The sequence below is a fragment of the Hordeum vulgare genome, chromosome 1H, assembly GCF_904849725.1.
Source record: "Hordeum vulgare subsp. vulgare chromosome 1H, MorexV3_pseudomolecules_assembly, whole genome shotgun sequence".
NCBI classification, from domain to species: domain Eukaryota; kingdom Viridiplantae; phylum Streptophyta; class Magnoliopsida; order Poales; family Poaceae; genus Hordeum; species Hordeum vulgare.
In genome coordinates this window covers 428821389-428893477 of record NC_058518.1, presented here as the reverse complement: position 1 = coordinate 428893477, position 72089 = coordinate 428821389, and positions in this window count along the sequence as shown.

Here is a 72089-nt window from a genome sequence, read left to right as displayed (position 1 = left end):
CACGAGGGTTTTTGGAATGGTCCGGAAATGAAGATTGATATATAGGATGACCTCATTTGATTACCGGAAGGTTTTCGGAGTTACCGGGAATGTACCGGGAATGACGAATGGGTTCCGGGAGTTCACCGGGGGGGGGACCCACCCCGGGGAAGCCCATAGGCCTTGAGGGTGGCACACCAGCCCTTAGTGGGCTGGTGGGACAGCCCAAAAGGCTCTATGCGCCAAGGAGAAGAAAATCAAGAGAGAAAGAAAAAAAAGGGAGGAGGTGGGAAGGAAGGGGGACTCCCTCCCACCAAACCTAGTCCAACTCGGTTTGGGGGGGGGGAGTCCTCCCCCTTGGACTCGGCCGACCCCCTTGGGGCTCCTTGGACCCCAAGGCAAGTCTCCCCCCTCCTCCTCCTATATATAGTGGGGTTTTAGGGCTGATTTGAGACGACTTTTCCATGGCAGCCCGACCACATACCTCCACGGTTTTTCCTCTAGATCGCGTTTCTGCGGAGCTCGGGCGGAGCCCTGCTGAGACAAGGTCATCACCAACCTCCGAAGCGCCGTCACGCTGCCGGAGAACTCTTCTACCTCTCCGTCTCTCTTGCTGGATCAAGAAGGCCGAGATCATCGTCGAGCTGTATGTGTGCGGAACGCGGAGGTGCCGTCCGTTCGGCACTAGATCGTGGGACTGATCGTGGGATAGTTCACGGGGCGGATCGAGGGAGGTGAGGACGTTCCACTACATCAACCACGTTCTCTAACGCTTCTGCTGTACGGTCTACGAGGGTACATAGATCACTCATCCCCTCTCGTAGATGGACATCACCATGATAGGTCTTCGTGCGCGTAGGAAAATTTTTGTTTCCCATGCGACGTTCCCCAACAGACCCATATGGAGTCATGACCCCTGCTTGACCGGGGTTGTCCGGTAATGAAGTCCATGCCGACCTTGTCCCATTTCCATTCTGGCACTTGAAGAGGTTGTAGCAGCCCAGCAGGTCGTTGATGCTCAGCCTTGACCCGCTCACATACATCGCACTTAGTGACGTAGGAGCCTATTTCTCTCCTCATGCAATGCCACCAGAATCGTTCTCGGAGGTCTTGATACATCTTGGTACCACCGGGATGGATGGAGTATGACGTGTCATGGGACTCTTGCAAGATCAAGTCCTTGAGTTTAGCCTTGTTGGGCACGCATAAACGTTTCCCGTACCACACCACTCCTTGATCATCAAGCGAGAACCCTGGGGCCTTGCCTTACCGTATCTTCCTCTTGAGGCCTTCAATACTCTTGTGCCCCTTCTGGGCTTCCTTGATATCATCAGCCAGAGTTGGTTTGACTTCGAGGTTGGCCATGTATCCTGGTTCGACTAACTCCAGTCCGAAGCTTTCCATCTCTTCATATAAGGCGAGCAACCGTTCCTTGAGCATGACGTTCAAGGTGTCGGCCTTCCGGCTTAAAGCATCGGCCACCACGTTTGCCTTACCTGGGTGGTACTGAATGCTGAGGTCGTAATCCTTGATTAACTCAAGCCATCTTTGTTGCCTCATATTCAGCTCCCTTTGGGTGAAGATATATTTCAGACTCTTGTGGTCCGTGTATATTTCACATCGCTTCCCCAGAAGGTAATGTTGCCATGTCTTCAAGGAATGCACTACTGCTGCTAACTCGAGATCATGGGTGGCGTAGTTCTCCTCATGCGGACGCAGTTGCCGTGACAAGTACGCCATGACTCTGCCATCTTGCATTAGGACTCCACCAAGTCCGGTTCCGGAGGAATCACAGTAAATCACAAACTCCTTGTTGATATCCGGGGTAGCTAATACCAGGGCGGTAGTCAGTCTTTTCTTCAATTCTTGGAAGCTCGCTTCACATGCCGGTGTCCATTCGAACTTCCGACCTTTCTTCAAAAGCTGAGTCATAGGTCGAGCGATGCTGGAGAATCCCTCTACGAACTAGTGGTAGTATCCCACGAGCCCGAGGAAACTCCTAACATCATTCACGTCTCTCGGCGACTCCCAGTTGGCCACTATGGTAATCTTGGATGGATCTACTGCCAATCCGCTTGCCGTCATGATATGACCCAAAAATCCAACTTCGTTCAGCCAGAATTGACACTTGCCGATCTTGGCATACAGTTCGTGCTCTCGAAGCTTTCCTAGAACTATCCTCAAGTGTTGCTCATGCTCTTCTTCGGATTTTGAGAAGATTAGTATGTCATCGATGAATACGACGACAAACTTATCCAAATACTCCATGAAGACCTTGTTCATGAGGTACATGAAGTAGGCTGGGGCATTTGTTAATCTCAAGGGCATGATTGTGCACTCATAGAGACCGTATCGGGTCATGAATGCAGTCTTGTGTATGTCCTCGGGTCGAATCTTGAACTGGTAAAATACCTTAGCTCCATTTAACTGGTCAAACAGGTCTTCTATATTGGGGAGCGGGTACTTTTTCTTGATTGTGACTTCGTTGAGAGAACGGTAATCGACGCAGAGTTGAATGGTACCATCCTTCTTTGATACAAGCAGAACAGGTGATCCCCAAGGTGACGCACTCGGGCGAAAGAATCCTTTCCTGAGTTGATCCTCCAGCTGCTTCTTCAGCTCTGTTAGCTCCTCGGATCCCATCCTGTAAGGCTTCTTATAAATAGGCCTTGACCCGGGCATGAGCTCAATGATGAACTCGATGTCTCGGTCAGGAGGCATTCCAGGTAGCTCGTCAGGAAAGACGTCCGGGTACTCACAGACTACTGGCACTTGGTCGAGCTCTACCTCGGATAGGCTGTTGATTCGAGGTACTTGAGCTGATACCGGCGCAGAGACATACTTGACCTTGACCCCTTGGTCGCGTGTCATGGTAATGGCCCTGTTGGCACAGTCCAAGAGACTCTGGTGCTTGGCCAGCCAATCCATGCCGAGAATTACTTCTAAGCCTTGCGACTTAAGCACAATGAGGTCTGCCAAGAAGCTCGTCCCGTTGATAACTATCTCGACCCTTCTACACCCTAGATTGGACCTCAACACTATTCCCGGGGTTTGAATTGCCATCAGCCCGCGAAGCAGAGTGGGTTTTAAACCACACTTCTCCGCAAACCTTTGAGTAACAAAAGAATGCGAAGCACCACAATCAAACAACACTGTAGCTAGGGTGGAGTTGACGAGGAACGTACCCAGAATGCAGTCTGGGTCTTCCTGCGCCTCTTCGGCGGTGATGTGATTGATCCGCCCCCCGCTGTTGAACTGCTGATTGCGGGGAACCTGGTTTCTTCCTGGTGCTCCTTGACCTGGGTTGGGTGCATTGGGACGCGGTGCATCGGGCTTCTTGTTGGGACACTGCCTGGAATAGTGCCCGGTTTGACCACACCCAAAACAGGTAACCTGACCCAGAGGGTTGGTCTTGACTCCACTGTTATTCGGCGGGTTGGAAACTGGCTTAGTGTTGACTTGAGGATGATAATTCTGACGGAACACCGGGGTCTTGTACTGCTGCTGCTGATAGTTGGGCCTCGCAGGTGCTGACTGCCATGGTCTTGGTCTTGCATTAGTGGGTCCTCCACTGCCTATCAGCTTGCGCTTGCGGGTGTCGTCCATTGCATGACGCTTGTCTTCCAACATAAGTGCCTTGTTAACCAGGTCGCTGAAGGTCTTGCACTCGCAAACTACCAACTGGTATTGTAGGGACTGCTGCAATCCTTCCATGAAGCGTTCCACCTTAGCGGCCTCTGTGTTAACATCCTCAGGGGCATACCTCGACAAGAGGTTAAACTTTTGCAGATATTCCTTAACAGTTCCACTGCCCTACCTCAAGGCTCGGAATTCCCGCTTCTTGATGGTCATCATTCGTGGCAGAATATGAGTCGCGCGGAATCCTTCCTTGAACATTGCCCAAGTGATGAATTGTCCATCTCGCATGATCTGGAAACAATCCCACCAAGCCCTGGCGGTGCCTCCGAGATAGTAAGAGGCATAAAGGACCTTCTCACGTTCATCGGTGCACTTGACTAGCGCAAGGAGGTCTTCAATAGTGCGAATCTAGTCATCGACATCCAATGGTTCAGTCGTCTCTCTGAATATGGGAGGCGTAGTCTGCATAAACTCTGAGAGAGTAGAGAGGCCAATGCCATTCCCGTTCTGCGGGAGGTTGTTCACTAGGACTTGAGCCTGCTGCTGAATAGCGGCATTGTTGGCTTGACGCTCCTCGCGAAGAGCATGAAGGAACTGAGCCATAGTCAAGTTCTCGGGAGCAGGTGGCGAAGGAACATTGCCATGTTGCTCATGGTGATCTCCAACGTGAGCCTCTCCTTCAGTTCCCTGCGGCTGACCTGAGGAGGCGGCCGGGGTTACCGAAGGTGCTATTGCGGGTTGCATTCACCATCCTGTCATGGAAACACACAGGTCAAAAATCCGCCTTGCTTGAAACCACAAGGGTTTGCTCTAGTAAGAGGGGTCCAAATGTGTGCTAGTGCAAGTTTTTAAAACCAAAGTCCTGGAAACGGAATTTGCATTCATTGAAAACAAGTGACATAGTCGCATACAGGCTGCCTAAGGCAGAATGCGGCTTACATCATACATACTCATAACTTAAAAGATCGGATACATGGATACTCTACGCTCAGGGGTACTCCTAGTTGCCTACGTTGAAATCCTACGCGACGGACTGCTCGGTCTCAAAAGTGGGTTCGGCAGGATCTTCGTCTTCGTCGGTGTATTCTTCCTTCAACGGAGTGGAAGAAAGAATCAGCACATCACGACGTCTCTTTGGTGAGGCGGCGAAGAGCTTAGTATACTCTTCCGCTGTCAGGCGGCGACTCTGAAGAGGGACAGCCCGGATTGGTAGCACACCACCTCTAGTGGCAACACCGGACCTTCCTTCAGGTGCGCCTGCTTTCATCACCTTGCGATTCTTCATCTTCTCGGTGTGAAGTAGGCCCTTCACTTGGTGCAGTTCTTGGCGAAGCTTCGTTGATTCCTTAACCAGAAGGTGCATCAGGGTGTCGGATGAGAGACTGAAGTAGGTCCGAAACCTTAATGGCATCCCATCCTCAGACGATGGGGTGAGCATCCAACTCCCGTCCACTCCTTCCTTAAGAAAAGGCAGGTGACGAGTAGCGGGCTCATCAGCCATCTCAGGGAGGATATCACGGAGACGCACGAGCGCCTCTCGTGTGGCTGTCTCCACCGCCAGCATCAGTTCCCCCATTTGTGGTCCTTCAAAGAACCAACTAGTCGGGGAGTCATTAGCCTTCACTATCACGTCCACGTGATATTCCTTAGTGTCGGCGTTGACCCAGTGCTCGTGGTAGAGGAAGATGGGCGTGCGGCGCACGTGGCACTTCTCGAGGCTATCCACCAGGAGTAGGGGAAAGCCGGTCTCCAGAAGCGTCTCAGGTACGGCGGCCATCTACAAGATATAGGAGAGAGAGAGAGAATCAGAAGGTTTTAGGTGCAAAATCGTGTAAGGCTGGTGTACTAATCGTTTTCGGCTAACACCCATGCTACCTAAGGCTTCCTATAGTCAGGATGGCTCTGATACCAGTTCTGTGGGGACCCCGACTGGTAAGTCGAGATCGCCGTGCCAAGTGATCCCAAGGATCAATGCTCACTGAACACAGATACTGCATAATAGAGTCTTACATCCAAATACCGAATATTACATCAAATGACTGAAGGGTCCGGTTCACAAAGAGGGCCTAAGGCCAATAAAACGGGTGCAACGGGTAGCGGAAACTCATAAGGGCTAAGCGGGTGCCCATGCCATCAAGCCTACACAGACAGGCATTCTGACTTGGAAGCGTCCTAGATCACAGGTCGGTCTCCGAAGACGTACTCATCGTCAAACTCCGGTCCTTCCTTGTGTGGTCAATAATATAACCAGTGGCAAGCCAATGAGTACTTTGAATGTACTCGCAAACAGCCCATGATATGAATAATGAAAATGAAGGATGACAATATCATGCATCTTTAGTGTAACTCATCTAGGTGGAATAATCATGAATATGCATCAAGTTAAAGAATTACTCTTGAAGAACAGGTTACAGATTTCAACATATCTGCTAAGGGCTAAACCAACCGGGTTCACCCTATATGCCAAGTCATCGGGCTTGTCCTAACCTCAATGTATAAACTGAGGGCTAAACCATCCGGGTTTACCCTATATGCCAAGTCATCGAACTTGGTCATATTATTATTATATTAACAACACCTTTTTAACACCACACACACTCACTCACACTTGGTTTATGCGGAAATATCAGGACGTAGTTTAAGCAGGATTACCCAACTATCCTTGACCGTGGACACGACTATTCGAATAGTTTGATACTTTGCAGAGGTAGTACGCTGGACCCACGATATCCGGGAAACTTCCGTGTCATCCACGACTCGCGGTATATCACATATACCTGAGGTAAGTACCCGATCATCATCTTTCCCCTAACAATACTAGACAAAGAGGTCCACTCGATTGGTACCCAACCCACATGTTGTACGTCTTACGAGCACCGACTCTGGACAATATCAACCATGCGGGGACCAACGGTGTGCCTGGAACTCATAATAATGGCATAGTCGTCCTACCTGGCACGACCCCATCACGAGAGTGACGACAATCACTCCCGCCACTAGTAATGTGGCTCTTTGCTAGCACCGACCAGAGTCATCAACAAAGCCCCGTCCCATAAAGGGGTAACGTGGTCGTACTGGTAAGGTTGGGACGGTCGACACATCACAAATCTAATCCCATTTCCGAAACCATACTCACACAAAACACCGGTGCATCACTTCACCAAAAGTGACCACCAACTCATCATCACCCTTGGGCATTAGTGGCACCCGACGGGGTTTTCATAAACCTTTGATTTAACTCATCATCACGCTCATGATATTATACTTTTACTTGTCAACATGGTATTAACATGACCCTCAAGGGGTAGGGTCAAGCTCAATGCAATGATTTTCTAACTCTACTAGTCAACATGATAGTAGCATGATCCTCATAGATGGTAGGGTCAGGCTCATCATGCTTGTGCTTCGAGGAGCCATATGTATAACATCACCATCATGCAAGTGCTTCGAAGAAGCCTTCGGTACCATCACACCAATGATGAACCGGCACTAAGATCACATGCAACGGAAAAGTACTTGCTATTCTAGCATGCATCAATTCATATGCTCAAGTCATGGTCAAAGGGCTGCTTGCCTTGGTCAACTAAGTATCCGGGGTCTTCGACGTCTTCCGCTCCGAATCCTTCGTCACTCGGTAATTCTATCGTCGAGAATAGAATAAATAAGAAATAGCTCACACAAAAACAGATCACAAATCACTTTTGAAGATGTTGCAAAACTTGGTCAAATTCAAGTTGTTACTTTGAAAAATGTTTTCTCTTAGTTTCTACTAGCTAAGCATTTTTAATAATTACTAACAGAGGCAAACTATTGCTTTTAATGCCTTTATATTATTATAAAACAGATTCTGTGTTTGAAAAATATCAACAATGGCACAATCAAATACTACTCTTTTTAGAAAAATATCAGTGGAAGAATTATATATTTCCACTCGGTAGTTTTTTTACAAAAAATCATTTTAGTCTTAGGTTTAAAAATAAAAGAAAAAGGCCAAAGCCTGGCCTGGGAAGCAGGTCGGCCCAGCCAGCCAGCAGGCTTCCAGGCGGGCACGCGCCAGGTACGAACCTGACGTGCGGGCCCCTGGGGTCAGCGGCTGTGGCTGCCCGCAGGGCAGCTCCAGGACACCGACAGGTGGAGCCCACCTGTCGGGTTCTTCCCCTACCTCCGGCCAGGGAGGAGGAGACGAACTCTGGCGAGGCTACCGTCATCCATGGGCCTAGCTAAGGGCAGGAATGGGTTCAGCATGCCTCCGCCTACCTGTAGGTGGTCGGGACAACGCCGGAGAGGCTCGGAGTCGCCGGCGATGAGGTGGCCGTGGCGAAGGGGTTTCGGGATGTGGTTGAACTCGTAGCTAGGGGCACGGAAAAGCTCGGGATTGTTGGGGGAAAGGTTCCTGGTGTCGAGGGGAGTGCTCTGGTGGGTCGAGTGTCGCAGGAGCCGGCGTGTAGCTGGAGATCGACCAGAGCTCCGAGGCGGAGGGGCCTCGGTCGATCTCGAGCACCGGGGCTTTGCAAGCTCGATTGGGTGGCTAGGGGGGAGCTAATGGTCGTGCAGAGGCTGCTGCAGGGGTGCTGAGGTGCCGAGGAGGCCTATTTATAGGCTCGGGACGGTGAGCCGAACTCGGTGCGCCGGTGACTCACCGCAGCGTGCGTGCGTGCACAGTGAGGAGCTGGCTGCGAAACCACGGTCTCTGGACGTGGTTTAGGACGCTGTGAAGCATCGGCTGCAGAGGGAGAAGGCGTGGGGTCGAGCTGCAGCGTCCGTGCATGCTTGGCCGAGTCGGGTGCGTGCGGGCATGCGTCGCCCGAGCTCTAGCGCGGGGGAGGAGGGTCCCTGGCGGCTGCTTTACACTGAGGGGTTGTCGGGGGAGGTCTTGGACACTTCGGGGGAGGTTGGAACCGGCCGGGAGCGTCGTCCCCTTCTTGGTTGCTCCCTGTAGCGCATCTAGAGCGTAGTTTTGGCATGCCACGGCATGCTGGCGCGCTCTGGGGCACTTCAGACGTGTCCCTCATGTCCTGGGTGTTGCTGGGAGTGTAACTAGCCGTTGTGTGCTAGTGTGAGCACTGGCTGGTCAAGGGGGACATGTTTTACTAGTGCTGTCAGCCCTGATCTGTGGCACAAATTGGAGTTCTTGTCACTTGTGCTTTGAACTGGGGAGGGGCCAGTTGATTGGGTGTTTAGGTTGGTCTGAGGCACTAATACACCAAGTTTGAGGCTCTGACGCTCTGACATTGGGTAAAATGGTGCCTAGGTGGGTTTTTACCTTGCTGTCAGAAGGTGTTCGACAGTGGTATGGGGTGCTTCCGCTCCACCATTGGAACTGGAACTTAACAGGTTTGGTCTTGGGGTTAAAGTAGGGGTTTCCATCAATTTTGAGCTCCATTGAACAAGTTTAGGTTTGTAAACTTGAAAATGCATCAAAGTGGCCAGATCTGTCCTCTCCAAAGGGAGTGTGACCAAACAGAGTCTAGCAAATCTCATTTTTGGTGTGGAGTCCTCATTTGAGGTGCCAAACACCCGTGCAAAGTTTCAGCCCCATTGGACAAACTTTGCTAGGTAGAGTTTTTCCAACTCTATTCTGGACAGAGAGGGTTTTAGGCTCATTTGGTGACCTTCCCCACCTTGGATCAAGGTGAGATTTTATGGGGGCACCAAATATGGCTCGGGGAGGCTCCTGTAATTTAATGGGATTTTATTGAGAATATTTCCTTTGGAATATCTCAAAAGGTTAAAACAGACAGGTAATGGTTTTAACGGTTTTACTCAAATAATTATAATATAAAATAGGGTTGAAAATGTTATATATGGAAAATATATGTCCTTCTGAGTTTCCATGATTTTACTCAGAATTTTCTAAGGCAGAGAAGCATTTTTCCTTGTGGGAATATCATTCCCGGCCTTAGAAACAGACATGCATTTAAAATAGAAAAATAATGTTTTAAATCATTATATAATGTTTTTGGCAAATAATAATAGTATTTGAGTTCAGATCACCAACTTTGGTTGGGATTGCTACTAGGCATCATGAGCTAGTAGTGTAACCCAAGCAAGGTAGAGGTGATCTGATGTCAAAGAAAAGAGTTTTGGAAATTCATTTTGAAAATAAATAAATTTGCCATGGGTTTGGATCAACAAGAAAACAAGCATACATTCATACAATGCATTCATAGCATTCACAACATCATTAGAAAAAGTTTTAACAAGCCCTGATTTTTGCAACTTAAAACATTGGTGGTGAAAAACAAGGCGTGACATGCTTGTTGGGGAGATACACATCCCCATTGAGGTGACCTAGTGACTATTCGAAAATTCTCCGTTCTCTTTTGCGATTCGAAAAGGTTTGTCGAGGAGACTTGATCAACCTCACTGACGGATTTCTTTCGATGACCATGAGATGGATGAATCGAGGACTCACAAACCTCAGTTCCAAGCTTTCACATTCGGTTGCTTAGAAGAAAAATGATAGATTTAGTTTAGTTTTCCCTATTTTCTGTTTTAGCATCCGATGGAAAAGTACCCCGAAAATAAAAGTTCTCTGAACGCCGTGAAAATCTAGTATGATTTTTCTGGATTTTTTGAAAAATACTGAGACGAAGAGCTTGTGTGGGGGCTGCACCAGTGGTCCACAAGCCCTGGAAGGCGCTGGCACCCCCTGGCCGCGCCACCCAGGCTTGTGGGGCCCACAGGCACCCCCTCCACTCATTCTTGCTCTCATCTGGTTCTCCTACCTTCAAAAAATCGTTCGCAGGTCAAACCCGTGTTCTTGCTCCTCTTGGTGAGATTTTCGATCTCTTTACTCAAAGCACCATTCTCCAAACTATTTTGGGGAAATTACTCCTTGGTAAGTGATTCCTCCATTGGTCCAATTAGTTTTTGCTCTAGTGCCTTATACTTCGCGTATTTTTGCTGCCTTGGTGACCCTCTTCTTGAGCTTTGCATGCTAGTTTAACTGGCCCCAAGTAGTTTTGATGCGTAATATGGCCTCTAGGAACTTGTGGGAGTAGTTGCTACAAGTTCTGTTGAGCCTTGTTCACTTTTCCTTAGAAGTCGCTAAAAATTTCAGAAATTTTCAGAGATAGAAAAGGGAAAAGATGAGGAGGTTCTTAAGAGGCTCTTCAAGCCGTGACCCCAAGGATGATGGGAGTGAGAAGAAGCCCAAGTATTTGGTTCCTCGAGTCGCAGAAGTTCGAGCGTGCGAGTGGCCAAGCAACGTGTTCTTACGCGCCGCTAGACTTTATGAGGACTTTTATCACTTGGTGGAAAACGCAGGCCTTACCGCCTTCATTGAAGATAAGTGTCTGCAATAGCTCCTCCTCACTAATATCTTCGTACAAAGCTTTAACTTCTATCCGAGGAAGAGTCCTCCTATGGTTGAGTTCAAACTTTATGATATCCCCGAGCGCATGTCACTCCAGGATTTTTGCAATGTTTGCAAATTACCTTATGTTGGGGATATTCATGAACCTCGTCCATGGGACTTGGAGACTTTCATCGACACAATTGTTGTAGGAGAGGAGAGAGGAGTGTCTTGCGCTAGAGCTGCTAGCATTCATTTTCCCGTGCTTACGTACTTCTCATTATTTGTGGGAAAATGTTTGATTGGCCGAGGGAAGGCTGGGTCACTTAGTTCCCCAGATCTTGCGGTCTTGCACGAAGCTCTTTATAATGATAAAAATTATAGTTTGGCCACTATAGTAGCTCAACGGTTGAACACGAACCATTCTAAAGGCGTTGTCTATGGAGGTATCTATGCTACTCGTCTTTCTAGACACTTTGAGATACCTATTAGACTGGACGAGGAAGAAGAGATTCTTCTTCCTGAGAAATATCTAGATTACGACAGCATGGTTCGCCATGACTTTCTTGATAGAGATATAAACAGAAGGATGATTTATAACCTAGTGTTTAGTCAGGGTACTCGTGAGACTATTACTTTGCCTGCTCCTTCTTTGCTCAATCTTCATGCATGCAAGTACATTATTATGCCCTCGGACATCTACGCATATTGGGGCTTAGCCCAACCACAGGTGCCCGTGCCCGAGCCGCCAGTCAAGTACCAGACGCCGGTTTATCAGTGGGAGCCAGAGGAGCTCATACAACAGTGGCATCCTCAGTCCACTCCGGAGTACGCCGGAGCTGGTTATTTCCCTCCTTCGGAGTAGACCAACTTAGGGGAGTACGTGTTTCTCACCGACTTTACATTCTTGCTTATGCTTTCACTTTGTTCGTCGGTGTTCACACTTTGCCAGTGTATCATCCATGCTAGTTTATTTCTTTTTCTCGTTTTCTTTTCGTGTGTCTGTCTAGTTTGAGAAAACCCAAAAAGATCTTTTTATTCTTTTTCTTGTTGGGAGCTTTCCCGTGTAAATAGCTTTCTTTTTCTTTGGGTCAAGGTAGAAGATCATGGTTACAATGTTTAGTGGCTCTCGTATGCATATCTGCTTACCTGTTAAAGAGCCATATTACTTTGTCTTCTCCTTTGTGTTTGCGTGCAGATTCCAGCTTAGTCCAATGCACGAGCACTCTTATTATTGTTCACATCGTTCGGTCGTGCAAGTGAAAGGCAGCAACGACGATTTATGATGAAGTGACTGAGCCTAGAAAAGCCGGTATGAACTCGATCTATTTTGTTTTTGTAAATATGACTAGCTCATCGTGCCTGATTCAGCTTTGTTGTGAGAGAAACATGTTTGCAATGACAACTTAGAGATCATAGTTGCTGATGCCATGATTATTTAGCTAGGAGCTTATAATGGTTTGCCTTGGATGCCAACATGAATTTTGAGATGACTATGATCTAGTGTGATAGGATGGTATCCTCCTTTGAATGATTCAAGTGGCTTGACTTGCCGCATGTTTACGCATGTAGTTGAAACAAAATCAACATAGCCTCTATGATATTCATGTTCGTGGTGATTTATGTCCTACTCATGCTTGCACTCATTGTTAGTTAATCTGAATGCATTTTGATGGCTGTTGTCGCTCTCTAGCTGGTCGCTTCCCAGTCTTTTGCTAGCCTTCACTTGTACTAAGCGGGAATACTGCTTGTGCATCCACTTCCATAAACCCAAAGTTGTTCCATATGAGTCCACCATACCTACCTATGTGCGGTATCTACTTGCCGTTCCAAGTAAATTTGCATGTGCCACTCTCTAAACCTTCAAGAAATAATCTGTTTTGCATGCCCGAACCGCTCATGTGGTGACAGGGGGCTATCAGTATCTTCCATGCTAGACGTGTTATCCTCGATATGTGTTTATTCACTATCATTCACGAGAAAGGGGCCGGTAATGGGAATTCCCAGTTCCATGCTCAAATCGAAAAGATAATTGCAAACAAAACTCCCCCAGGATTGATGTTTGTATGGACGGTACCCGAGGATTCGGCTAGCCGTGGAGTGTGATTGATTAGTGGTGGGGGAGTCAAAACTTTACTTTTCTATTTGGGAACCGCCTATAGCATGTGTAGCTTGGAAGATGGTGAGAACTCTTAGTCATTGCATTGACAATGAAAGCATGCCACCCAAAATTATTATCTCTGTTTTCAAAGCTTGAGCTCTGGCACCTCTGCAAATCAATGCTTCCCTCTGCGAAGGGCCTGTCTATTTATGTTCGTGTTGAGTCATCCTACTCTTACAAAAGCACCAATTAGAGAGCACCTCTGTCATTTTTATGCTTTGCTTTTAACTGTGTTGAGTATGACTGTGACTGGATCTTCTTTGCCATGAATTACAAGGTTTAGTCAACCCTTGGTCTTTGAAGGTGCTCTGCATTTATGTTTTGCGGTCTCAGAAAGAGCTAGCGAGATACCATCTATTCGTACTACTTCATGATTGTTTTGATTGAAGTGTTGACGTTTGAGACTTATTATTATTTGCTCGCTAGTTGATTATGCCATTGATATGAGTTTATCGTGAGACCTAGATGTCATTTGGTTATGTGGTTTGCTTGTGATCTTGCTGAAATTCCGGTTATGAGTTAGACATAGTTGCAACAACAAGATCAAACAGAGTTCGTCAAAGTTTTTTTTGTCTCTTTCAGTTTGTCAACTGAATTGCTTGAGGACAAGCAAGGCTTTAAGCTTGGGGGAGTTGATACGCCTCCATCGTATCTAATTTTCCGAACTCTTTTGCCCTTGTTTTGGACTCTAATTTGCATGATTTGAATGGAACTAACCCAGATTAACGTTGTTTTCAGCAGAATTGCCATGGTGTTGTTTTTGTGCAGAAATAAAAGTTCTCGGAATGACCTGAAAATTTACGGAGAATTTTTCTAGAATTAATGAAAAATACTTGTGCAAAGATCCATCGGAGGAGGTGAGCCGTGTGCCCACAAGCCCACCAGGCGCGGGCCCCCCTGGCCACGCGTGGCATGCTTGTGGGGCCCACAGAGCTCCGCCTCCAATCTCAGCTCTATATATTCTGTTTCGCCCAAAAAAATCAGGGAGAAGGATTCATCACGTTTTACGATACGGAGGCGCCGCCACCTCCTATTCTTCATCTGGAGGACAGATCTGGAGTCCGTTCTGGGCTCCGGAGAGGGGAAATCGTCGCCATCGTCATCATCAACCTTCCTCCATCGCCAATTCCATGATGCTCTTCACCGTTCGTGAGTAATCTCATCGTAGGCTTGCTGGACGGTGATGAGTTGGATGAGATCTATCATGTAATCGAGTTAGTTTTGACGGGGATTGATCCCTAGTATCCATTATGTTCTGAGATTGATGTTGCTACTACTTTGCCATGCTTAATGCTTGTCACTAGGGCCCGAGTGCCATGATTTCAGATCTGAACCTATTATGTTGTCGCCAATATATGTGTGTTTTAAATCCTATCTTTCAAGTTGTAGTCACCTACTATGTGTTATGACCCGGCAACCCCGGATTGACAATAGCCGGAACCACTCCCGGAGATGACCATAGTATGAGGAGTTCATGCATTCACCAAGTGTTAATGCGTTGGTCCGGTTCTTTATTAAAAGGAGAACCTTAATATCCCGTAGTTTCCATTAGGACCCTGCTGCCAGGGGAGGGATGGACAATATATGTCATGCAAGTTCTTTTCCCTAAGCACATATGACTACATACGAAATACATGCCTAGATTCGATTGACGAATGGGAGCTAGTCACATATCTCTCCGTGTTATAGCTGTTACATGATGAATCACATCCGGCAGAATCATCCATCATCGATCCAATGCCTACGAGTCTTTTACTACTGGTCCTTGTTACGTTACTTTGCTGCTGCTGCTACTCTGTTGCTACAGCTGTTACTCTGCTGCTACTGGTTACTGTTGCTACTACTGCTATCACCCTACCTTGCTACTGATACTTTGCTGCAGACACTAAATCTTTCAGGTGTGGTTGAATTGACAACTCAACTGCTAATATTTGAGAATATTCTTTCGCTTCCCCTTGAGTCGAATCAATAAATTTGGGTTGAATACTCTACCCTCGAAAACTGTTGCGATCCCTTATACTTGTGGGTTATCACTACACACTGGTTGAAGTGACGGTTTAATAACCTCATCAAGTTCCACCACCCTCCCACTCAATTCTTTCGAGAGAAACTTTTCCTCGAGAAAGGACCAGTTTCTAGAATCAAACACTTTGCTTCCAGATTTGAGATAGGAGATGTACCCAACTGTTTTGATATCCTATGAAGATGCATTTATCCGCTTTGGGTTCGAGCTTTATCATACTGAAACTTTTTCACATAAGCGTCGTAGCCCCAAACTTTCGAGAAACGACGGCTCAGATTTCTCCAAACCATAGTTCATACTCTATCATCTCAACGGAAATATGCGGTGCCCTATTTAAAGTGAATGTGGTTGTCCCTAATGCATAACCCATAAACGGTAGTGATAATTCCATAAGAGACATCATAGTATGCACCATATAAAATAGGGCGCGGCTATGACGTTCAGACACACCATCACACTATGGTGTTCTAGGTGCCATGAATTGCGGAACAATTTCTACATTGTCTTAACTGTGTACCAAAACTCGCAACTCAGATGTTCATCTCTATGATCATATCGTAGACAGTTTATCCTCTTGTCATGACGATCTTCACTCTGAAATAGATTTGAACTTTTCAATATTTCAGACTTGTGATTCATCAAGTAAATACTCCTGTATCTACTCAAATCGTCAGTGAAGTACATAACGATATCCACTGCATGCCTCAACACTCATTGGACCACACACATCAAAAATGTATTACTTCCAACAAGTTACTTTCTTGTTCCATCCCACTGGAAAACGAGGCCTTCAGTCATCTTGCCCATGTGGTATGATTTGCATGTCTCAAGTGATTCAAAATCAAGTGAGTCCAAACGATCCATCTGCATGGAGTTTCTTCATGTGTAAATATCAATAGTTATGGTTTGCATGTTTCAAACGTTTCAAAAATCAGTGAGTACAAAGATCCATCACTATGGAGCTTCTTTATGCATTTTATATCGACATGACTCAAGCGGCAGTGCCACAAGTAAGTGGTACTATCATTACTACTTTGTGTCTTTTGGCATCAATATTATGAACATGTGTATCACTACGATCGAGATTCAATAAACCATTGAAGGTAATTATTCAAGCAAATAGAATAACCATTATTCTCTTTAAATGAATAATCGTATTGCAATAAACACGATCCAATCATGTTCATGCTCAACGCAAACACCAAATAACAATTATTTAGGTTTAACACAAATCCCGATGGTAGAGAGAGCGTGCGATGTTTGATCACATCAACGTTAGAATTACTTCCAACACACATCGTCACCTCACCCTAGCTAGTATGCTTTTAATCCATAGCTATAACTTTGAGTTACTAACACTTAGCAACTGAACTAGTATCTAATATTGTGGTGCTACTAGGAATACTAGTAAGGTACACATCAATATCAGGTATATCCAATATACTTTTGTCGACTTTGCCAGCCTTCTCATGTACCATGCATCTACGGTAGTTCCGCCTCAGTGACCGTTTCCGTCATAACAGAAGCACTTAGTCTCAGGTTTGTGTTCAAACCTGGGTTTCTTCACTAGAGCAGCAACTGTTTTGCCGTTTCATAAAGTATCCCTTCTTACCCTTGCGCTTTCTTGAAACTAGTGGTTTTACTAACCATCAAAAATTGATGCTCCTACTTGATTTCTACTTTCGCACTGTCAAACATTGTGAATCGCTCAAGGATCATCATATTTATCCTTGGTATGTTATAGTTCATCACGAAGCTCTAGCAACTTGGTGGCAGTGACTTTGGAGAACCATCACCATCTCATCTGGAAGATTACCTCCCACTTGATTCAAGCAATTGTTGCACTCACACAATCTGAGCACATGCTCAACGATTGAGTTTTTCTCCTTTTACTTTGTAGACAAAGAATCTTGTCGAAGGTCTCATACCTCTCAACAAGGGCACGAGCATGAAATCCCAATTTCGTCTCTTAGAACATCTCATATGTTCCGTGACATTCAAAAACCGTCTTCGGTGCCTTACTTCTAAGCCGTTAAGTATTACGCACTGAACAATCATGTAGTCATCAAAAACGTGTATGTCAGATGTTCGCAACATCCACAGACGACGATCGAGGTCCAGCACACCGAGCGGTCCATTAAGTACATAAGCCTTCTGCGCAACAATGAGGACAATCCTCAGTTCACGCACTCAGTCCGAAAATTTGCTACTATCATCTTTCAACTAAATTTTCTCTAGGAACATATAAACACAGTAGAGCTACAACGCAAGCTACAACGTAATTTGCAAAGACCTTTTGACTATGTTCATGATAATTAGTTCAATTAATCATATTACTTAAGAACTCCCACTCAAATAGACATCCCTCTAGTCATTCGAGTGGCGCATGATCCAAATCCACTAACTCAAATCCGATCATCACGTGAGTTGAGTATAGTTTCAGTGGTGAACATCTCCATGTTGATCATATCCAACTATATGATTCATGCTCGACCTCTCGGTCTCTTGTGTTCCGAGGCCATGTGTGTACATGCTAGGCTCGTCAAGTTTAACCCGATTGTTCCACGTGTGCAACTGTTTTGCACCTGTTGTATGTGAATGTTGAGTCTATCACACCCGATCATCACGTGGTGTCTAAAAACGACGAACCGTCGCAATGGTGCACAGTCGGGGAGAACACAATTTTTTCTTGAAATTTTAGTGAGGGATCACCTTATAATGCTACTGTCGTTCTAAGCAAGATAAGGTGCATAAAAGGATTAACATCACATGCAATTCATAAGTGACATGATATGGCCATAATCTTGTGCTTCTTGGTCTCCATCACCAAAGCACCGGCATGATCTTCATCATCACCGGCGCCACAACATGATCTCCATCATCATGATCTCCATCATCGTGCCGCCATCGAGGTTGTCGTGCTATCTATGCTATTACTACCAAAGCTACAATCTAGCAATAGAGTAAACGCATCTGCATACACAAACGTTAGTTTAAAGACAACCCTATGGCTCGTGCCGGTTGCCGTAGCATCCACGTGCAAGTCGATATTTAACTATTACAACATGATCATCTCATACATCTAATATATCACATCATGTCTTTGGCCATATCACATCACATCCATACCCTGCAAAAACAAGTTAGACGTCCTCTAATTTGTTGTTGCATGTTTTACGTGGCTGCTATGGGTATCTAGTATGATCGCATCGTACTTACGCAAAACCGCAACGGTGATGTCAAAATTGCTATTTAACCTCTCTCCAAGGACCGCCTCGGTCAAATCCAATTCAACTAAAGTTGAAGAAACAGGCACCCGCCAGACATCTTTATGCAATAAGTTGCATGTTAGTCGATGAAACCGGTCTCTCGTAAGCGTACGAGTAAGGTTGGTCCAGGCTGCTTCAATCAAACAATACCGCCGAATCAAGAAAAGACTAAGGAGGACAGCAAATCGAACATCAACACCCATAAAAACTTTTGTGTTCTACTCAAGATTACATCTACGCATGAACCTAGCTCTGATACCACTGGTGGGGAATGTTGCATGGGAAACAAAAAAATTCCTACGCACACGAAGACCTATCATGGTGATGTCCATCTACGAGAGGGAGATTGGATCCACATACCCTTGTAGATTGCTAAGCGGAAGCGTTAATAAACGCGGTTGATGTAGTGGTACGTCTTCACGATCCGTCCCACGATCCGTCCCACGAACCGTCTCGCGATCCGTCCCATAATCTGTCCCGATCAAGTGCCGAACGGACGATACCTCCGCGTTCCACACACGTACAGCTCGATGACGATCTCTGCCTTCTTGATCCAGCAAGAGGGGCGGGGAATTAGATGAGTTCTCCGGTAGCGTGATGGCGCGCCAGTGATGGTGATGATCTATTCCTGCAGGGCTCCGCTCGAGCTCCGCAGAAAACCAATCTAGAGGAAGAACTACGATCTAGAGGAGAGGGCAACACGTGGCAAAGTTGTATCTCAAAAGCCCTAAACCTCTAGTATATATAGGAGGAGGTTAGGGGAAGCCTTGGCGCGCCAAGGAAGGCCTCCTTGGGTCGGCCGAAGTGGGGAAAGGAGGAGTCCTCCTCCAATCCCACTTGGATTAGGACTCCTTCCTTATTTTCCCACCTCTATTGGATTTTCCACTTTTTCCTCATGGGCTTTCCTTGGATGACTTTTTCAGCCCAATATACCTTATTGCGCATCCAATAAACCCACGTGGACCCCTTGGGGCGTGGTGGGCCCACCCAGTGGGCCCCCCGGAACCCATTCGTCACTCCCGACAAACTGTTGGCAATGCCAGAAAACCTTTCGGAACCCAAACACCATCTTCCTATATATCAATCTCCGTTTCCGGACAATTCCGGAACTCCTCGTGACGTCCGGGATCTCATCCGGGACTCCGAACAAAACTTCGGTCACCAACACATATAACTCAACTACATCGAAACATCACCGAACCTTAAGTGTGTAGACCCTACGGGTTCGAGAACTATGCAGACATGACCTGAGACACTCTCTGGTTAATAACCAACAGCGGGACCAGATGTCCATATTGGTTCCTACATATTATACGAAGATCTCTATTGGTTGAACCTCTATGTCAAGGATTCATATAATCCCGTATACTATTCCCTTTGTCGTTTGGTATGTTACTTGCCCGAGATTCGATCGTCGGTATCTCTATACCTAGTTCAATCTCGTTGCTGACAAGTCTCTTTACTCGTTCCGTAATACAAGATCCCATAACTAACTCCTTAGTCACATTGCTTGCAAGGCTTGTTGTGATGTTGTATTACCGAGTGGGCCCCGAGATACCTCTCCGTCACACGGAGTGACAAATCCCAGTCTTGATCCATGCCAACCCAACAGACACCTTTGGAGATACTTGTAGAGCACCTTTATAGTCACCCAGATACGTTGCGACGTTTGATAACCCACAAGGTATTCCTCCGGTGTCCGGGAGTTGCATGATCTCATGGTCATAGGAACAGATACATTGACATACAGAATACAGTATAAATAAACTAACACGATCGTATGCTATGTTTATAGTTTGGGTCTTGTCCATCACATCATTCTCCCAATGATGTGATCCCGTTATCAAGTGACAACACTTGCCTATGGCCAGGAAACCTTGACCATCTTTGATCAACGAGCTTAGTCAACTAGATGCTCACTAGGGACAGTGTGTTGTCTATGTATCCACACATGTATTTGAGTTTCCAATCAATACAATTCTAGCATGGATAATAAATGATTATTATGAACTAGGAAATATAATAATAAGTAATTTATTATTGCCTCTAGGGTATATTTCCAACATAGCATAGGATCATTGTAGCTTAATTATACAGATCACTGTGGCAAAAGTTGAGGATGTCCCAGACGACATCCCCAAAAATAAAGTGATGGGTACACCGTTGATGTTAGCTTTGATTAAAGTCGAAACTTGGGTTTCAGTCGAAGAGCATCATAGCTGAGTGACAAGGGAGGTCAAGGGATTGCACCACAACTCCTTCGAGGAATGCAACGATGCACTTTGCCCAAGTGCATTGTTGTTGTCGGTGCGACCCAAATAATACAAATGTCATTTGTAGGTTATCCAAAAATACAACTCGGTAATACTTCTACCGTCCTGCTAAGGGCAAAGTGATTGTCCCGAAAACAAAGTATTTCTTAAGAAAATGCTTCTCGTGGAAGACATGAGTGAGAGGAAAATACAACTTGATGAGATTACTGAATATTCATGACAAGTCAGAAGGATGAGGTGCCAAAAGTAGTTGCCGAAGTTATCCCTACAACTTAAACAAAAGCCCTTGAGTATGGTTAAAGATCGTTCATAACATCTTGTCACACCCTGTTTTTGCTATCACTTATTTGTATTGTGAAATTTTGAGCTTGTTAAAACTTTTTCAAGACTAATGTTGTGAGTGCCATGATTGACATTGTATGCTTGTGTGATTGATCATGTGATAATAAAACCATGTTTTTATAACATTGATTTCCAAAAACCTTTACTTATTTCTGGTCAATGTAAAACCCTACCTTGAGTTGCACTACATGCCCTTGATAGCAAGCAGTGCTTCTACTCAAAGTTGGTGATCTGATTTTAACCTATCATTATATTTCAAAACCACAAAGATAATTATTTTTGTAATTATTTTCCTAATTAAATAACATGTCCATTTCTGTGGCCAAAATTGGTATTCCTACTTGGAAAAATACTTTTCTGTCTTACAAAAATCTGATTAAATTTAGAGATGATCAGAAGGACATATATTTTCCATACATAGGATTTTAAACCATATTTTATATTATAATTATTGAATAAAACCATGAAAGCTATTTCTGTCTCTTTTGACCTTTTGAAATATTTCCAAAGGAAATATTCTCAACAAATTCCTAGAAAATTCCAGTGATATCCCTAAGACATATTTGATGTCCACATAAAGTTTCACCTTGATCAAAGGTGAATAAGGACCCCAAATAACCCAAAAACCCCTTGTGTCCAGAATCAAGTTAGAGCAACTCTACATAGCAAAGTTTATCCAATGATGCTGGAACTTTGCAGGAGTGCCTAATACCTCAAATGAGGATTCCACACCAAAAATGGGATTTGTGGGACTTAGTTTGCCCACACTCCCTTTGGAAGGGACAAATCTGGTCATATTGGAGTGTTTTCAAGTTTACAAAGCTAAACCTGTCCAATGGAGCTCAAACTTGGTGAAACCCCATGATTTACCACCAAACCCAAACCTGTTAAGTTGCACCACCAATGGTGGGGTACAACCCCCTTAAACCAGTGTCGAACACCTTCTGACAGATAGGAAAAAGCCACCTTAGCCACAGCTAAACCAAACCCCTTTGCTCCAAACTCATAGATTAGGTGGCCAGTATCTGAGTCTAACCCCAGTCAACTGGACCCTCACTGGTTCTAAGTGGAAAGGCCAAAAACCCCAATTTAGATTTCAGTTCGAGGCTGACAGCACTAGTATTTCTTGTCTCCCTTGACCAGCCGAAGCTCCCACAAGACCCAAATCGCTAGCCACACTCCCAGCCAGTGCCAGGACATGCTAGACACGTCCAAAGTGCCTCAGAGCGCACCAGCATGCCGTGGCATGCCAAAACTGAGCTCTGGCGCGCTACAGGAAGCCACCGAGGTGGGGGCGACGTTCAAGGCCAGTTCCAGCCTCTCCCGAGGTGTCCAACCTCTTCCCCGACAACCCCTCTCCATCGAGCAAGCCTCAGGGCCCTTCCTCTCCCACGCTAGAGCTCATCCGACGCGTGCTCGCGCGCACCAGAACCGGCCAAGGTTGCATGGCCACGGATGCGCGACTCCCCTCTCTCTCCCTCTGCAGCAGATGGCTCTGGTAGTCCAAAACCATGTCCTGAGACCGTGGTTTCGGCCCCAACGTCTCTCTGCACACCCATGCCCGCCACGGTGAGTCACCGGCGCTCCCGAATCGGCTCACCGCCCCAGGCCTATAAATAGCCCCCCCTCGCACCAGCACCCCTCAGATAGCTTGACCACGGTCACTAGTACCTCCCTAGCCACTCCAGCAACCCAGCAGAGCCCGTGTGCTCGAGATCGACCGAGGCCCCTCCGCCTCGGAGCTCCGGTCGATCTGGCTACACGACGACTCCTGCGCCCCTCGACCCACCAAACTAACCCTCTCAAGCCCAGGAAGCTTTCCCCCAACTCGCCCGAGCATTTCAGTGTCTCTAGCCACCTCCTCGACCACCTCCCGAAACTCCTCCGCCACGGCTTCCTCGTCGCCGACGAACTCTTGTCTCCCCATCGTTGTTCCGACCACCAGCAGGTAGGCGACAACAAGGTGAACTCATTCCAGTCTCGTTGGGGCTTGAGAGCGTCAGCAACCTCGCCGGCGTCCTCCTCCTCCTCTCTGGCCAGAGCTAGGAGACGACCCCGACAGGTGTGCCCCACCTGTTGGTGGCCCAGCCTCCTCCCCCGCGCTGTCCTCAGCCACTGACCGCAGGGCCCCGCACGTCAGGTTCAAACCTGACGGCGGGCGCGCCTGGGCACGCTGTCAGCTGGCCATGGGCCAGCCCAGCTCCGGACCGAGCCAGGCCAAGGGTTAGCCGATTTTCTTTTTATTTTTCGAACCCTGGTTTCTAAGATTTTTATAAAAACATTTAACCAGTGTAAAAATATAATTTTCCCACTGTTATTCTTCTAAAAATATGCAGTATTTAATAATATGTTGGATGAATTTTTCTACAACTATTCTGTTTTACAATTATAAAAAGGACTAAATTGAAATAGTTTTGCTTCTGTTTGGTTAATTTCAAAAATGTTCCTTCAAGGGAAATTAAGGAAAATATTTTTCAAAATGACACCTTAGATTTACCAGTAATAAAGAAAACTTTTAAAATGACTTTGTGATCTATTTCTGTGTGAGCTATTTCTTATTTATTGTTTTATCGACGATAGAAAATTCGTGTGACGAGGGAATCAGAGCGGAAGACCTCGAAGACCCCGCATACTTAGCTGACCAAGGCAAGCAGCCCTTTGACCATGACTGAGCATATGTTACTTTGCATGTTAATATAGCAAGTATTTCCGTTGCATATGATCATAAGTGCCGGTAATCATTTGATATGATTTTATCGAAGGCTCCCCCGGAGCACATGCATTGAGCTTGACCCTACCCCTTGAGGGTCGTGCTAATACCATGTTGACAAGTAAAGTTAGAAGTAGTATTATCATGAGCGTGTTGTTGACATAAAGCAAGAGTTTAAGAAAACCCCGTCGGGTGCCACTAATGCCCGAGGGTGATGATAAATTAGGTGGTCACTTTTGGTGAAGTGATGCACCCAGTATTTGTGTGAGTATGGTTTCGGAAATGGGATTAGATTTATGATGTGTCGACTGTCCCAACCTTACCAGTACGACCACGTTACCCCTTATGGGACGGGGCTATGTTAATTACTCTGGTCGGTGCTAGCAAAGAGCCACATTAGTAGTGGCGGGAGTGATGTGTGGTCACTCTCGTGATGGGGTCGTGCCAGGTAGGACGACTATGCCATTTTTATGAGTTCCAGTCACACCGTTGGTCCCCGCATGGTTGGTATTGTCCAGAGTTGGTGCTCGTAAGACGTACAACATGTGGGCTGGGTACCAATTGAGTGGACCTCTTTGTCTAGTATCGTTAGGGGAAAGGCATTGATCGGGTACTTACCTCGGGTATGTTATATACCGCGAGTCGTGGATGACACGGAAGTTTCACGGATCTCGTGGGTCCAGCGTACTACCTGTGCAGAGTGTAAACTATTCGAATAGTCGTGTCCACGGTCAAGGACAATTGGGTAATCCTGCTTAAACCACGTCCAGTTATTTCTGCATAAACCAAGTGTCTGTGAGTCTGTGTGGTGTTGAAAAAGGTGTTGTTATGAAAGTAATGATATGACCAAGTTCGGTGACTTGGCATATAGGGTGAGCCCGGATGGCTCAACCCTTGACAGATATATTGATATCTGTAAGCTGTTCTTCAAAAGTAATTCTTTAACATTGATGCATAATTAGCCCCTATGTTATCCTTCACTTTCATTGTTAAAGAATTACTTTTGAAGAATTACTAGTAGCAGAAAAGATGCATGATATTGTTATCCTTCACTTTCATTGTTCATATCATGGGCTGTTTGCGAGTACATTCAAAGTACTCATTGGCTTGCCACTGGTTATGTTATTGACCAAACATGGAAGGACCAGAGCTTGGAGATGAGTACGTCTTCGGAGACGCCCCTGTGAACTGGGGCTTCCAAGTGAGAATGCCTGTCGGTGTAGGCTTGATGGCATGGGCACCCGCTTAGCCCCTATGTTTTCTGCTACTAGTGTATCCGAGTGATTTGGCCTTAGGTCCTGCCTTGTGAACCTGACCATTCGGTCATGTGTTGTAATAATGGGTACTCGGATGTAAGACTCTTTTATTCGGTATCTGTGTTCGATGAGCATTGATCTCTGGGATCACTGAGCACAGCGATCTCGACTCGTAAGTCGGGGTTCCCATAGAGCTGGTATCAGAGCCGTCCTGACTATAGGAAGCCTTAGGTAGCATGGACGATAGCTGAAATGATTAGTGCACATAAGACTTAATCCGAGAACCTGCACCCACTAAGAATTTCTAATCCTCTCCTCTACATCTTGTAGATGGCCGCCGTACCTGAGATGCTTCCGGAGACGGGCTTTCCTCTGCTTTTGAGTGATAGCCTCGAGAAGTTTCAAGTACGTCGAACAACCATCTTCCTCTACCACGAGCACTGGGTCAACGCCGACACCAAGGAATATCATGTGGACATGATAGTGAAGGCTAATGACTCCCCGACTAGCTGGTTCTTTGAAGAACCGCAGATGGAGGATCTGATGTTGGCCGTGGAGACTTCATCACGAGAGGCACTCGCGCGACACCGCGACATCCTTCCCGAGATGGCTGACAAGCCAGCTACTCGTCACCTACCTTTTGTTAAAGATAAGGTAGACGAGAGTTGGACACTCAACCCGTCTTCCGAGGACGGGATGCCACTAAGGTCTCAGACCTACTTCAGTCTCTCCTTAGACACCTTGACGCCTCTTTTGATCAAGGAGTCGACTAGGATCCGCCAAGAGCTGCACCAAGTTAAGGACCTACTTCGCACGGAGAAGATGAAGAACCACAAGGTGAAGAAAGAAGGAGCACCCGTAGGACCACCTGGTTTTTCTTTCAAAAGAGGAATACCACCGCTTCAGGCCACTCCTCTTCAGAGTCGTCGCTTGACCGCGGAAGAGTACACTGAACTCTTCGCTACCTCGCCAACCAAGAGACATCGTGATGGTCCGCTTCTTTCCCCTACTCCTTCAAAGAATGGAAGCACTAATGAAGATGAAGGTAGAGATGAAGAAGAAGATGAAGATCCCGCAGAACCGGCTTATGAGACCGCGCAGTTGGTCGCTTAGCAACGTAGGCAACTAGGATGTACCCGAGCGTAGGACTTCTTGTATCGGGTTGTATGACCCCGGATGTTGTGTAAGCTTGTTGGATGCAAGTCGCATTCTACCTTAGGCAGCTTGTGAGCGACTACATCACTTCTTTTTGAGTTTAATGCAGTAGTTCTTTTCAAAACCATTGGCTTAAAAATCTTTCACACTAGCACGACACCAGACCCCCTCTTTACTAGAACATCATCCCTTATGATTTCAGCCAGTTCGGCAAATTGACCTATCTACTCCCCTGACAGGATGGTGAATGCAACTCGCAAGAGCACCTTCGGCAACCCCGGCTCTGCCTCTTCAGGACAGCAGCAGGGAACCGGAGAGGAAGCTCAAGCTGGAGATCACCATGAGCAGCAAGACGATGTTCCACCGCCACCGCCTCCTCCTGAAAGCTTGACCATGACTCAGTTCCTTCAAGCTCTTCGAGCGGAGCGTCAAGCCAACAATGCCGCTATCCAGCAGCTGGCTCAAACCTTGGTGAACCACCCACCACAGAACGGGAATGGCAACGATCGCTCAACTCTCTATGAGTTCATGCGAACTACGCCACCCATATTCACGGAGACGACTGAACCATTAGATGCCGATGATTGGATCCGTACTATCAAAGACCTCCTCGCGTTGGTCAAGTGCACTGATGACCATGAGAAAGTCCTCTATGCATCTCACTGCCTCGAAGGCACAACCAGAGCTTGGTGGGATGGATTTCATATCATGCGAGCAGGGTAAGTCATCACTTGGACTGTGTTTAAGGATGGATTCCGCGCTGCTCACATGCCTACTAGAATGATGACCATTAAGAAGAGAGAATTCCGAGCCTTAAGTCAAGGCAGTGGATCTGTCAAGGAGTTTCTGCAGAAGTTCAACCTCCTGTCAAGGTACGCAACTGAAGACGTCAGCACTGAAGCCGCCAAAGTGGAACGCTTTATGGACGGACTGCAGCAGTCACTCCAGTATCAGCTGGTTGTTTGTGAATGCAGGACCTTCAGTGACCTGGTTAATAAGGCCCTTATGTTGGAAGACAAGCGTCGTGCCATGGACGACACCCGTAAGCGCAAGCTAATGGGTAGTGGAGGACCGAGTAGCTCGAAGCCACGACCATGGCAGTCAGCTCCAGCAAGATCCAACTATCAACAGCAACAATACAAGTATCTGACATTTCGCCAGAATTACCAGCCTCAGCAGCAAGTCAATGCCAAGCCAACAAGCAATCCGCCAAACAACGGTGAGGCCAAGAATAATCTTCCAGCGCAAGTTACCTACTTCGGATGTGGACAAACAAGGCACTATTCCAGGCAGTGCCCCAACAAGAAACTCGATGCTCCGCGCCCCAATGCGCCAAATCCAGGCCAAGGAGCACCAGGCAGGAATGAGGTTCCCCGCAATCAGCAGTATCACAGCAAGGGGCGGATTAATCACATTTCTGCAGAAGAGGCACAGGAAGACCCGGACAACATTCTGGGTACATTCCTCGTCAACTCTACCCCAGCAACAGTATTGTTTGATTGTGGTGCTTCGCATTCTTTTGTTACACACAAGTTTGCGGAAAACTGTGGTTTAGAACCTACCTTGCTCCGTGGGCATATGGCAATTCAAACCTAGGGAGCAGTTTTGAGGACCAACCTAGGATGTAGGAAGGTCGGGATAGTTATCAATGGGACGAGCTTCTCAACGGATCTCAATGTGCTCAAGTCGCAAGGCCTAGAAGTAGTTCTCGGCATGGACTGGTTGGCCAAGCATCAAAGCATCTTGGACTGTGCCAACAGGGCCATTACCATGACAAGTGACCAAGGGGTCAAAGTCAAGTATGTCTCTGAGCCAGTACCCGCTCGAGTATCACGGGTTAACAACCTGTCAGAGGAAGGACTCGATCGAGAACCAATAGTCTGTGAATACCCAGACGTCTTTCCTGATGAGCTACCAGGGATGCTTCCTTCATCATTGAACTCATGTCCGGATCAAGGCCTATCTATAAGAAGCCTTACAGGATGGGATCTGAAGAGCTAGCAGAGTTGAAGAAGCAACTGGATGAGCAACTCAGGAAAGGGTTTATTCGTCCGAGTGCGTCACCTTGGGGATCACCTGTTCTCTTCGTGTCCAAGAAGGATGGGACAATCAGACTTTGCTTCAATTACCGTTCTCTCAATGAGGTCACAATCAAGAACAAGTACCCACTCCCCAAGATTGAAGATTTGTTCAATCAGCTAAATGGAGCTAAGGTATTCTCCAACATCGACCTTCGATCTGGATATTACCAACTAAAGATCCAACCCGAGGACAGACCAAAGACTGCATTTGTGACCCAGTGCGGTCTATATGAATGCACTGTCATGTCTTTTGGGTTGACTAATGCCCCAGCTTACTTCATGTACCTCATGAATAAGGTCTTCATGGAATACCTGGACAAGTTTGTCGTCGTGTTCATTGATGACATATTAATCTTTCCCAAGTCTGAAGAAGAGCATGAGCAACACTTGAGGTTAGTATTGGAGAAGCTTCGAGAGCACCAACTGTATGCCAAGTTCAGCAAATGCCAGTTTTGGCTGAACAAAGTTGGATTCTTGGGTCATACCATGACAACAAGTGGATTGGCAGTTGATCCCTCTAAGATTACCACGGTAACCAACTGGGAATCGCCAATTGACGTGAAGGAAGTCAGGAGCTTCCTCGGACTCGCGGGGTATTACCGTAAGTTCGTAGAAGGATTCTCCCGCATCGCGCGACCTATGACTCAGCTCTTGAAGAAAGGCAAGAAGTTCCAATGGACGTCGGAATGTGAAACAAGCTTCCAAGAGTTGAAGAAGAGGCTAACCACCGCCCCGGTATTGGCCACTCCAGATATCAGCAAGGAGTTTGTGATATATTGTGATGCCTTGCTACTACAACAAAAGACCTTCCAACGGCGCCAAAAACGTGCTGACGGGAGACTGTTCTTGTCTTGATACTCCTCAGCAACGGCACCAGGAATCCTTCTGCTAAGGCTACGCCTTAAGGGACTTCCTAGGAAAATATGCAAAGGATTTCCCCCGTGGCCTTCGAGCCTTGCGTTGGTGTTCCCTCGAAGCGGAAAGGGTGATGTAGCGCAGCAGTGGTAAGTATTTCCCTTAGTTTGACAACCAAGGTATCGATCCAGTGAAGGAGTATCTCAAGTGCCGGCACAAACACAAAAAGCTTGCTCCCAACTCTATGAAGGGGTTGTCAATCCCTTATAGATTGTTCGCCAAGTGAGAACTGAAAGCAACAAAGTAACAAAGCAAAGTAAAAGCGAAAGTGGAAACGATAGGTGTGTATAGACCCGGGGGCCGTAGTGTTCACTAGTGGCTTCTCAAATGAAAGCAAGTAGACGGTGGGTGAACAAATTACTGTTGAGCAATTGATAGAACCGCGCAAAGTCATGACGTCATCTATGGCAATGATTATATCTATAGGAATCACGTCCAAAACAAGTAGACCGATACTTTCTGCATCTACTACTATTACTCCACACGTCGACCGCTATCCAGCATGCATCTAATGTATTAAGTCCAAAAGAACAGAGTAACGCCTTAAGCAAGATGACATGAAGTAGATGGACAATCTCATATCTACGACAAAGCCCACCTTCTTACCCTTGATGGCAACTACACGATGTGTGCCTTGCTGCCCCTACTGTCACTTGGAAAGGTCACCACACGGTAAGAACCCAAAACCAAGCACTTCTCCCATTGCAAGAATCATAGATCTAGTTGGCCAAACAAAACCCAAGACTCGGAGAGACTTACAAGGATATCAAATCATGCATATAAGAAATCAGCAAAGACTCAAATATATATCATAGATAATCTGATCACAAATCCATAATTCATCGGATCTCGACAAACACACCGCCAAAGAGGATTACATCAGATAGATCTCCATGAAGATCATGGAGAACTTTGTATTGAAGATCCAAGAGAGAGAAGAAGCCATCTAGCTACTAACTATGGCCCCGTAGGTCTGAAGTGAACTACTCACGAGTCATTGGAGGGGCGATGATGTTGATGTAGAAGCCCTCCAACTCCAAAGTCCCCTCCGGTAGGGCACCGGGAAGGGTCTCCAGATGAGATCTCGTGGAAACGGAAGCTTGCGGCGGTGGAAAAGTGTTTTCGTGGATTCCCTGACTTTTTCTGTATTTTAGGGAATATATATGCGAAGGAGCTAGGTCAGGGGGTGCCAGGAAGGCCACAAGCCTGCTAGCCGCCGCCCCCTGGTGGCGGCTACAGGGCTTGTGGGCTCCTTGTAGCTCTCCTGGCTTGGCCCACAAGCCCCCTGATCTTCTTCCGTTTGGGAAAAAATTATTTCGGGGATTTTATTCCGTTTGGACTCCGTTCCAAAATCAGATCCGAAAAGAGCCAAAAACACAGAAAAACAGGAACTGGCACTTGGCACTGAATTAATAAGTTAGTCCCAAAAAAGATATAAAAGGTACATAAAACATCCAAAGATGACAAGATAACAACATGAAACCATCAAAAATTATAGATACGTTTGAGACGTATCAAGCATCCCCAAGCTTAACTCCTGCTCGTCCTCGAGTAGGGAAGTGATAAAGAATGAATTTTTGATGCTTTCATGCTACCTAGCATAGATGTCCTCTGTAACTCCTCTTATGTGACGTGAATGTTCAGATCCATTATATTCAAAACAATAGTTTGCCATTGACGTGGAAACAATAATAACTCAAGCAAACTAGCAAGGTAATCATGAACTTTCAAAATATCAAGGCCAAAAGAAAGTTATCCCTACAAAAGCATATAGCCTGGCTATGCTCTATCATCATTGCACAATGAATTTAAATCATGCACAACCCCGGTATTGGCCAAGTAATTCTTTCACACCTTTACTTTCTCAAACCTTTTCAACTCTCACGCAATACATGAGCGTGAGCCATGGTTTTAGCACTATAAGTGGTGTGGAGTGTGGTGGAGGTTGCAAGACAAAATAAGGAGAAGATGATCACATTAACTAGGCATATCAATGAGTTGTGGAGATGCTCATCAATAGATATCAATGTGAATGAGTAGGGATTGCCATACAAATGATGCACTAGAGCTAAGAGTATGTGAAAGCTCTTAAAGAAAACTAGTGGGTGTGCATCCAACTTGCTTGCTCACGAAGACCTAAGGCAATTTTGAGGAAGCCTATCATTGGAATATACAAGCCAAGTTATATAATGAAAATTCCCCACTAGCTATATGGTGGTGACAAAACGAGAGACTCTCAATCATGAAGATCATGGTGCTTAATATGCACAAGTGTGGAAAGGTGGTAGCATTGTCCCTTCTCTCTTTTTCTCTCATCATTTTTTTGTGGGCTCTTTGGCCTCTTTTATATATATATATTTTGGTGGGCATCTTTGGCCTCTTTTATTTCCTCACATGGGACAATGCTCCATCAATGATGATCATCACACTTTCAACTCAAAACTTAGAGCAACGATGACTATATGGAATGCCTTCGGTAGTGTACCGTGACAATGATCTAGCAAGCCATAGACATTAATGGAAACATCATGCTAGCTATCTTACGATCATGCAATGGAAATGTAGAAGTGGTGGCACATGTCATGGTGGTAGTTGCATGGCAATATATCTCGGAATGACTTTGAAAAAGCCATCGTAGGTAGTTATGGTGGCTGTTTTGAGGGAGGCTAATGGTGGGTTTTGTGCACCGGTGAAAGTTGCACGGCACTAAGAAGATAGTGATGGTGGAAGGTGAAAGTGCATCTAAACCATGGACTCAACATTAGTCATGAAGAACTCATATACTTGTTGCAAAAGTTTTATTAGTAATCGAAACAAAGTATTCAATGCATACTCCTAGGGGAAGGGTTGGTAGGTATAAACCATCGCGCGATCCCGACCGCCACACAAAGGATGACAATCAAAAGACAAATCACGCTCAGACTTCATCACATAGCGGTTCACCATATGTGCATGCTACGGGAATCACTAACTTACTAGCATGACTTCAATATTACCAAAACCACAACTCAAAACTAATTGAGATGAATCAAACTTCTCTAACTATTCAATGCACATGAAGGTGGAAGTTTTCGTATCCCTTTGGATAACTACCCCTTTTGAGACTACTTTCAAAGCATAGATCAACTACCAAGCCACGCACCGCTGTGCTCTAAAACATATAAGTGAACCACATAGAGAAAAAGTATCTAGCTCAAAAGATATAAGTGAAGCACATGTGAGCTGAATTGTCTACCAAAGGATATAAGTGAAGCTCGACAAAATCACGGTGAGTGCATGTCCCTCTCTCTAGGTGTGCAGCAAGGATGATTGTGACACAACAAAAATAAAAGACTCCTACGATACAAGACGCTCCAAGCCAAAACACATAACATGTGGTGTATAAAAATATAGCCCCAAGTAACGTTACCGATGGATTGAAGACGAGAGAGGGGATGCCTGATTGCAATCTCTGGCGATGGCTAGACGAATGCTGATGACAACAAACCTTCCCGTGCAACGGCACCAGAAGAATGCTGCTAGCACTCCCCGGCAACGGAACTAGAAGAATGTTGTTGATGGCCCACCAGCGCGTGGGTTCGCAGCAGTTTTCGAGGGTAGAGTATTCGACCCAAATTTGTTGGTTTACCAGACATGAGGTGAGAGAATACTCTCGAGTATTAGCAGCTGAATTTGTCAGATTCAACCACACCTGAAAGATTAGTATCCGCAAGCATAGTAGTAACAGCAAAGTAGTATGATAACAATGATGGCAGAAACGGTCTGTTGACGGCAGACTATTCCTAACGATTGTATCAATGGTGCCAAGTTGCCGCGTTGACGGAAGTTGTAAGTTCCCGTCAACGTCCAGTGAACCAAAATGGTAGCAGGTAGCACCAGTGTAACGAGCAATAGCAGCGGCAAGGAACAACAGTAGTGACAGCAGTAGCAAGTAGCAACAGTAGCAAGTGACAGTAATAGCAACAGTAGAACCAGCAGCAGAGCAAAACAACTAACAACAGTAACACTAGTAGTAGCAACAGCAGCAGAGCAAGACAAGTAACAACAGTAGGACAAACTCGTAGGCAAAGGGTCGGTGATTTGTTTGGATGATATTCATCATGCAACAACTATAACACGGAGAGATATGTGGCTAGCTCCCGTTCGTCAATGTGATGTAGGCATGCATTCCGTGTGTCGTCATACGTGCTTAGGGAAAAGAACTTGCATGACATCTATTGTCCATCCCTCCCGTGGCACCGGGGTCCAAAAGGAAACTACGGGATATTAAGGTTCTCCTTTTAATAAAGAACTGGACCAACGCATTAGCACTTGGTGAACACATGAACTCCTCAAACTATGGTCATCACCGGGAGTGGTTTCGGTTATTGTCACTCCGGGGTTGACGGATCATAACACGTAGTAGGTAACTACAACTTGCAAGATCGGATCTAAAACACACATATATTGGTGACAACATAATAATTTCAGATCTGAAATCATGGCACTCGGGCCCTAGTGACAAGCATTAAGCATGGCAAAGTAGTAGCAACATCAATCTCAGAACATAGTGGATACTAGGGATCAATCCCCATCAAAACTAACTCGATTACATGATAGATCTCATCCTACTCATCACCGCTCAACGAGCCTACGAATAGATTACTCACGAACGACGAAGAGCTTCATGGAATTGGAGAGGGGAGAAGGTTGATGATGACGATGCGACGATTTCCCCTCTCCGGAGCCCAAGACGGACTCCAGATCTGCCCTCCAGATGAAGAACAGGTGGTGGCGGCGCCTCCGTATCGAAAACGCGATGAAAACTTCTCTTTTTATTTTTTCTGGGACGAAAGGGATCTTATAGACCTGAGATTGGGGGCGGCAGAGCTGTGTGGGCCCCACAAGCCTGCGCACCGCCACCAGGGGGTGGTGGCAGAGCCAGGGCTTGTGGCCCACTGGCCCACCCCCTGAGGTGGAAGTTGGCGCAGATATTTTTCTTATTTTTCAAAACTGCTCCCCGTAAATTTTTAGGACGTTTGGAGAACTTCGATTTCTACACAAAAATAACACCAAGGCAATTCTGCTGAAAACAGCGTCAGTCCAGGTTAGTTCCATTCAAATCATGCAAATTAGAGTCCAAAACAAGGGCAAAAGAGTTTGGAAAAGTAGATACAATGGAGACGTATCAACTCCCCCAAGCTTAAAACCTTGCTTGTCCTCAAGCAAATCAGTTGACAAACTGAGAGAGAAAGAAAAACTTTGACAAACTCTATTTGATCTTGTTGTTGCAACTATGTCTAACTCATAACCAGAATTTCAGCAAGATCACAAGTTAACCACATAAGCAAATGACACAAAGGTCTCACGGTAAACTAATATCAATGGCATAATCAGCTAACGAGCAAATAATAATGAGTTTCAAATACCAACACTTCAATCAAAACAAGCATGAAGCAATATGAATAGGTGGTATCACGTTAGCTCTTTCTGAGACCGCGAAACATAAATGTAGAGCACTTTCAAAGATCAAGGGCTGACTAAACATTGTAATTCATAGCAACGAAGATCCAGTCATAGTCATACTCAATATCAATCAAAAGCAAAGCATAAAAATGACAGAGGTACTCTCTAATTGGTGCTTATATAAGAGGAGGATGACTTGATAGGAAAATAAATATACAGGCCCATCGCAGAGGGAAGCATTGATTTGGAGAGGTGCCAGAGCTCAAGCTTTGAAAACAGAGATAATAATTTTGGGTGGCATGCTTTCATTGTCAACGCAATGACCAAGAGTTCTCAATATCTTCCATGCTAATCATGCTATAGGCGGTCCCCAAACAGAAAAGTAAAGTTTTAACTCCCCCACCACCAATCAATCACACTCCACGGCTAGCCGAATCCTCGGGTACCGTCCGTACTAACATCAATCCGGGGGGAGTCTTGTTTTATGGTTATGCTTTCGATTTAAGCGTGGAACTAGGCATTCCAATTACCAGCCCCTTTCTCGTGAATGCCTGTGAATAAAGACATGTCGAGGATAACACTCCTAGCATGGAAGATACCAATAGCACTCTGTCACCACATGAGCGGTTCGGGCATGCAAAACAGATTATTTCTTGAAGGTTTAGAGAATGGCACATGCAAATTTACTTGGAACGGCAGGTAGATACCGCAAATAGGTAGGTATGGTGGAATCTCATGGAAAAACTTTTGGGTTTATGGAAGTGGATGCACAAGAAGTATTCCGCTTAGTACAAGTGAAGGCTAGCAAAAGACTGGGAAGCGACCAACTAGAGAGCGACAACAGTCATCAAGATGCAATGAGTTTGACTAACATTAAATGCAAGCATGAACAGGATATAAATCACCATGAACACGAACATCATAGAGGCTATGTTGATTTTGTTTCAACTACATGCATGAACATGCGCCAAGTCAAGCCACTTGAAACATTCAAAGGAGAATACCAGCCTATCATACTACATCATAGTCATCTCAAAATCTATGTTGGCATTCAAGACAAACCATTATAAGCTCTCAGCTAAATAAGCATGGCATCAGAAACTATGATCTCTAAGTTGTCATTGCAAACATGGTTCTCTCACAACAAAGCTAAATCTGGGTCGACAAGCTAGTCATATTTACAAAAACAAAATAGATAGAGTTCATACCAGCTTTTCAGTCTCAGTCCCTTCATCATATATCATCATTGTTGCCTTTCATTTGCATGATCGAACGATGTGAACAATAATAAGCGCATTAGACTAAGCTGAATCTGCACACAAACACAAAGGAGAAGACAAAATAATATGGCTCTTTGAAAGCTAAACACGTAAGCATGTAAGAACCACTAAACATTATATCCAATATCTTCTACCTTGACACAAAGAAAAAGAAGACTATTTACACGGGAAAGCTCCCAACAAGCAAAAGAAGAAAGAAAAATCTTTTTGGGGTTTCTCAAAAGGACACAAAACAAGAAAATGAAAATAAACTAGCATGGATAATACAGTGGCAAAGTGTAAACACCGGCTAACAAAATGAAAGCACAAGCATGAATGTAAAGTCGGTGAGAACACGTACTCCCCCAAGCTTAGGCTTTTGGCCTAGCTTGGTCTACTCCCAAGGTGGGAAATAACCAGCTCCGGGATACACTGGAGAAGACTGTGGATGCCACTGCTGTGTGAGCTCCTCTGGCTCCCACTGATAAACTGGCGTCTGGTACTCGACTGGCGGCTCGGGCACGGGCGCCTATGGTTGGGCAAGCCCCAATATGCGTAGATGTCCGCGGGCATAATAGTGTACCTGCCTGCATGAAGATCAAACAATGAAGGAGCAGGCAAAGTAATAGTCTCTCGAGTACCCTGACTAAACACCAGGTTATAAATCATCCGTCTACTAGCATCTCTATCCAAAAAATTGTGGCGAACCATGTTGTCATAATCCAGATATCTCTCAGGGAAAAGCATCTCTCCTTCCTCTCCCAGTCTAATGGGTATCTCAAAGTGTCTGGCAAGACGGGTAGCATAGATACCTCCATAGACAACACCTTTAGAACGGTTCAGGTTTAACCGTTGAGCTACTATAGCGCCCAGGCTATAAGTCTTATCGTTATAAAGGCCTTCGCGCAAAACCGCAAGGTCTGGAGAACTAAGTGATCCAGCCTCCCCACAGCAAATCAAACATTTTCCCACAAATAGTGAGAAGTACCGAAGCACAGGAAAATGTATGCTAGCAATTCTAGCGCGAGACACTCCTCTCTCCTCTCCAACAGCAATAGAACCAATGAAATCCTCCAAGTCCCGTGGACGAGGGTCACGGATATCCCCAACATAAGGTAATTTGCATACATTGCAAAAATCCTGCAGCGTCATGCACTGGGGGACATCGTATATCATGAACTCAACCATGGGAGGATTCTTCCTCGGATAAAAGTTGAAGCTTTGAATGAAAATATTGGTCAGGAGGAGATATTGTGGGCACTTATCTTCAACAAACACAGTAAGACCTCCGTTCTCCACCAAGTAATAAAAGTCTTCATAAAGTCCGGCGGCGCGCAAAAATTGATCACTTGGCCACTCGCACGCTCGAACTTCTGTGACTCGAGGGACTACGTACTTGGGGTGGTTCTTCTCGTCCTCCTTGGGGTTACGGCTTGAAGATCCTCTCAAGAACCTCCTCATCTTTTCCTTTTTCTAGCTCTGAAAAATTCTGAAATTTTTTAGAGACTTCGAAAGAAAAGTGAATAAGGATTAATCCAACTTGTAGCAACTACTCCTACTAGTGCCTAGAGACCGTATCACGCGCTAAAACTACTTGGGACCAGCTAAAATCAACATTTCTAGCTCAAGAACAGGGTCACCAAGGTAGCAAGAATACGCGAAGGATAAAGCAGTAGAGCAAAAACTAATTGGACCAATGGAGGAGTCACTTACCAGGGAGTAATTTGCTCAAAACGGTTCGGAGAATGGTGCTTTGAGCAAGGAGATCAAAAATCACAGCCAAATGAGCATGAACACGGGTTTGAGCTGTGAAACAATTTTTTCTGGAGGTGGAAGAAGAGGATGAGAGCTGGAATGAGTGGAGGGGGTGCCTGTGGGCCCCACAAGCTTGCACCCCACCACCAGGGGGGTAGGTGGCGGTGGCAGGGCTTGTGGCCCACTGGCCTGGCCCCCAGGCCAGCTCTCAGGCCCAGAAATTTGCAAAAATTCTAGAAAAATCATACTAAATTTTCAGGACCATCGGAGAACTTTTATTTTCGAGGTATTTTTATCCGGGACGCTAAAACAGAAAACAGGAAAAACTAAACTAATTCTATCATTTTTCTTCTAAGCAAAAGAAAAGGAAAACTTAAAACAGAGGTATGTGACTCCTTGATTCATCCGTTTCATGGTCATCGTAAGAAATCCGTCAATGGGATTGATCAAGTCCTCATGACAAAACCTTCTCGAATCGCAAGAGAGAATGGAGAATTTTCGAATAGCCACTGAGTCACCTCAATGGGGATATGTATCTCCCCAACAAGCAAATCATACTTCATCTTGACACGAGGATTAGGGCATTCAAAGCTCCCAATGAGAATCGATGAAGTCTTTTCGATAGCATTGATGCAATGTACTGGATATCGTTTCTTCGGAAAATGCACTGTGTGCTCATTACCATTGACATGGAAAGTGACATTGCCTTTGTTACAATCTATAACAGCCCCTGTAGTGTTTAAAAAGGGTCTTCCGAGGATGATAGCCATGGCATCGTCCTCGGGAATATCCAAGGTAGCAAAGTCTGTTAAGATAGTGGTATTAGCAACCACAACAGGCACATCCTCGCAAATGCCTATAGGGAAAGCAGTTGATTTGTCGGCCATTTGCAGAGAAATTTCAGTGGGTGTCAACTTATCCAACTCAAGTCTACGATAAAGAGAGAGTGGCATAATACTAACACCGGCTCCAAGGTCACATAAGGCAGTTCTTACGTAGTTTCCTTTAATAGAGCAAGGTATAGTGGGCACTCCGGGATCACCAAGATTCTTAGGAGTTCCACCTTTAAAAGTGTAGTTGGCAAGCATGGTGGAGATCTCAAGATCTGGTATCTTCCATTTATTATTCACGATATCTTTCATGTACTTGGCATACGGAGACATCTTGAGCATATCAGTTAACCGCATCTGCAGAAAGACGGGTCTTATCATCTCAATGAAGGGCTCAAAATCCTCATCATCCTTTTTCTTGGATGGCTTAGGAGGAAAGGGCATAGGTCTCTGAACCCATGGCTCCCTCTCTTTACCATGCTTCCTAGCAGTGAAGTCATTCTTGTCGTATCTCTTAGGTTGTGGATTATCAGGATTAACCGTAGGTTCAATCTCCACATCCTCGTCATTGCTAGGTTGAGCATTATTATGAACATCGCTGTCCACATTGTCACATGGTTCATGTTCATCACCTGATTGTGTTTCTTCATCAAACGCATAAATATCATTAGTTTCTTCAGGTGTGACAGTATTTGGTGAACTGGCATGCAAGCTTCTATCATCCTTCTTCTTCTCCTTAGGATGACTAGGTGGATCAGCATTGATTCCTTGAGAATCTTGATCAATTCTCTTAGGATGACCTTCAGGATACAAAGGTTCCTGAGTCATTTTGTGTCCTCTAGTAATGACTCTGACAGAGTTGTCATTTAATTCATTGAGCAGGTCATTCTGAGCTTTAAGTACTTGTTCTACCTGAGTAGTAATCATAGAGGCAAGTTTACTAAGAAGCTTCAGATCATTGACATTTCTGTCTACACAAGCACTTAAATGGCTAAGCATACGAGTACTTTGTTCCAAATGTCTGCTAACATAATCATTGAAACTCTGTTGTTTGGCAACAAAGTTGTCAAATTCATGAAAGCATAGGCTAGCAGGTTTATCAAAAGGAATATAACTCTCATCAAACCTACGCAGAGAATTCACTTCCACTACCTGTATCGGGTTATCGAGACCATGGATCTCTTCGATAGGTGGAAGATTTTTGACATCTTCAGATCTAATGCCTTTCTCTTGCATAGATTTCTTGGCTTCTTGCATATCTTCGGGACTGAGGAATAGAATACCTCTTTTCTTAGGAGTTGGCTTAGGAGGTGGTTCGGGAATAGTCCAAGCACTAGCGTTGATCAAGAGGTTATTCAGTAGGGTCTCAGCTTGTTCTACAGTTCGTTCCCTAAAAACACAACCGGCACAACTATCTAGGTGGTCTCTAGAGGCATAGGTAAGTCCGTTATAGAGGATATCAAGTATCTCGTTCTTCTAAAGAGGGTAATCAGGCAAAGCATTCTGTAGCTGGACGAGCCTCCCCCAAGCTTGTGGAAGACTCTCTTCTTGGAGTTGAGCAAAGTTGTATATTTCCCGCAAGGCAGCTTGCTTCTTATGGGCAGGGAAATATTTCTCACAGAAGTAATAGACCATCTCCTGGGGACTACGCACACATCTAGGAGCAAGAGAGGTGAACCAGACTTTAGCGTCATCCTTTAGAGAGAAAGGAAACAACTTAAGGATATAGTAGTGGCAGATCTTCTCCTCATTAGTGAAAAGGTTGGCTATTTCGGATAGTTTGGCAAGATGGGCTATGACCGTCTCAGACTCATAACCGTGGAAAGGATCAGATTCGACTAGAGAGATTATCTCAGGGTCGATAGAGAATTCATAATCCTTATCGGTGACAAAGATAGGCGAAGTGGCAAACTTCGGGTCATTTTTCATCCTAGCTTCCCGAGATTTTTCCTTCCACTTGAGAAGTAATTTCTTAACGTCATAGGCATCCTTACACGCAAGAAAATCCTCACCTATCTCTCCCTCCATAACGTAACCCTTAGGTATATCACGCAATTCATATCTAGGAGAGCTAGATCTAGCAGGAGCAAAAGCAGGTTCTATCTCAATAGTATCGGCAGTTTTAGAAGCATCACGAGCATTGGCAGTAACTCTAGCAATATGAGCATGTAACATCCCAATTTTCCCAATTTGGAATGTTTTACAATTTGTAGCTAAGCATCTATGCATATTGAATGGCCATAAAGACTTGCATTTGAATTCTCTCAAATGTTGCTTTTGCATTTCTATATTTTTCTTCACACGAGAAATGCCGGGGAATAGTTCTGTCAAACAGAAAGAGAAGAGGAACATGACCCTCCAAAACCAGGGACTTTTTTTTGAATTATTTTGAGCCAAGAAAACCAAAGTTTTATTGAGAAAATAATTGCAAACAGAAAATAAAGCTTTTAGGGTTTTTCTGAAAAAAACATTTTTTTTTTATTTTGGCCTTGGAAAATTTTTAAACGTGTAGAGATTTTTTTCCTGAAAATTTTGGTATATAATACCCCTATTTTTGGATTTTATTTACCTGCCCATTTATTTGTTTTATTTCCTGTTTTTGAAAAAATGGAAAAAACCTCTTTTCTTTTGGAAAGCGCCAGCGGGCGTGGATTAGGATCGGCCCAGATCCCTAAGTCCCGAGGCCGAAATCCCTTCGGATCGGCTACCGTTCCCCTTGCCCCTTCTCTCTCTCCCTGCCAGCCTGGCCCCACCGCCGACCGAAGCTCCCCTCGGTCTCCTCCTTCCTTTCCTTCCCTCTCCTTCCTTACCTCACCGGAGCCCCACCGGATCGCCACGGATCTCCCTCCCTTTCATTCCCGAGACCTCCCCTCGCCCCTATAAAAACCCCTCTCCTCCACCGCACCCCGTTCCCCTCCTCACCTCAAGCTCCTCGACCCCCCCACGCCCTCTGACACCCTCGTCGAACCCCAGCCCCGGTCGAAGCTCCGGCCGACCCCCCTGCTCTCCCGGGCACTCCCTCGCCTCGCCTTCGTCACCAGAGGGACCCGGAGGAACACCGCCACCGCCTGGGCCCCTTCACAGTCGCCCCGACCGCTGCAGCGACGCCCCCGAGCACGCCACCTTACTTCTCGCCGGAGTGAGCTCCGGCAGACCCCCCCTTGTGAGTTCATCTGCCACAACCCCTCTGAGCTGTTAGATCTAGAACCAATGATGTAGATTAGAAGCTAGGTACCCTTTCGGTTTTCACACAAAAAACCAAACCGGTTTTCTCCACGTATTATGTTAGTCGATAGGTTTTGTCTAAATAACGGTCGTTCGCCAGTTAGCACCGCAGCGCACAACCCGAGAGCCAATCAGGAGCTCCCACCTAACCCCCTTGTTAGTTAGATCCAATTTTTCTTTTTATCTGTTTTAGTTTAGAAACAGAGAAAGTTTTAATTTGGTTTGGCTCATAACTTTTGATCTAGAAATCCAATGAGGTTGATTCTTTTTCCAGTAGATCACAATTTTTCTGTAGTTTGTAAAAACATATAATTTGTCTATGTTTGAAATATTCAAATTTGAATTAGATCAGATTTAGTTTCAACCTTATTTTTCTTATTCCATGAGTTTAAAAAATGATTTTTATATGATTCTTTTTGCTACTGCTTCCTAGTGATTATATCTTACTGTGGTATAAGTTTCAAATTTGTTTAAATATTATTACTTGGGGTTTTAACAAAAACAATTTCTGCCTTAGTTAGGTGAAGTGAATTCTTTCACTTAGGCCATAGCTATTTTATACTTGTGATGTTATTTTACTTGTTGATGATTGTAGTGCTTATGTTGTGTATTTGTTTGTATCGGTAGATCATCGGAGTGCGAAGCTTGTTACTTAGAAGCGCTCGATCAAGACAACTATCATCAAGGCAAGTCATTTTGATCATACTATCTCCTATGTTTTTCTATGCATGGTAGTTTCACCTTTCTTTGCCCAATTGCATGCTGCGTAGGTACTTGGAAATTTTAGTATAGGTTGTAGTATCATGTGGTAGGCGCACAGCAACTCCGATACTTGGCCCGGGATGACAAATTTCATATTGCTATGCTTGAGTAGACGGGATTTTGGTTGAGTGCATAACACGAGTGATGCGAGGATAATTAAATAACCAAGACCGATTAAGACAAGATTTTCAAGACCTCGTGAAGAAATGCAACTCTGGGTGAAGGACGGTTTGACGGGCTCCCTGGAGAAACCAGTGGACGACCCCGGGATGCTGGAGACGGCCATGACATCTTGCGGAAAGCTTCACCCAGGCTCGAAGAGACGGACGGAGGCTTCAAGACCCAAGGCTTACCTGCATAGCCACAAGTCATTATGGGCTCTGGCTTGGTTGGACAACGCGGCGACTCTTGACAGGCGGTGCTAGCAGATGTAGAAGAACGGTAGGAATGGATGGGCACCGATAGGGATTCAGAGGGACCCGCTGAAAGACCATGTTTTGATCATCCGATCTTCAAACACCCTGAAGTGCGAGGACATACTCGGGGGCGATCAAATCTTGTGGGGAACGTGTGCAAAACTCTGCAGAGTGCCCAAACTTAATCGATTAGCCGTGTCCACGGTCATGGAAACTTGAGCCGAAGGCATTGAAATTTCCCTGAACTCTCGACACAACTTAATAATGATGTGGGAATTATTAACAACTCGAGTACGAGAATTGGTTGGCGGAACCATCTCGTTAACAACAAACAATGTAGTAATATTTTGCTTTCAGCCCTCTCTTGTTGTAGGAGAAAATTGGCTTTATGCAACAACTTATAGCCCCACCTGCCAAATATGCATGTAGAGATAGTTGGTTATTATTTTTTTCCCTCTCTTTGATGACTTGCCGGCATATTCCATATGCTGACCTACACGGCTGCAATGTATCATGTTGCAGAGTACTTTTCCGACCAGGAGTGGGGCTTCGATCTACGCTCGACGACATGCCCTTGAGTCGGATGGACTCGTCTACCTAATGCTTCCGCTAGTCTTCATTAGATATCTCATGAGATGGCCTTCAGCCACTTTATTGTAATTCATTATTGTAATAAAGTACTCGTTATGAGATTTCGATTAATAAAGCTGTGTGATTGAACTCTTGATATATACATTGATGTACTGAGTGTGTACCAGCATGATCTTGAGATGGTACGGAAACACCAGAGGCTTGACTCGTATTGAGTCGGGTCGCTACAGAAATGGTATTCAGAGCACACGCTCACCGTAGGACGTAACCTCTAGGAATGGAAAAGCCTTAGGAAGAAAACTATTTTCTTATGTCTATAAATCCTCTATTTCCTCTTCTGATCATTTCTGACTTCTCTCCGATTTTTCCAATGTTTCAGATGGCCACCTTCATCCTCGTTAAGTTCACGGAGTTTTGCCAGCCCGACGCCACTATGCCTTTCGGAAAGGAGCTGATACAGATCACCAAGGACTTGAGGATTGCTCTGCCGACTATCACAGGGAAGCCTACTTCGTCTTACCCGGAGGATTCACGCTACAGGATTGAGGTGCACGTTCCCGGAAGGACATTCGAGCCGCGCACTGAGCCTGTGGACTTCAAGTTCATCGCACCCAACTGGATTCTCGGAAGGGACATGGCGGTCCATTGTGCACTCGGAGGTATCAAGGAAGTGTACAGTGGCTGACCTATTTCACCGGACCTATTCACGGTATCCCGGAGAGGAGAAGATGGAGAAATCATCTCAAGCAAGACCAAGGATGCTCTCATGTCCTATGCCCAGACCTTGGAGAAGCACAACGGGACTCTGGAGCATCGTGTGATCAAGGACGCCAGGAAGATCAAGCAACTGTCGCTCCGCGAACTCGAACTCGAAGAAGCAGCCCGGGAAGCCCACTATGAGCACGAATTGGAGGTGAAGGACTTCCTGGAGAGGATCGAGAAGCTGAAGACTCGAGTTCATACCTGGAGGAGGAACTGGACATGGGCGAGAACCTTCATCCCAAAGGAGACGTAGCCCCCTTGATCAGCAATGACGAGGACTATGAAGAAAGCTCCACCGAAGGACCCACCACCATGCTTTTCTGAGGAGGACACTTAGACTAGACCACCAAATTTATCTTATCGTTAAACGTTTAGGCCGATGTTTAGGTTATCGAATTTTGTATCCCTGTGTGTGAACCTTTTGTGATGGTATTGAATAAAATGTGTGGTGTGATACTTGTTTGTTGCATTTCATATGGGTAGTGTAATTACTCTTAGACCATTGTTCTATGCTAATCCCACCCCTCTACAAACATCAGATGCCTCCGAGACGTGCCCCTGCTTCCAACTTCCCGCCAGAACTCACTCAGTTGATTCAGCAACAGAATACCCTGATGCAGCTGATCATCCAGAACCAGAACAATAACAACAACCATCATCCACCCCAGGCCGACAATCTCACCCGTTTCCTGAGGTTGAACCCTCCGACTTTCTCCAGCAGCATTGAGCCCATTATGGCAGATGATTGGCTCCGCAAGATGGAGCGGGAACTTATCACTGCTGGTTGTACTGAAGCTGAGAAGGTGCGCTTTGCCGCGCATCAACTTGAAGGCCCTGCAGCTGCATGGTGGGAGAACTACACCACCACATACCCCATTGGTGGAGTCACTTGGGAGCAGTTCAAGCAAGCCTTCCGCACCGCACATGTCTCAGCTGGTGCAATGAGTCTGAAGAAGCGTGAGTTCCGCAACTTACGCCAGGGAAATCGCTCTATGGCTCAATATGTCGATGAATTCAGCATGCTCGCCCGTTATGCACCTGGAGATGTGGCCGATGATGCGGCCAAGCAGGAAAAGTTCTTGGAGGGACTCAATGATGAGCTGAGCATTCAGCTGACTGTAGCCAACTTCAACAACTACCAGGAGCTGGTAGATAAGGCCCTCATCTTGGAGGGGAAACATCAGCAGATGGAGAACCGCAAGCGGAAGTATGGCAATGGAAAGTTCAACTCCGGCACTCAGCAGAAGCCTCGCTACACCCCCTATTCAGGGAATACCGGGACTGGATCCGGTAAGTTTGGAGGACACGTCCAGCATAACCACTGTTGGGGAACATCGCATGGGAAACAAAAAATTTCCTACGCGCACGAAGACCTATCATGGTGATGTCCATCTACGAGAGGGGATGAGTGATCTACGTACCCTTGTAGATCGTACAGCAGAAGCGTTAGTGAACGCGGTTGATGTAGTGGAACGTCCTCACGTCCCTCGATCCGCCCCGCGAACAATCCCGCGACCAGTCCCACGATCTAGTACCGAACGGACGGCACCTCCGCGTTCAGCACACGTACAGCTCGACGATGATCTCGGCCTTCTTGATCCAGCAAGAGAGAGGGAGAGGTAGTAGAGTTCTCCGGCAGCGTGACGGCGCTCCGGAGGTTGGCGATGACCTTGTCTCAGCAGGGCTCCGCCCGAGCTCCGCAGAAACGCGATCTAGAGGAAAAACCGTGGAGGTATGTGGTCGGGCTGCCGTGGAAAAGTCGTCTCAAATCAGCCCTAAAACCTCCGTATATATAGGTGGGAGGGAGGGGACCTTGCCTTGGGGCTCAAGGAGCCCCAAGGGGGTCGGCCAAGTCCAAGGGGGAATCCCCCCCCGCAAACCGAGTTGGACTTGGTTTGATGGGTGGGAGTCCTTCCTTCCCTTCCCACCTCCTTTTTTTTTCTTTTCTCTTTGATTTTCTTTCCTAGGCGCATAGGGCCCTTTTGGGCTGTCCCACCAGCCCACTAAGGGCTGGTGCGCCACCCTCATGGCCTATGGGCTTCCCCGGGGTGGGTTGCCCCCCCCCCCCCCGGTGAACTCCCGGAACCCATTCGTCATTCCCGGTACATTTCCGGTAACTCCGAAAACCTTCCGGTAATCAAATGAGGTCATCCTATATATCAATCTTCGTTTCGGGACCATTCCGGAAACCCTCGTGACATCCGTGATCTCATCCGAGGCTCCGAACAACATTCGGTAACCAACCATATAACTCAAATACGCATAAAACAACATCGAACCTTAAGTGTGCAGACCCTGCGGGTTCGAGAACTATGTAGACATGACCCGAGAGACTCCTCGGCCAATATCCAATAGCGGGACCTGGATGCCCATATTGGATCCTACATATTCTACGAAGATCTTATCGTTTGAACCTCAGTGCCAAGGATCCATATAATCACGTATGTCATTCCCTTTGTCCTTCGGTATGTTACTTGCCCGAGATTCGATCGTTAGTATCCGCATACCTATTTCAATCTCGTTTACTGGCAAGTCTCTTTACTCATTCCGTAATACAAGATCCCGTAACTTACACTAAGCTACATTGCTTGCAAGGCTTGTGTGTGATGTTGTATTACCGAGTGGGCCCCGAGATACCTCTCCGTCACACGGAGTGACAAATCCCAGTCTTGATCCATACTAACTCAACTAACACCTTCGGAGATACCTGTAGAGCATCTTTATAGTCACCCAGTGACGTTGCGACGTTTGATACACACAAAGCATTCCTCCGGTGTCAGTGAGTTATATGATCTCATGGTCATAGGAATAAATACTTGACACGCAGAAAACAGTAGCAACAAAATGACACGATCAACATGCTACGTCTATTAGTTTGGGTCTAGTCCATCACGTGATTCTCCTAATGACGTTATCCAGTTATCAAGCAACAACACCTTGTTCATAATCAGAAGACACTTACTATCTTTGATCAACTGGCTAGCCAACTAGAGGCTTGCTAGGGACGGTGTTTTGTCTATGTATCCACACATGTAAATGAGTCTTCATTCAATATAATTATAGCATGGATAATAAACGATTATCTTGATACAGGAATTATAATAATAATTATATTTATTATTGCCTCTAGGGCATAATTCCAACAGTCTCCCACTTGCACTAGAGTCAATAATCTAGCCCTCACATCATCATGTGAATTACATTGTAATAAATCTAACACCCATACAGTTCTGGTGTTGATCATGCTTTTGGCCGTGGAAGAGGTTTAGTCAGCGGGTCTGCTACATTCAGATTCGTGTGCACTTTGCATATATTTATGTCCTCTCCCTCGATGTAGTCGCGGATGAGGTTGAAGCGTCGTTTGATGTGTCTGGTCTTCTTGTGAAACCGTGGTTCCTTTGCTAAGGCAATGGCACCCGTGTTGTCACAGAACAAGGTTATTGGATTCAGTGCGCTTGGCACCACTCCTAGATCCGTCATGAACTGCTTCATCCAGACACCCTCCTTAGCCGCCTCCGAGGCAGCCATGTACTCCGCTTCACATGTAGAATCTGCTACGACGCTTTGCTTGGAACTGCACCAGCTTACCGCACCCCCATTAAGAATAAATACGTATCCGGTTTGCGACTTAGAGTCGTCCGGATCTGTGTCAAAGCTTGCATCGATGTAACCTTTTACGGCGATCTCTTCGTCACCTCCATACACGAGAAACATCTCGTTAGTCCTTTTCAGGTACTTCAGGATATTCTTGACCGCTGTCTAGTGATCCACTCCTGGATTACTCTGGAACCTACCTGCCATACTTATGGCCAGGCTAACATCCGGTCTAGTGCACAGCATTGCATACATGATAGAACCTATGGCTGAAGCATAGGGGACGGAGCGCATATGCTCTCTATCTTCATCAGTCGCTGGGCATTGAGTCTTACTCAATCTCGTACCTTGTAAAACTGGCAAGAACCCTTTCTTGGACTGTTCCATTTTGAACCTCTTCAAAACTTTATCAAGGTATGTGCTTTGTGAAAGTCCTATCAGGCGCTTTGATCTATCCCTATAGATCTTAATGCCTAGAATGTAAGCAGCTTCTCCTAGGTCCTTCATAGAGAAACTTTTATTCAAGTAATCCTTTATGCTCTCCAAAAACTCTACGTTGTTTCCAATCAGCAAAATGTCATCCACATATAATATTAGAAACGCCACAGAGCTCCCACTCACTTTCTTGTAAATACAAGATTCTCCAACCACTTGTATAAACCCAAATGCTTTGATCACCTCATCAAAGCGTTTGTTCCAACTCCGAGATGCTTGCACCAGTCCATAAATGGATCGCTGGAGCTTGCACACCTTGTTAGCATTCTTAGGATCGACAAAACCTTCGGGTTGCATCATATACAATTCTTCCTTAAGGAAACCGTTAAGGAACGCCGTTTTGACATCCATCTGCCAGATTTCATAATCGAAAAATGCAGCTATTGCTAACATGATTCTGACAGACTTAAGCATCGCTACGGGTGAGAATGCCTCATCATAGTCAACTCCTTGAACTTGTGAAAAACCCTTAGCCACAAGTCAAGCTTTATAAACGATCACATTGCCGTCAGCATCCGTCTTCTCTTAAAGATCCATTTGTTCTGAATAGCCTTGCGGCCCTCAGGCAGTACCTCCAAAGTCCACACTTTGTTCTCATACATGGATCCTATCTCGGACTTCATGGCTTCTAGCCATTTGTTGGAATCTGGGCCCACCATTGCTTCTTCATAATTTGCAGGTTCATTGTTGTCCAACAACATGATTGACAAGACGGGATTACCGTACCACTCTGGAGCTGCACGTGGTCTCGTCGACCTGCGTGGTTCGACAGAAACTTGAACTGGAGTTTCATGATTATCATCATTAACTTCCTCCTCAACTGGCGTCGCAAGGACACAGGTTTCCCCTTGTCCTGCGCCACCATCCAGAGGGATGAGAGGTTCGACAACCTCGTCAAGTTCTATCTTCCTCCCACTCAATTCTCTCGAGAGAAACTCCTTCTCGAGAAAAGCTCCGTTTTTAGCAACAAACACTTTGCCCTCGGATTTGAGATAGAAGGTGTACCCAACTGTCTCTTTTGGGTAACCTATGAAGACGCACTTTTCCGCTTTGGGTTCCAGCTTTTCAGGCTGAAGCTTTTTGACATAAGCATCACATCCCCAAACTTTAAGAAACGACAACTTTGGCCTTTTGCCATACCACAGTTCGTATGGTGTCGTCTCAACGGATTTTGATGGTGCCCTATTTAAAGTGAATGCAGTTGTTTCTAATGCATAACCCCAAAACGATAACGGCAAATCGGTAAGAGACATCATAGATCGCACCATCTCTAATAAAGTACGATTACGACGTTCGGACACACCATTACGCTGTGGTGTTCCAGGCGGTGTTAACTGTGAAACAATTCCACATTGTCTTAAGTGAGCACCAAACTCGAAACTCAGATATTCACCCCCACGATCAGACCGTAGGAACTTGATCTTCTTGTTACGATGATTTTCCACTTCACTCTGAAATTGCTTGAACTTTTCAAATGTTTCAGACTTGTGCTTCATCAAGTATACATAACCATATCTACTCAAATCGTCAGTGAAGGTGAGAAAATAACGATATCCGCCGCGCGCCTCTACGCTTATCGGACCACACACATCGGTATGTATGATCTCCAACAAGTCACTTGCACGCTCCATAGTTCCGGAGAACGGAGTCTTAGTCATCTTGCCCATGAGGCATGGTTCGCACGTGTCAAGTGAATCAAAGTCAAGTGACTCCAAAAGTCCATCAGCATGGAGTTTCTTCATGCGTTTTACACCAATATGACCTAAGCGGTAGTGCCACAAAAATATGGCGCTATCATTGTTAACTCTAACTCTTTTGGTCTCAATGTTATGTATATGCGTATCGCTATCAAGATTCAATATGAACAATCCTCTCACATTAGGTGCATGACCATAAAAGATGTTACTCATAGAAATAGAACAACCATTATTCTCTGACTTAAAAGAGTAACCGTCTCGCAATAAACAAGATCCAGATATAATGTTCATGCTCAACGCAGGCACTAAGTAACAATGATTTAAGTTCATCACTAATCCTGATGGTAACTGAAGTGAAACTGTGCTGACGGCGATTGCATCAACCTTGGAACCATTTCCTACGCGCATCGTCACTTCATCTTTCGCCAGCCTTCGTCTATTCCGCAGTTCCTGTTTCGAGTTGCAAATATGAGCAACAGAACCGGTATCGAATACACAGGCACTACTACGAGAGCCGGTTAAGTACACATCAATAACATTTATATCAAATATACCTGATTTTTCTTTGGCCGCCTTCTTATCTGCCAGATACTTGGGGCAACTGCGCTTCCAGTGACCCATACCCTTGCAATAGTAACACTCCGTTTCAGGCTTAGGTCCAGCTTTGGGTTTCTTCGTCGGATTGGCAACAGGCTTGCCGCTCTTCTTCGAATTAACCTTCTTGCCTTTGCCGTTTCTCTTGAAACTAGTGGTCTTATTCACCATCAACACTTGATGTTCTTTACGGAGTTCAGACTCTGCGACTTTCAGCATCGCAAACAACTCGCCGGGTGACTTGTTCATCCCTTGCATGTTGTAGTTCAACACAAAGCCTTTATAGCTTGGCGGCAGTGATTGAAGGATTCTGTCAGTGATAGCCTCTTGCGGGAGTTCAATCCCCAGCTCAGCTAGACGGTTTGAGTACCCAGACATTTTGAGCACATTTTCACTGACAGACGAGTTCTCCTCCATCTTGCAAGCATAGAATTTATCGGAGGTCTCATACCTCTCGATCCGGGCGTTCTTCTGAAAGATAAACTTCAACTCCTGGAACATCTCAAATGCTCCATGACGCTCAAAGCGACGTTGAAGTCCCGGTTCTAAGCCATACAAGACTGCACATTGAACTACTGAGTAGTCCTCCTTACGTGCTAACCAAGCGTTCTTAACATCCTGATCAGCCGTAGCGGGTGGTTCATCTCCTAGCGCAGCATTAAGGACATAATCCTTCTTCCCAACTTGTAAGATTAGCTTAAGATTACGAGCCCAGTCTACAAAGTTGCTTCCATCATCTTTCAACTTAGCTTTCTCTAGGAACGTATTAAAATTCAGGGTGACTGTCGCGCGAGCCATGATCTATAACACAAATATATTCAAAGTGGACTTAGACTATGTTCAAGATAATTAGAGTTTAACTTAATCAAATTATTCGCTAAACTCCCACTCAAAAAGTACATCTCTCTAGTCATTTCAGTGGTTCATGATCCACTTACACTAGCTCAAGTCCGATCATCACGTGAGTTGAGTATAGTTTCAGTGGTAAGCATCCCTATGCTAATCATATCATCTATATGATTCATGATCGACCTTTCGGTCTCATGTGTTCCGAGGCCATGTGTGCACATTCTAGGCTCGTCAAGCTTAACCCGAGTGTTCCGCGTGCGCAACTGTTTTGCACCCGTTGTATGTGAACGTTGAGTCTATCACACCCGATCATCACGTGGTGTCTCGAAACGACGAACTGTAGCAACGGTGCACAGTCGGGGAGAACACAATTTCGTCTTGAAATTTTAGTGAGAGATCACCTCATAATGCTACCGTCGTTCTAAGCAAAATAAGGTGCATAAAAGGATTAACATCACATGCAATTAATAAGTGACATGATATGGCCATCATCACGTGCTTCTTGATCTCCATCACCAAAGCACCGGCACGATCTTCTTGTCACCGGCGCCACACCATGATCTCCATCAACGTGTTGCCATAGGGGTTGTCGTGCTACTCATGCTATTACTACTAAAGCTACATCCTAGCAAAATAGTAAACGCATCTGCAAGCACAAACGTTAGTATAAAGACAACCCTATGGCTCCTGCCGGTTGCCGTACCATCGACGTGCAAGTCGATATTTTCTATTACAACATGATCATCTCATACATCCAATATATCACATCACATCTTTGGCCATATCACATCACAAGCATACCTTGCAAAAACAAGTTAGACGTCCTCTAATTTTGTTGTTGCATGTTTTATGTGGTGACCACGGGTATCTAGTAGGATCGCATCTTACTTACGCAAACACCACAATGGAGATATATGAGTTGCTATTTAACCTCATCCAAGGACCTCCTCGGTCAAATCCGATTCAACTAAAGTTGGAGAACCAACACTTGCCAGTCATCTTTGAGCAACGGGGTTACTTGTAGCGATGAAACCAGTCTCTCGTAAGCGTACGAGTAATGTCGGTCCAAGCCGCTTCAATCCAACAATACCGCGGAATCAAGAAAAGACTAAGGAGGGCAGCAAAACGCACATCACCGCCCACAAAAAACTTTTGTGTTCTACTCGAGAAGACATCTACGCATGAACCTAGCTCATGATGCCACTATTGGGGAACATCGCATGGGAAACAAAAAAAATTCTACGCGCACGAAGACCTATCATGGTGATGTCCATCTACGAGAGGGGATGAGTGATCTACGTACCCTTGTAGATCATACAGCAGAAGCGTTAGTGAACGCGGTTGATGTAGTGGAACATCCTCACGTCCCTCGATCCGCCCCGCGAACAATCCCGCAATCAGTCCCATGATTTAGTACCGAACGGACGGCACCTCCGCGTTCAGCACACGTACAGCTCGATGATGATCTCGGCCTTCTTGATCCAGCAAGAGAGACGGAGAGGTAGAAGAGTTCTCCGGCAGCGTGACGGCGCTCCGGAGGTTGGTGATGACCTTGTCTCAGCAGGGCTCCGCCCGATCTCCGCAGAAACGCGATCTAGAGGAAAAACCGTGGATGTATGTGGTCGGGCTACCGTGGAAAAGTCGTCTCAAATCAGCCCTAAAACCTCCGTATATATAGGTGGGAGGGAGCGGACCTTGCCTTGGGGCTCAAGGAGCCCCAAGGGGGTCGGCCGAGTCCAAGGGGGAAGGCCCCCCCCAAACCGAGTTGGACTTGGTTTGGTGGGTGGGAGTCCTTCCTTCCCTTCCCACCTCCTTTTTTTCTTTTCTCTTTGATTTTCTTTCCTAGGCGCATAGGGCCCTTTTGGGCTGTCCCACCAGCCCACTACGGGCTCGTGCGCCACCCTCATGGACTATGGGCTTCCCCGGGGTGGGTTGCCCCCCCGGTGAACTCCCGGAACCCATTCGTCATTCCCGGTACATTCCCGGTAACTCCGAAAACCTTCCGGCAATCAAATGAGGTCATCCTATATATCAATCTTCGTTTCCGGACCATTCCGGAAACCCTCGTGACGTCCGTGATCTCATCCGGGACTCCGAACAACATTCAGTAACCAACCATATAACTCAAATACGCATAAAACAACGTCGAACCTTAAGTGTGCAGACCCTGCGGGTTCGAGAACTATGTAGACATGACCCGAGAGACTCCTCGGCCAATATCCAATAGCGGGACCTGGATGCCCATATTGGATCCTACATATTCTACGAATATCTTATCGTTTGAACCTCAGTGCCAAGGATTCATATAATCCCGTATGTCATTCCCTTTGTCCTTCGGTATGTTACTTGCCCGAGATTCGATCGTTAGTATCCGCATACCTATTTCAATCTCGTTTACCGGCAAGTCTCTTTACTCGTTCCGTAATACAAGATCCCGTAACTTACACTAAGCTACATTGCTTGCAAGGCTTGTGTGTGATGTTGTATTACCGAGTGGGCCCCGAGATACCTCTCCGTCACACGGAGTGACAAATCCCAGTCTTGATCCATACTAACTCAACTAACACCTTCGGAGATACCTGTAGAGCATCTTTATAGTCACCCAGTTACGTTGCGACGTTTGATACACACAAAGCATTCCTTCGGTGTCAGTGAGTTATATGATCTCATGGTCATAGGAATAAATACTTGACATGCAGAAAACAGTAGCAACAAAATGACACGATCAACATGCTACGTCTATTAGTTTGGGTCTAGTCCATCACGTGATTCTCCTAATGACGTGATCCAGTTATCAAGCAACAACACCTTGTTCATAATCAGAAGACACTGACTATCTTTGATCAACTGGCTAGCCAACTAGAGGCTTGCTAGGGACGGTGTTTTGTCTATGTATCCACACATGTAAATGAGTCTTCATTCAATACAATTATAGCATGGATAATAAACGATTATCTTGATACAGGAATTATAATAATAATTATATTTATTATTGCCTCTAGGGCATAATTCCAACAACCACCCAGTGCACAACCATGGAGGCCATAACCATGGAGGAAATGGGAACCACCGCAACAACAAGAACTTCAAGAATGGCAGTGCCGGCACTCAGCATCACTCAGCTCCAGCTCAGAAGGATATGAATCACATCACCTGCTTCAAGTGTCAGAAGACGGTACACTATGCCACTGAATGTCCCCAGAACAAGCAGGGAAATGGAAACGGCAACGACAACTCTGTAGCAAGAAGCCCAATCCTTTTCCTCGATCTCAGGTGAATCACATTGATGTTGAAGAGGCCTATGATCACCCCGATACTGTGGTTGGTATGTTTTTGCTAAATTCACGTCCAGTATTGGTACTTTTTGATTCCGGTGCAACGCATTCATTTAGATCAAGGGTAGTTGTGGAAAAGTATAGTTTGCCAACTAGAACCCTCAGCCAGCCTATTAAGGTCAGTTCCCCAGGAGGCATGATGATAGCCGGGATAGGATGCCATGCTTTGAGTCTCAACATCGGGAACCATAATTTTCCCACCGACCTCATCGTATTAGAGTCTCAGGGATTGGATGTAATCCTAGGCATGGATTGGTTGAACAAGTACGAAGGGAATATTGATTGTGCTCTTAAGTCTATTTTGCTCACCACCCCCGAGCAAAAGTGGATTAAGTACGTGTCTCAGCGCCCGACACGGAGTAAACGAGTAAACTCTCTTACGGGAGTAGTCCAGGAGGAAGTACCGATTGTACAAGAATACCCAGATGTATTCCCAGAGGAATTGCCGGGCATGCCACCTGATAGAGAGATTGAGTTCCTGATTGATCTATTACCCGGAACAACCCCGATATCCAAGAGACCCTATCGGATGCCCGCAAATGACTTGGTAGAAATCAAGAAGCAAATTAAGGAGTTGTTGGACAAAGGGTATATCCTCCCAAGTTCATCATCTTGGGGAGCCCCAGTGCTCTTGGTTGAAAAGAAGGATAAGTCCTTGAGAATGGTTGTCGATTATCGTGCATTGAACGAGGTGACCATCAAGAACAAGTACCCCTTGCCGATGATCAATGATCAGTTTGACCAGTTAGTTGGAGCCCGAATATTCTCCAAGATCGATCTTCGATCCGGGTATCATCAGCTGAAGATTCGTGAACAGGATATACCCAAGACAGCCTTCACCACTCGGTACGGCTTGTACGAGTACATGGTCATGTCATCTGGACTGACTAATGCTCCGGCATATTTTATGAATCTGATGAACAAGGTATTTATGGAATACTTGGACAAGTTTGTCGTGGTGTTCATCGATGACATACTCATATTCTCCAAGAACGAGGAGGAACACAAGGAACATCTGCGTCTAGTTCTGGAGAAACTTCGAGAGCATCAGCTGTATGTGAAGTTTAGCAAATGTGAATTTTGGTTGAAGGAAGTCGGATTCCTCGGACACGTCATTTCAGGAGAAGGAATAGTAGTGGACCCTGCCAAGGTCGCAGCAGTCACCGAATTGGTAGCACCCACTTCAGTTAAGGAGATCCGCAGTTTCCTCGGACTTGCCGGATATTACCGGAGGTTCATTGAGAATTTCTCAAAGATTGCCAAGCCCATGACAGAGTTGTTGAAGAAGGAGTCCAAGTATGTTTGGACTGGGGAATGTGAATCTAGTTTTCAAGAGTTGAAGAAACGTCTGGTTACAGCCCCAGTGCTGATATTGCCGAACATTCGGAAGGATTTCCAGGTTTACTGTGACGCTTCTCGACAAGGACTCGGAGGAGTGCTCATGCAAGAAGGTAAAGTTGTAGCCTATGCATCCCGACAGCTCAGACCACATGAGTTGAATTATGCCACGCATGACTTGGAGCTAGCAGCCGTAGTGCACGCTCTCAAGACCTGGAGACATTTCCTGATCGGAAATAGTTGTGATGTTTACACTGATCACAAGAGCCTGAAATATATCTTCACGCAGAAGGATTTGAACCTCAGACAGAGGCGATGTCTAGAATTGATCAAGGACTATGACATGAGATTGCATTATCACCCAGGCAAGGCAAATGTTGTAGCCGATGCGTTGAGCCGCAAGAGTTATGTGAACACACTCATAGCAGGAGGATTACCCCAGGAGTTAGTCGATGATCTCCGAGAGCTCAAATTGGAAATAGTTCCAAGAGGATTTGTAGCCACACTGGAAATTCAGTCCACTTTGACAGAAAAGATTCGCGAAGCACAGAAATCAGACAAGGAGATAGCTGAGATTAAGCAGAAAATGAAAGACGGAAGGCTAAAGGTTTTCGTGAGGATGAACACGGAACTTTATGGTTTGAGGATCGCATTTATGTGCCCAATGATCCCGAACTCAGGAAGTTGATACTTCAGGAGGCCCATGATTCCCCGTACTCGATACACCCCGGCAACACCAAGATGTATCTGGGTCTGAAAGAAAGTTTCTGGTGGACAGGAATGAAGAAAGACATTGCCGAGTTTGTAGCAATATGCGATGTTTGTCAGCGAGTAAAAGCCGAGCATCAGAAGCCAGCAGGTTTGCTTCAACCTCTGCCGATACCCGAGTAGAAATGGGAAAAGCTTGGTATGGACTTCATCACAGGATTACCCAGGACCCGTTCTGGCTACGATTCTATTTGGGTTGTGGTCGATCGTTTGACCAAGGTTGCTCACTTCATTCCCGTGAAGACTACTTACACGAGTGCCAAGCTGGCCAAGATATATATGACCAGGATCGTATGTCAGCATGGAGTACCGAAGAGTATTGTGTCTGATAGAGGGACTCAGTTCACATCAAAATTTTGGCACCAACTGCATGAAACCTTGGGAACGAGGTTGGAGTTCAGTACAACTTTTCACCCACAAACAGATGGACAGACCGAGAGAGTCAATCAGATTATGGAGGACATGTTGAGAGCTGGCGCACTAGACTATGGGTCTAGTTGGGATGACAATTTGCCTTATGCCGAGTTCTCATACAACAACAGCTATCAGACCAGTCTGAAGATGGCCCCTTTTGAAGCTCTATACGGAAGGAGGTGCAGAACACCGTTGATGTGGGATGGAGTTGGAGACCGACAACTTTTTGGTCCCGACCTTATCCGAGATTCTGAAGAGAAGGTCAAGCTGATTCGTGACCGACTCAAGATAGCTCAGTCCAGGTAGAAAAGGTATGCCGACAGCAAACACAAGGAAGTAACATACGAAGTGGGAGAACGAGCATATCTTCGGGTGTCTCCGCTTCGAGGAATCAAGAGATTTGGTGTGAAAGGAAAGTTAGCACTCCGATTCATTGGCCCCTACAAAATTCTTGAACGTAGAGGCGAAGTTGCGTATAAACTGGAACTGCCGGAAGGATTGTCCCGAGTTCATGATGTCTTCCATGTTTCCCAGTTGAAGAAATGCCACGCTGAGTTGGCTGATGTTCCGTTGAGAGATACAGTGCCCCTAGAGGCCATACAACTTGACAGTGATCTGACGTATGAGGAGAAACCCGTCAGGATTCTCGAGACTACCAACAGAGTTACCCGCAGCAAGATCATCAAGTTCTGCAAGGTGTTGTGGAGCCACCACACCTAGGAAGAAGACACCTAGGAGCGAGAAGAAGATCTTCGTCGAGACCACCCGCACCTATTTTCTAGCCAACCCGAATCTCGAGGGAGAGATTCATCTTAAGGTGGGTAGGTTTGTAACATCCCAATTTTCCCAATTTGGAATGTTTTACAATTTGTAGCTAAGCATCTATGCATATTTAATGGCCATAAAGACTTGCATTTGAACTCTCTCAAATGTTGCTTTTGCATTTCTATGTTTTTCTTCACAAGAGAAATGCCGGGGAATAGTTATGTCAAACACAAAGAGAAGAGGAACATGACCCTCCAAAACCAGGGACTTTTTTTTGAATTATTTTGAGCCAAGAAAACCAAAGTTTTATTGAGAAAATAATTGCAAACAGAAAATAAAGCTTTTAGGGTTTTTCTGAAAAAAACATTTTTTTAAAATTTTTTATTTTGGCCTTGGAAAAATGTTAAACGTGTAGAGATTTTTTTCTGAAATTTTTGGTATATAATACCCCTATTTTTGGATTTTATTTACCTGCCCATTTATTTGTTTTATTTCCTGTTTTTCAAAAAATGGAAAAAACCTCTTTTCTTTTGGAAAGCGCCAGCAGGCGTGGATTAGGATCGGCCCAGATCCCTCAGTCCCGAGGCAAAAATCCCTTCGGATCGGCTACCGTTCCCCTTGCCCCTTTTCTCTCTCTCCCTGCCAGCCTGGCCCCACCGCCGACCGAAGCTCCCTTCGGTCTCCTCCTTCCTTTCCTCCCCTCTCCTTCCTTACCTCATCGGAGCCCCACCGGATCGCCACGGATCTCCCTCCCTTTCCTTCCCGAGACCTCCCCTCGCCCCTATAAAAACCCCTCTCCTCCACTGCACCCCGTTCCCCTCCTCACCTCAAGCTCCTCGACCCCCCCACACCCCCTGACATCCTCGCCGGACCCCAGCCCCGGTCGAAGCTCCGGCCGGCCCCCCTGCTCTCCCGGGCACTCACTCGCCTCGCCTTCGTCACCAGAGGGACCCGGAGGAACACCGCCACCGCCTGGGCCCCTTCACAGCCGCCCCGACCGTTGCAGCGACGCCCCCGAGCACGCCACCTTCCTGCTCGCCGTAGTGAGCTCCGGCAGACCCCCCCCCCCCTGTGAGTTAATATGCCACAACCCCTCTGAGCCGTTAGATCTAGAACCAACTATGTAGATTAGAAGCTACGTACCCTTTCGGTTTTCAGACAAAAAACCAAACCGGTTTTCTCCACGTATTATTTTAGCCGATAGGTTTTGTCTAAATAACGGCCGTTCGCCAGTTAGCACTGCAGCGCACGACCCCAGAGCCAATCAGGAGCTGCCACCTAACCCCCTTGTTAGTTAGATCCAATGTTTCTTTTTATCTTATTAGTTTAGAAACAGAGAAAGTTTTAATTTTGTTTGGCTCATAACTTTTGATCTAGAGATCCAATGAGGTTGATCCGTTTTCCAGTAGATCACAATTTTTCTGTAGTTTTTAAAAACATATAATTTGTCCATGTTTGAAATATTCAAATTTGAATTAGATCAGATTTAGTTTCAAGCTTGTTTTGCTTATTCCAGGAGTTTAAAAAATGATTTTTATATGATTCTTTTTGCTACTGCTTCCTAGTGATTATATATTACTGTGGTATAAGTTTCAAAAAAAATTAAATACTTTTACTTGGGGTTTTAACAGAAACAATTTCTGCCTTAATTAGGTGAAGTGAATTCTTTCACTTAGGCCATAGCTATTTTATACTTGTGATGTTATTTTACTTGTTGATGATTGTAGTGCTTATGTTGTGTATTTTTTGTATTGGTAGATCACCCGGAGTGCGAAGCTTGTTACTTAGAAGCGCTCGATCAAGACAACTATCATCAAGGCAAGTCATTTTGATCATACTATCTCCTATGTTTTTCTATGCATGGTAGTTTCACCTTTCTTTGCCCAATTGCATGCTGCGTAGGTACTTGGAAATTTTAGTATAGGTTGTAGTATCATGTGGTAGGCACACAACAACCCTGATACTTGGCCCGGGACGACAAATTTCATATTGCTATGCTTGAGTAGACGGGATTTTGGTTGAGTGCATAACACGAGTGATGCGAGGATGATTAAATAACCAAGACCGGTTAAGACAAGATTTTCAAGACCTCGTGAAGAAATGCAACTCTGGGTGAAGGACGGTTTGACGGGCTCCCTGGAGAAACCAGTGGACGACCCCGGGATGCTGGAGACGGCCATGACAACTTGCAGAAAGCTTCACCCAGGCTCGAAGAGACGGACGGAGGCTTCAAGACCCAAGGCTTACCTGCATAGCCACAAGTCATTATGGGATCTGGCTTGGTTGGACAACGCGGCAACTCTGGACAGGCGGTGCTAGCAGATGTAGAAGAACGGTAGGAATGGATGGGCACCGACAGGGATTCAGAGGGACCCGTTGAAAGACCATGTTTTGATCATCCGGTCTTCAAACACCCTGAAGTGTGAGGACATACTCGGGGGCGATCAAATCTTGTGGGGAACGTGTGCAAAAATCTGTAGAGTGCCCAAACCTAATCGATTAGCCGTGTCCACGGTCATGGACAACTTGAGCCGAAGGCATTGAAATTTCCCTGAACTCTCGACACAACTTAATAATGATGTGGGAATTATTAACAACTCGGGTACAAGAATTGGTTGGCGGAACCATCTCGTTAACAACAAACAATGTAGTAATATTTTGCTTTCAGCCCTCTCTTGTTGTAGGAGAAAATTGGCTTTATGCAAAAACTTATAGCCCCACCTGCCAAATATGCATGTAGAGATAGTTGGTTATTATTTTTTTCCCTCTCTTTGATGACTTGCCGGCATATTCCATATGCTGACCTACACGGCTGCAACGTATCATGTTGCAGAGTACTTTTCCGACCAGGAGTGAGGCTACGATCTACGCTCGACGACATGCCCTGGAGTCGGATGGACTCGCCTACCTGATGCTTCCGCTAGTCTTCGTTAGATATCTCATGAGATGGCCTTCAGCCACTTTATTGTAATTCATTATTGTAATAAAGTACTCGTTATGAGATTTTGATTAATAAAGCTGTGTGATTGAACTCTTGATATATACATTGATGTACTGAGTGTGTACCAGCATGATCTTGGGATGGTACGGAAACACCAGAGGCTTGACTCGTATTGAGTCGGGTTGCTACAGAGCATCAAGGAACAGTCCTAGTGGAACATCAGGCAAAGGAGTATCTCTAGCAATATCAAGCATAGCATCATCAGGCAAAATAGCATCTCTAGCATCATCAGGCAAAGCAGTATCAAGCATAGTATCTCTAGCAGTATCAGGCAGAGTATCAAGCATAGCATCATCAGGCATAGTATCAAGCATAGCATCTCTAGCAGTATCAGGCATAGTATCAAACATAGCATCTCTAGCAGTAGTATCACAAGCATCATCAAGGACAGGCAACATATCAAGATTTCTAGCAGGAGGTGATGTCGCAAACTTACTCATAACTGAAGGTGAATCAAGTGCAGAGCTAGATGGCAATTCCTTACCTCCCCTCGTAGTTGAGGGCAAGACTTTGGTTTTCGGATCCTTCAGATTCTTCATAGTGATCAACAGATATAAATACCAAGTGACTCAGAGAATATAACAATACCTCCCCGGCAACGGCGCCAGAAAAATGTTGATTGCAATCTCTCGCGATGGCTAGACGAATGCTGATGACAACAAACCTTCCCCTACAACGGCACCAGAAGAATGCTGCTAGCACTCCCCGGCAACGGAACTAGAAGAATGTTGTTGATGGCCCACCAGCGCGTGGGTTCGTAGCAGTTTTCGAGGGTAGAGTATTCGACCTAAATTTGTCGGTTTACCAGACAGGAGGTGAGAGAATACTCTCGAGTATTAGCAGCTGAATTTGTCAGATTCAACCACACCTAAAAGATTAGTATCTGCAAGCACAGTAGTAACAGCAAAGTAGTACGATAACAACGGTGTCAGAAATGATCTGTTGACGGCAGACTATTCCTAACGATTGTATCAATGGCGCCAAGTTGCCGCGTTGACGGAAGTTGTCAGTTCCCGTCAATGTCCAGTGAACCAAAATTGTAGCAGGTAGCAGCAGTGTAACAAGCAATAGCAGCGGCAAGGAACAGCAATAGTGACAGCAGTAGCAAGTAGCAACAATAGGAAGCGACAATAATAGCAACAGTAGCAGCAGCAGCAGCAGAGCAAAACAAGTAACAGCAGTAGCAACAATAGTAGCAGCAGCAACAGAGCAATACAAGTAACAACAGTAGGACAAACTTGTAGGCAATGGGTCGGTGATTTCTTTGGATGATATTCATCATGCAACAGCTATAACACGAAGAGATATGTGGCTAGCTCCCGTTCGTCAATGTGATGTAGGCATGCATTCCGTGTGTCGTCATACGTGCTTAGGGAAAAGAACTTGCATGACATCTATTGTCCATCCCTCCCGTGGCAGCGGGGTCCAAAAGGAAACTACGGGATATTAAGGTTCTCCTTTTAATAAAGAACCGGACCAACGCATTAGCACTTGGTGAACACATGAAGTCCTCAAACTATGGTCATCACCGGGAGTGGTTCCAGTTATTGTCACTCCGGGGTTGCCGGATCATAACACATAGTAGGTAACTACAACTTGCAAGATTGGATCTAAAACACACATATATTGGTGACAACATAATAATTTCAGATCTGAAATCATGGCACTCGGGCCCTAGTGACAATCAAAACTACTCGATTACATGGAGAGGGAAGAAGGTTGATGATGACGATGGCGACGATTTCCCCTCTCCTGAGCCCAAGACGGACTCCAGATCTGCCCTCTAGATGAAGAACAGGTGGTGGCGGCTCCTCCGTATCGAAAACGCGACGAAAACTTCTCTTTTTATTTTTTCTAGGACGAAAGGGATCTTATAGACCTGAGATTGGGGGCGGCAGAGCCGTGTGGGCCCCACAAGCCTATCCACCGCCACGAGGGGGGTAGTGGCGGAGCCAAGGCTTGTCGCCCACTAGCCCACCCCATGAGGTGGAACTTGGCGCAGATATTTTTCTTATTTTCCAAAACTGCTCGCCGTAAATTTTCTGGACGTTTGGAGAACTTTGATTTCTTCACAAAAATAACACCAAGGCAATTCTACTGAAAACAGCGTCGGTCCAGGTTAGTTCCATTCAAATCATGCAAATTAGAGTCCAAAACAAGGGCAAAAGAGTTTGGAAAAGTAGATACGATGGCGACGTATCAATGCCTTCCTGGGGCATCCCCAAGCTTAGGCTTTTACGGCATCCTTGAATCTCTTGGGGTCCCTTGGGCATCCCCAAGCTTGAGCTCTTGCCACTCTTTATCTTTTCGTTCATAAGAACTTCACCCAAAACTTGAAAACTTCACAACACGAAACTTAAACAGAAACTCGTGATAACATTAGTATAAGAAAGCAAACCACCACTTCCATAGGTACTGTAGCAAACTTAAATTCTACTTATGTTGATGTTGGGTTACTGTATTTTCAATCTTCCATGGCTAATACCCCCCGATACTATACATAGTTTCATCAAAATAAGCAACCAACTCAACAAAAACAGAATCTGTTAACAGCAGACCAGTCTGTAGCAATCTGTATACTTCGTATACTTCTGGTACTTCAAAAATTCTGAAACATTACGACAGTCTGAAGAATTTGCGTAGCAATCAACAGCAAAAAGAATCAACTCAAAAGCTCTTACAGAAGAAAAAAAATGAAAATTCTTTTCGTGAGTAGAAAGTTTCTGTCTTTTCTAGCATGACCAAACGATCATCCCCAAGACTAATCATAACGGTTTTACTTGGCACAAACGCAAAAGAAACACAAAAAACACAATCATAACAGAATTATGAAAGTGTGGAAAACACAAAACAGAAAGAAAAAGGATAGATTCGTTGGGTTGCCTCCCAACAAGCGCTATTGTTTAACGCCCTTAGCTAGGCATTCAATGATGCTCACACAAAAGACAAGAATTGAAGCACAAGGAGAGCATCATAAAGCATGTGAAAATCACATCTAAGTCTAACATACTTCCTATGCATAGGCATTTTATAGGAGAACACATTATCAAGACAACCAATAGTTGCCATATGCAAGGAAGAAGAAAGAGACAATAGCAATCTCCACATAACGAGAGGTAAATTGGTAACATGAAAGTTTCTACCACAATATTTTCCCCTCTCATAGCAATTACATGTGGGATCGTAATCAAATTCAACAAAATAGCTATCACAAAGGATATTCTTTTCATGATCCACATGCATGCAAAGTTGACGCTCTTAAAAAATAGTGGGATTATCATCAACTAAAGTCATGACTTCTCCAAACCCACTTTCAATAATATTGCAAATATCATATTCATAATGAGGTTTGAACAAATTTTCAAGATCATAAGAAAGATCATCACCCCAATCATGATTATTACAACAAGTAGTGGACATAGCAAAACTAGCATCCCCAAGCTTAAGGTTTTGCATATTTTTAGCATGATTGTCATTAATAGAATTTATAATGAAATCATTGCAATCATGCTTTTCATTCAAGGATCCCTCGTGAATCACTTCATAAATCTCTTCATCACGATTTTCAAATTCACGCATCTCAAGCAAAACTCCATAGAGAAAGTCAAGTGCACTCAACTCACTAGCAATTGGTTCCACATAAGTGGATCTCTTAAAGAGATTAGCAAGTGGGTGAGAATCCATATCAATGGATTTTCAGCAAGCGAAGATGCAAGCATAATGAATGCACATAGCCAACAAGCAAAGGAGAGGCAAACGAAAAAGGCAAACGAAAAGGGCAAAGGAGAAAGGCAAATGAAAACGGCAAATGTGAAGTGGGGGAGAGGAAAACGAGAGGCAACAGGCAAAAAATTAAATGCAAGAGATGAGTTTGTGAGACCTACTTGGGTAGATCTATCCTTCCCCGGCAACGGTGCCAGAAATACTTCTGCTATTGCAACAAAAGACCTTCCAACGGCGCCAGAAACGTGCTGACGGGAGACTGTTCTTGTCTTGATACTCCTCAGCAACGGCACTAGGAATCCTTCTGCTACGGCTACGCCTTAAGGGACTTCCTAGGCAAATATGCAAAGGATTTCCCCCGTGGCCTTGGAGCCTTGCGTTGGTGTTCCCTCGAAGTGGAAAGGGTGATGTAGCGCAGCGGTGGTAAGTATTTCCCTTAGTTTGAGAACCAAGGTATCGATCCAGTGAAGGAGTATCTCAAGTGCCTGCACAAACACAAAAAGCTTGCTCCCAATGCTATGAAGGGGTTGTCAATCCCTTATAGATTGTTCGCCAAGTGAGAACTGAAAGCAACAAAGTAACAAAGCAAAGTAAAAGCGAAAGTGGAAACGATAGGTGTGAATAGACCCGGGGCCGTAGTGTTCACTAGTGGCTTCTCTCATGAAAGCAAGTAGACGGTGGGTGAACAAATTATTGTCAAGCAATTGATGGAACCGCGCAAAGTCGTGACGTCTTCTATGGCAATGATTATATCTATAGGCATCATGTCCAAAACAAGTAGACCGATACTTTCTACATCTACTACTATTACTCCACACGTCGACCGCTATCCAGCATGCATCTAGTGTATTAAGTCCAAAAGAACAGAGTAACGCCTTAAGCAAGATGACATGAAGTAGATGGACAATCTCATATCTACGACAAAGCCCACCTTCTTACCCTTGATGGCAACTACACAATGTGTGTCTTGCTGCCCCTACTGTCACTGGGAAAGGTCATCACACGGTAAGAACCCAAGACCAAGCACTTCTCCCATTGCAAGAATCATAGATCTAGTTGGCCAAACAAAACCCAAGACTTGGAGAGACTTACAAGGATATCAAATCATGCATATAAGAAATCAACAAAGACTCAAATCTATATCATAGATAATCTGATCACAAATCCACAATTCATCGGATCTCGACAAACACACCGCCAAAGAGGATTACATCGGATAGATCTCCATCAAGATCATGGAGAACTTACTATTGAAGATCCAAGAGAGAGAAGAAGCCATCTTTCTACTAACTACGGACCCGTAGGTCTGAAGTGAACTACTCACGAGTCATTGGAGGGGCGATGATGTTGATGTAGAAGCCCTCCAACTCCAAAGTCCCCTCCGACAGGGCACCGGGAAGGGTCTCCAGATGAGATCTCACGGAAACGGAAGCTTGCGGCGGCGGAAAAGTGTTTTCGTGGATTCCCTGATTTTTTCTGTATTTTAGGGAATATATAGGCGAAGGAGCTAGGCCAGGGGGCGCCAGGGAGGCCACAAGCCTGCTAGCCGCCGCCCCCTGGTGGCGGCTACACGGCTTGTGGGCTCCCTGTAGCTCTCCTGGCTTGGCCCACAAGCCCCCTGATCTTCTTCCGTTCGGGAAAAATTTATTTCGGGGATTTTATTCCGTTTGGACTCCGTTCCAAAATCAGATCTGAAAAGAGCCAAAAACACAGAAAAAACAGGAACTCACACTTGGCACTGAATTAATAAGTTAGTCCCAAAAAAGATATAAAAGGTACATAAAACATCCAAAGATGACAAGATAACAGCATGAAACCATCAAAAATTATAGATACGTTTGAGACGTATCATGCCTCAAGGACCGGACTCGGTGGGGTTCTAATGCAGGATGGAAGAGTCGTGGCATACTTGTCATGGCAACTGCGCCCTCATGAGGAGAACTATGCCACCCATGATCTCGAATTGGCAGCCGTAGTGCATGCTCTGAAGACATGGCAACATTACCTTCTCGGGAAGCGATGTGAAATATACACTGACCACAAGAGTCTGAAGTATATCTTCACCCAAAGGTAATTGAACATGAGGCAACATAGATGGTTAGAGCTAATCAAAGACTACGACCTTAGCGTTCAATATCACCCCGATAAGGCTAATGTAGTGGCTGATGCCTTAAGCCGGAAGACCAGCACCTTGAACGTCATGCTTAAGAAAAGGCAGCCCGCCTTATATGAAGAGTTGGAGAACTTCGGGTTGGAACTAGTGGAATCAGGATTCCTAGATAACCTCGAAGTCAAACCAACGCTGGTAGACGACATCAAGGAGGCCCAGAAGGTTCATAAGAGCATTGAAGGCATCAAGAAGAAGATTCAAGAAGGCAAGGCCCTAGGATTCTTGGTGGATGAACAAAGAGTGGTGTGGTTTGGAAAGCGTTTATGCATACCCAACAAGGCTGAACTCAAGGAGTTAATCCTACGGGAAGCACATGATACACCCTACTCCATTCACCCCGATGGTACCAAGATGTATCAAGACCTCCGAGAAAGATTCTGGTGGCATGGCATGAAGAGGGAAATAGCGTCTTATGTTGCCAAGTGCGACGTATGCCAACAAGTCAAGGCTGAGCATCAGCGACCCGCAGGACTGCTACAACCTCTCAAGGTGCTAGAATGGAAGTGGAACAAGGTAGGCATGGACTTTCTTACTATCTTACCTAGGTCTAGCACGGGCCATGACTCGATATGGGCTATTGCCGACCATTTGACCAAAGTGGCCCATTTCATCCCTGTCAACACCACTTATGATGGGAACAAGTTGGCTAGTCTCTAAATTGAGCGTATAGTAAGCCTTCATGGAGTTCCCAAGGAGATTGTATCTGACCAAGGCACGCGGTTCACCTCAAGGTTTTGGAGAAAATTCCAAGAGGCCCTCGGAACCAAGCTCTCTTTCAGCACCGCTTTCCACCCGCAAACGGGCGGACAAACGTAAAGAGTGAATCAGATACTCGAAGATATGCTCCGCGCATGCGTCTTGGCGCACGGAGCCAAATGGGAAGACTGACTGCCATTCGCTGAGTTTTCATACAACAACAGCTACCAGTCCGGTCTCCAGATGGCCCCATTCGAAGTATTGTACGAACGGAAGTGCCACACACCGCTCAACTGGTTTGGAACCGGTGATGGGCTGGTTTTCGGACCGGAAGTCTCGCACAAGGCAGAAGAGAAGGTGCAACTGGTCCGAGAAAATCAGAAAGCAGCCAAGTCACGACAGAAGAGTTATGTGGATTCTCGCCGCAGGGATGTGGAGTTCATTCCCGGAGACCTGGTGCACCTCCGCGTCACACCTCTCAAGGGAACCAAGTGTTTCCACGTTAAAGGGAAACTCGCTCCAAGGTTCATTGGACCATTTAAGATCACGGCAAGGCGTGGAGAAGTTACTTATCAGTTGGAGCTACCTCCGGAACTTTCGGGTGTGCACAACGTCTTCCACGTTTCACAACTTCAAAAGTGTCTTCAAGCACCAAGTTGTCCCGATCTTTACAAGGACATTGACCACCAGGCCATTGACCTTCAGCCTGATCTCACCTATCGCGAGAGGCCGATCCGCATTCTGGACGAAGCAGAGCGTTGCACCAGAAGCCGCACCATCAAGTATTTCAAGGCTCAATGGAGCAACCACACCGAAGCCGAAGCTACATGGGAGCGTGAAGACTATCTCCGATCTGAGTTTCCACACCTTTTTAGCACCTGGCTTAGGAATCTCGGGGACGAGATTCTTGTAAGGGTGATAGGTCTATCACATCGTGTTTTTGCTATCACTTATCTGTATTGTGAAATTCTGAGCTTGTTAAAACTTTTTCAAGACTAATGTTGTGAGTGCCATGATTGACATTTTATGCTTGTGTGATTGATCATGTGAGGATAAAACCATGTTTTTATAACATTGATTTCCAAAAACCTTTACTTATTTCTGGTCAAGGTAAAACCCTACCATGAGTTGCACTACATGCCCTTGATAGCAAGCAGTGCTTCTACTCAAAGTTGGTGACCTGATTTTAACCTATCTTTATATTTCAAAACCACAAAGATAATTATTTTTGTAATTATTTTCCTAATTAAATAACATGTCCATTTGTGAGGCCAGAATTGGTATTCCTACTTGGAAAAATACTTTTCTGTCTTAGAAAAATCTGATTAAATTTAGAGATGATCAGAACGACATATATTTTCCATACATAGGATTTTAAACTCTATTTTATATTATAATTATTGAATAAAACCGTGAAAGCTATTTCTGTCTGTTTTGACCTTTTGAAATATTTCCAAAGGAAATATTCTCAATAAATTCCTAGAAAATTCCAGTGATATCCCTAAGCCTTATTTGGTGTCCACATAAAGTTTCACCTTGATCAAAGGTGAATAAGGACCCCAAATAACCCAAAAACCCCTTTTGTCCAGAATCAAGTTAGAGCAACTCTACATAGAAAAGTTTATCCAATGATGCTGGAACTTTGCAGGAGTGCCTAATACCTCAAATGAGGGTTCCACACCAAAAATGGGATTTGTGGGACTTAGTTTGCCTACACTCCCTTTGGAAGGGACAGATCTGGTCATATTGGAGTGTTTTCAAGTTTACAAAGCTAAACTTGTCCAATGGAGCTCAAACTTGGTGAAACCCCATGATTTACGACCAAACCCAAACTTGTTAAGTTGTAGCACGAGTGGTGGGGTACAACCCCCTTAAACCATTGTTGAACACCTTCTAACAGATAGGAAAAAGCCACCTGAGCCACAGCTAAACCAAACTCCTTTGCTCCAAACTCATAGATTAGGTAGCCAGTATCTGAGTCTAACCCGAGTCAACTGGCCCCTCACCGGTTCTAAGTGGAAAGGCCAAACACCCCAATTTAGATTTCAGTTCGAGGCTGACAGCACCAGTATTTCTTGTCTCCCTTGACCAGCCGAAGCTCCCACAAGAGCCAAACGGCTAACCACACTCCCAGCCAGTGCCAGGACATGCTAGACATGTACAAAGTGCCTTAGAGCGCACCAACATGCCGTGGCATGCCAAAACTATGCTTTGGGCGCGCTACAGGAAGCCACCGAGGTGGGGGCGACGTTCTCGGCCAGTTCCAGCCTCTCTTGAGGTGTCCAACCTCTTCCCCGACAACCCCTCTGCATCGAGCAAGCCTCAGGGCCCTTCCTCTCCCGCGCTAGAGCTCATGCGACGCGTGCCCGCGCGCACCAGAACCGGCCAAGGTTGCATGGCCATGGATGCGCGACTCCTCCCTCTCTCCCTCTGCAGCAGATGGCTCTGGTCCAAAACCATGTCCAGAGACCGTGGTTTCGGCCCCAGTGTCTCTTTGCACCCCCCATGCGCGCCACGGTGAGTCACCAGTGCCCCGAATTGACTCACCATCGCGGGCCTATAAATAGCCCTCCCCCTCGCTCCAGCACCCCTCAGATAGCTTCACCACGGTCACTAGTACCTCCCTAGCCACCCCAGCAACCCAACAGAGCCCAGTGCTCGAGATCGACCAAGGCCCCTCCGCCTCGGAGCTCCGGTCGATCTCCGGCTACATGACGGCTCCTGCACCCCTCGACCCACCAAACTAACCCTCTCAACCCGAGGAAGCTTTCCCCCAACTCGCCCGAGCATTTTCGTGTCTCCAGCCACCTCCTCGACCACCTCCCGAAACTCCTCCGCCACGGCCTCCTCGTCGCCCGTGAACCCCTGTCTCCCCGTCGTTGTTCTGACCACCAGCAGGTAGGCGACAGCAAGGCGAACTCATTCCAGTCCTCGTTAGGGCTTGAGAGCGTCGGCAACCTCACGGGCGTCCTCCTCCTCCTCTCTCGCCAGAGGTAGGAGACGACCCCGACAGGTGTGCCCCACCTGTCGGTGGCCCAACCTACTCCCCCGCGCTATCCTCAGCCACTGACCGCATGGCCCCACACGTCAGGTTCAAACCCGATGGCGTGCGCGCCTGGGCAGGCTGTCAGATGGCCATGGGCCAGCCCAGCTCCACGCCGAGCTAGGCCAGGAGTTAGCCGATTTTCTTTTTATTTTAAAAACCCTGGTTTCTAAGACTTTTATAAAAACATTTAACCAGTGTAAAATTATAATTTTTCCACTGTTATTCTTCTAAAAATATGTAGTATTTAATAATATGTTTGGATGAATTTTTCTACAACTATTATGTTTTACAATAATAAAAAGGACTAAATTGAAATAGTTTTGCTTCTGTTTGGTTAATTTCAAAAATATTCCTTCAAGGGAAATTAAGGCAAATATTTTTCAAAATGATAGCTTAGATTTATCAATAATAAAGAAAAATTTTAAAATGACTTTGTGATCTGTTTCTGTGTGAACTATTTCTTATTTATTGTTTTATCGACGATAGAAAATCCGTGTGACGAGGGAATCGGAGCGGAAGACCTCGAAGACCCCAGATACTTAGCTGACCAAGGCAAGCAGCCCTTTGACCATAACTGAGCATATGTTACTTTGCATGTTAAAATAGCAAGTATTTTCGTTGCATATGATCATAAGTGTCGGTAATCATTTGATATGATTTTACCGAAGGCTCCCCCGGAGCACATGCATTGAGCTTGACCCTAGCCCTTGAGGGTCATGCTAATACCATGTTGACAAGTAAAGTTAGAAGTAATATTATCATGAGCGTGTCGTTGACATAAAGCAAGAGTTTAAGAAAACCCCGTCAGGTGCCACTAATGCCCGAGGGTGATGATAAATTAGGTGGTCACTTTTGGTGAAGTGATGCACCGAGTATTTGTGCGAGTATGGTTTCAGAAATGGGATTGGATTTATGATGTGTCGATCGTCCCAACCTTACCAGTACGACCACGTTACCCCTTATGGGATGGGGCTATGTTAATTACTCTGGTCGGTGCTAGCAAAGAGCCACATTACTAGTGGCGGGAGTGATGTGTGGTCACTCTCGTGATGGGGTTGTGCCAGGTAGGACGACTATGCCATTTTTATGAGTTCTAGTCACACCGTTGGTCCCCGCATGATTGGTATTGTCTAGAGTTGGTGCTCGTAAGACGTACAACATGTGGGCTGGGTACCAATCGAGTGGACCTCTTTGTCTAGTATCGTCAGGGGAAAGGCATTGATCGGGTACTTACCTCGGGTATGTTATATATCGCGAGTCGTGGATGACACGGAAGTTTCCCGGATCTCGTGGGTCCAGCGTACTACCTCTGCGGAGTGTAAACTATTCAAATAGTCGTGTCCACGGTCAAGGACAGTTGGGTAATCTTGCTTAAACTACGTCCAGTTATTTCCGCATAAACCAAGTGTGTGTGTGAGTGTGTGTGGTGTTGAGAAAGGTGTTGTTATGAAAGTAATGA